General features: G+C 32.9%; 2 protein-coding genes and 1 long non-coding RNA gene across 3 annotated transcripts; 2 read left to right on the top strand and 1 right to left on the bottom strand.

Moving 5' to 3' along the window:
• Positions 1-15128: 15128 nt before the first annotated feature.
• On the bottom strand, positions 15129-20396 carry LOC141707047 (uncharacterized). The gene is made up of 6 exons (XM_074510014.1): positions 19859-20396; positions 19652-19775; positions 19190-19316; positions 17364-17400; positions 16783-17092; positions 15129-15358 (listed from the first exon to the last, which is right to left on the bottom strand). Exons 1-6 carry the CDS (start codon positions 20039-20041, stop codon positions 15282-15284), a joined length of 858 nt encoding a protein of 285 aa, XP_074366115.1. The 5' UTR covers positions 20042-20396; the 3' UTR covers positions 15129-15281.
• A 25087-nt stretch (positions 20397-45483) lies between these two features.
• On the top strand, positions 45484-46217 carry LOC141705838 (uncharacterized). The gene is made up of 3 exons (XR_012568495.1): positions 45484-45624; positions 45788-45874; positions 46101-46217. It is a non-coding gene; the product is annotated as an uncharacterized LOC141705838 (long non-coding RNA).
• A 1698-nt stretch (positions 46218-47915) lies between these two features.
• On the top strand, positions 47916-50781 carry LOC141707046 (uncharacterized). The gene is made up of 2 exons (XM_074510013.1): positions 47916-48245; positions 50229-50781. Exons 1-2 carry the CDS (start codon positions 48042-48044, stop codon positions 50466-50468), a joined length of 444 nt encoding a protein of 147 aa, XP_074366114.1. The 5' UTR covers positions 47916-48041; the 3' UTR covers positions 50469-50781.
• Positions 50782-72089: the final 21308 nt, after the last annotated feature.

Raw genomic sequence — 72089 nt, 5'->3', positions numbered from 1 at the left:
CTACTCACAAGAAGAGAGAATTGACTATGATGAGACTTTTGCTCCTATTGCAAGACTAGAAGCAATAAGAATTTTTCTGGCATTTGCTGCACACTCAAATTTCAAGGTGTATCAAATGGATGTCAAGAGTGCTTTTCTTAATGGTGAACTAGAAGAAGAAGTTTATGTGCAACAGCCACCTGGCTTTGAAGATCCAGAATTTCCTAACTTTGTTTACAAATTACTCAAGGCTCTATATGGATTGAAACAGGCACCTAGAGCCTGGTATGACACACTGTCAGAATTTCTACTCAAACATGATTTTACCAGAGGTACTATTGATAAGACTCTCTTCTACAAGAAGCATGGTGAAGATATGATCCTAGTTCAAATCTATGTGGATGATATCATCTTTGGATCTACAAATGAAAAGTTTTGTCAAAGATTCTCTAGGCTAATGCAGAGTGAGTATGAAATGAGCATAATGGGATAATTGAGTTACTTCCTTGGCCTTTAAGTTAGTCAAAGAAGTGATGGTATTTTCATCAGGCAAACCAAATATGTGAATGACTTATTGAAGAAATTTGGTATGGTGGATAGCTCACCTGCATCTACACCAATGTCTACTAAACCAAGTTGGATGAAGATAAGAAAGGCAAGAGTGTGGATATTTCAAGCTACAAAGGGATGATTGGATCATTACTTTATTTGACTACTAGTAGACCAGACATCATGTTTGCTAGTTGTCTATGTGCTAGATTTCAAGCCAATCTAAAGGAATCACATTTTATGTCTGTGAAAAGGATTTTAAAATACTTAAAGGGAACTCCAAACTTGGGATTATGGTATCCTAAGGGAACTGGTTTTAAAGTTGTTGGATACACATATGCGGATTTTGCTGGATGCAGGGCTGATAGGAAAAGTACTAGTGGAAGCTGTCAATTTCTTGGTCAAAGACTTGTATTCTGGTATAGTAAGAAACAACAATCTGTGTCAACTTCCACAGCTGAGGCTGAATATATAGCTGCTAGAAGTTGTTGTGCTCAGGTGCTTTGGATTAGAAATCAGCTAATGGACTATGGTCTAGTGTTACACAAAATTCCTATTATGTGTGACAATACTAGTGCCATATCTATAGTAGCTAATCCAGTTAATTATTCTAGAACAAAGCACATTGATGTTAGGTACCATTTTATCAGGGGAACATGCTGCAAATGGTACCATTGAGCTCATTTTTGTTCCAACAGAGAAACAATTAGCTGACATTTTTACTAAACCTTTGGATGAAGCAACCTTCACTAGACTTGTGAGTGAAATTGGAATGCTCAATTCTTCATCCTAAGGCAAGAACTCAGTTAATGTGTTGCAACAGATTAATTTCTAATAAATCAACCTAGTTTGATTTAATTGGAAATTAACTGCAATATGAACTATAAATATTCCAGAATCTCTGTATATTTATTTTTTAAAAAAACTCAAAAAATAACTTAGAATATTTCAAATTCTAAGTAAACTGCGTAGTTGATAATTTATATCTTAAATGTGTAAAATTAACACAAGGCAGAATAACAGTACTCAAAGGTATAGAGAACTGAGTTCTCGATAAGTCAAAATGACTTATCGACAAGTCATTTTAGAGTTCTCGAGTGAGTCCTCGATAAGTCTATTTACAGACTTCTCGAATGACTTCTCGATAAGCTCTATTATGACTTATCGATAAGACCATGTAGAGTTCTCTAATAGTGTTAATTCACAGAGTTCTCGACAAGGATATTTTGAGACTTATCAATAACTCAGAACTAAAATAATTTAATTCAATGAATTATTTTAGACAAATACTTTTAGAAAATTTATTCTGATTTTAATTTGATTCAATTCAAATAAATTAGAATCATTTTTAGTCCATTTTCGAACATATTGGGCATTTATCAGAGTTCTCGATAAATCATTTCTTAGTTCTTGAAAAGAATTAATAAAATGACTTATCGAATGTACCTTTTCTCGATAAGTTTAATATAAAACATTTATTTGACTTCTCGATAAGTATTTTACTTTTTCTATAAATACCCAGACTTCTCGATACATACACTGTACTTACACTTTTTCGAGATCTCAAGTAACCTAGCTTTCATACAAAAGGCGACTTCTCTCTCGTTTTTGCTCCTTTCTCAAAACTTTTTCTTACCCACTACTTCTAAACACTAAAATGGCACAAAACATTATTAGAGCTATCATTCCAGAGAAGGGAACCAAATTTATTGCTTTTTTTGATGCTAACCAAGCCCTTGATAGTTTCAAGGGGTTTGTGAAGTTTCTTTCTGAATCCTATATTGCAGGTGCTTTAACTGCAAGTCCTATGCTGTATTTGGACGTTCTTCATGAATTTTGGACATCAGCTACAACTAGGACAGTTGTTCTAGAGAATATCACTTCTATGGTGGTCACCTGCACAATTGGAGGCCAAGAAATTGAGTTTTCAGCTGCTAATGTGAATACAGCCCTGGGATTGCGAACTGAGAACTATGGAGAGATGCCAACTGCAGATGAGCTGAGTGAATTCATGGACTTCATCAACTACAGTGGCTCAATCACCTTGGCAAGCCTGAACAGGACAAACCTTAGGAAGGAATGATCTTTTGTGTTTGATTCTGTAGTGAGGGATTTCACCTGCAGAAAAACTGGCTTTGACAACATCTCAAGTGTGGTGCAGAAGCTGATGTTCTCAATAGCTCACAACAGGCATCTGAATGTTGGGGCTCTAATTCTGGAGGAGCTGGCTACCAGGCTTACTATGCCTTTGAAGAATAGAGGTAAAGAAATCTGTTGCCAAGGTTTATTATGTCTACTTCAGCTCATAAAGTAAATGACATACATTTGTTAGCTGGTATTGATAGTAGTAGAATTGGCAATTGTAAGCAAGTGTCCAAAATAATATTTGGCTCACTTACTTCAAAGAATATAGTGAGTGTAAGTCTTAGAATTACTCCATTTATGTTGGAGAGATTCAGGACTTATCCTTACCCTATGCCAGACATGAGGGCTCCTAAATTTGCTAGTTCAGCTATGGTTCCTGAGCCTGTGAAAGCACAAACACAGGCACACCAACAGGGACCTTCCAAAGCTGCAGCCCCTTCTTCTAAAGCACTAGATGTTAGCAAACCAACCACTTTAGTCTCTCAAAGGACTAAAGTGAGTAAAAAGAAGAGAAAGCCCTTGTTGTTGTAAATGAGAGTGAAACAGTTCAAACTGAACCAGAGTCACCCTTGGTCAAGAGACCAAAGAAGAGTTAGATACTTGAGTTGACCACTCAAAACACCTCTGTGTCCTCCCAAAAGGGCACAGTTGAACAAATGGGGAGTAAACAGTTACTAGATACATCCTCTCAACATGGTGTATCTATTGAAAAGAGCATTCACCCCAATGCACCCTGTACTGAGTCAGCACAACCTGCACCTAGAGTGCATGGTAGAAGAAATAAGGATGGCACACACATTGAGGGCACATCATTTGAAGCTCCCTCATCCATTCAGGGGGAGCTGCCAATACTCATAACTGCGCAAACTTCTCTAATCTCTCAAATTTCTTCATCATATAGAGCACTTGAATCTGATTCTCAAGTGCACCAACACTCAAGTGACATGGTTCATGAAACTGTGATCACCACCCAGAACCAACATCTAGATGGTGAGAGGCTACTAGCTCAGATAGACCTTGATGACACCATCAAAAACATGGGGGTTTCATCAGTTTTTACTGAAGACCCCATGGTCACTCTTACACCTTCATGTGCACAATCATCTTCACAGATGAATAGGTTTGAGGGTAGTACTCTTGAGAGAGAGCTATCTAAATCCTCTCCAATTCAATTGGAGGTTCCTCTAGAAGGAACAGCTCCCCTCAAAACCCTAGCTGAAATTGCCTTGACAGTTGAAGCTAGGAGTACAATTGCCAATGACCCTGTTATGGGAGAGGCAAGTTCATCACATTTATGTGACAGTGCTCTGCAAGGTGCACAAAGGTTTGAGGCTGGTGTACATGACAGTAACCCAGTCAAATCCTCTCCAATTCCAATGGAGGTTCCCACTACATGTGGTGAACAACAAACTGTCAAAACCACAGATTTATCTGTGAGTCAAACTGTGACTTCAGTCACAGGTGGTAATCTGGAAATTTCTCAACAGCCATCCACATCTCAATCCAGCCAACCACATGTCATGGCTCAATGGCTACAAGATATAGAAGCTCAGCCTTCTACAGTTGATGACATGTTGGTAGATCAAATCTCTAGCTTGGCTAATCTCTCTCAGCAATTTCTCACTTCAGATATGAGGAACCAGGACTATCAAGCTATACTGATATGCTTCAATGAAGAGGTTGAACAACAGAAGGAGAAGATAGTAGATGAGGCTGAAGAGGATGGTATTGTAGATGCCTGGTTGTCTGATGACCATGTGGCAGAAATGGATGAAGTTTTGTCTAGATTCAGGAGGGAGTACATAACTATCTTGGGAAGCAATGCTAAATCTCTCACTCCTCCTGAAGTCTATGATGCCATCATGAATGTGCACAAATCTCAACTTAAGGCTTTCCATCTCTTTGAAAAGGCCCTTGAAGTAAAATTGACTGGTCATGAAGATAAAATCAGGAAGCTGATCAATGAAAAGATGGATGACATTGTGCCTTCTCAAAAGGACATCAAGAATAAATTTCAGTCTTTCACTAGGCAAATATCAAGGATGAATCTGGCTTCCATGGAGAAGGAAGTGTCAAATATATAGCTGGAAGTGCCAAACCAAATATGTTAATGACTTATTGAAGAAATTTGGTATGGTGGATAGCTCACCTGCATCTACACCAATGTCTACTACAACCAAGTTGGATGAAGACAAGAAAGGCAAGAGTGTGGATATTTCAAGCTACAAAGGGATGATTGGATCATTGCTTTATTTGACTACTAGTAGACCAGACATCATGTTTGCTGCTTGTCTATGTGCTAGATTTCAAGCCAATCTAAAGGAATCACATTTGATGGCTGTGAAAAGGATTTTAAAATACTTAAAGGGAACTCCAAACTTGGTATTATGGTATCCTAAGGGAACTGGTTTTAAAGTTGTTGGATACACAGATGCGGATTTTGCTGGATGCAGGGTTGATAGGAAAAGTACTAGTGGAAGCTGTCAATTTCTTGGTCAAAGACTTGTATCCTAGTATAGTAAGAAACAACAATCTGTGTCAACTTCCACAGTTGAGGCTGAATATATAGCTGCTGGAAGTTGTTGTGCTCAGGTGCTTTGGATTAGAAATCAGCTAATGGACTATGGTCTAGTGTTACACAAAATTCCTATTATGTGTGACAATACTAGTGCCATATCTATAGTAGCTAATCCAGTTAATCATTCTAGAACAAAGCACATTGATGTTAGGTACCATTTTATCAGGGAACATGCTGCAAATGGTACCATTGAGCACATTTTTGTTCCAACAGAGAAACAATTAGCTGACATTTTTACTAAACCTTTGGATGAAGCAACCTTCACTAGACTTGTGAGTGAAATGGGAATGCTCAATTCTTCATCCTAAGGCAAGAACTCAGCTAATGTGTTGCAGCAGATTAATTTCTAATAAATCAACCAAGTTTGATTTAATTGGAAATTAACTGAAATATGAATTATAAATATTTCAGAATCTCTGTATATTTATTTTTCTTAAAAACTCAAAAATTAACTTAGAATATTTTAAATTCTAAGTAAACTGCTTAGTTGTTAATTTACATCTTAAATGTGTAAAATTAACACTAGGCAGAATAACAGTACTCAAAGATATAGAGAACTGAGTTCTCGATAAGTCAAAATGACTTATGGACAAATCATTTTAGAGTTCTCGAGTGAGTCCTCGATAAGTCTATTTACACACTTCTCGAATTTATGACTTATCGATAAGACCATGTAGAGTTCTCTAATGGTGTTAATTCATAGAGTTCTCGACAAGGATATTTTGAGACTTATCAATAACTCAGAACTAAAATAATTTAATTCAATGAATTATTTTAGACAAATACATTTAGAAAATTTATTCTGATTTTAATTTGATTCAATTCAAATAAATTAGAATTATTTCAGTCCTTTTTGGACAAACTGGGCATTTATCTGACATTTCGATAAGTCGTTTTTGAGTTCTCTATAAGAGTAATTTAAAATGACTTCTCGATATGTACTTCACATCTCTAAATGACTTCTCGATAGATAACCCCAAATGTCTATTTTTGAGTTCTCGACAAGTCATCTATTTTTTCTATAAATACCCAGACTTCTCGATACATACACTGTACTTACACTTTTTCGAGATCTCAAGTGACCTAGCTTTTAGACAAAAGGCGATTTCTCTCTCGTTTTTGCTCCTTTCTCAAAACTTTTTCTTACCCACTACTTCTAAACACTAAAATGGCACAAAACATTGTTAGAGCTATCATTCCAGAGAAGGGAACTAACTTTATTGCTTTTCTTGATGCTAACCAAGCCCTTGATAGTTTCAAGGGGTTTGTGAAGTTTCTTTCTGAATCCTATATTGCAGGTGCTTTAATTGCAAGTCATGTGCTGTATTTGGACGTTCTTCATGAATTTTGGACATCAGCTATAACTAGGACATTGTTCTAGAGAATGTCACTTCTATGGTGGTCACATGCATAATTGGAGACCAAGAAATTGAGTTTTCAGCTGCTGATGTGAATACAGCCCTGGGATTGCCAACTGAGAACTATGGAGAGATGCCAACTGCAGATGAGCTAAGTGAATTCATGGACTTCATCAACTACAGTGGCTCAATCAACTTGGCAAGCCTGAACAGGACAAACCTTAGGAAGGAATGGTCCTTTGTGTTTGATTCTGTAGTGAGGGCTTTCACTTGCAGAAAAACTGGCTTTGACAATATCTCAAGTGTGGTGTAGAAGTTGGTGTTCTCAATAGCTCACAACAGGCATCTGAATATTGGGGCTCTAATTCTGGAGGAGCTGGCTACCAGGCTTACTATGCCCTTGAAGAATAGAGGTAAAGAAATCTTTTTGCCAAGGTTTATTATGTCTACTTTAGCTCATAAAGTAAATGACATACATTTGTTAGCTGGTATTGATAGTAGTAGAATTGGCAATTGTAAGCAAGTGTCCAAAATAATATTTGGCTCACTTACTTCAAAGAATATGGTGAGTGTAAGTCTTAGAATTACTCCATTTACGTTGGAGAGATTCGGGACTTATCCTTACCTTATGCCAGACATGAGGGCTCCTAAATTTGCTAGTTCGGCTATGGTTCCTGAGCCTGTGAAAGCACAAACATAGAAACACCAACAGGGACCTTCCAAGGCTGCAGCCCCTTCTTCTAAACCACTAGATGTTAGCAAACCAACCACTTTAGTCTCTCAAAAGATTGAAGTGAGTAAAAAGAAGAGAAAGGAACCAACCCTTGCTGTGGTAAATGAGAGTGAAACAGTTCAAACTGAACCAGAGTCACCCTTGGTCAAGAGACCAAGGAAGAGTAAGATACCTGAGTTGACCACTCAAGACACCTCTGTGATCCCCCAAAAGGGCACAGTTGAACAAATGGTGAGTAAACAGTTACCAGATGCATCCTCTCAACATGGTGTATCTATTGAAAAGAGCATTCACCCCAATGCATCTTGTACTGAGTCAGCACAACCTGTACGTAGAGTGTATGGTAGAAGAAATAAGGATGGCACACACAGTGAAGGTACATCATTTGAAGCTCTCTCATCTATTCAGGGGGAGCTGCCAACACTCACAACTGAGCAAACTTCTCTAATCTCTCAAATTTCTTCATCATATAGAGCACTTGAATCTGATTCTCAAGTGCACCAACACTCAAGTGACATAGTTCATGAAACTGTGCTCACCACCCAGAACCAACATCTAGATGGTGAGAGGCTACTAGCTGGGGTAGACCTTGATGACACCATCACAAACATGGGGGTTTCATCAGTTTTTACTGAAGACCCCATGGTCACTCTTGCACCTTTATGTGCACAATCATCTTCACAGATGAATAGGTTTGAGGGTAGTACTCTTGAGGGAGAGTTATCCAAATTCTCTCCAATTCAATTGGAGGTTCCTCTAGAAGGAACAACTCCCCTCAAAACCCTAGCTGAAATTGCCTTGACAGTTGAAGTTAGGAGTATAATTACCAATGACCCTGTTATGGGAGAGGCAAGTTCATCACATTTATGTGACAGTGCTCTGCAAGGTGCACAAAGGTTTGAGGCTGGTGTACATGACAGTAACCCAGTCAAATCCTCTCCAATTCCAATGGAGGTTCCCACTACATGTGGTGAACAACAAACTGTCAAAACCACATATTTATCTGTGAGTCAAACTGTGACTTCAGTCACAGGTGGTAATCTGGACATTTCTCAACAGCCATCCACATCTCAATCCAGCCAACCACATGTCATGGCTCAATGGCTACAAGATATAGAAGCTCAGCCTTCTACAGTTGATGACATGTTGGTAGATCAAATCTCAGGCTTGGCCAATCTCTCTCAGCAATTGCTCACTTCAGACATGGGGAACTAGGACTATCAAGCTATACTGCTATGCTTCAATGAAGAGGTTGAATAACAGAAGGAGAAGATAGTAGATAAGGCTGAAGAGGATTGCAATGTAGATGCCTGGTTGTCTGATGACCATGTGGCAGAAATGGATGAAGTTTTGGCTAGATTCAGGAGGGAGTACATAACTATCATGGGAAGCAATGTTAAATCTCTCACTCCTCCTGAAGTCTATGATGCCATCATGGATGTGCACAAAGCTCAACTCAAGGCTTTCCATCTCTTTGGAAAGACCCTTGAAGTAAAATTGACTGGACATGAAGATAAAATCAGGAAGCTGATCAAGGAAAATATGGATGACATTGTGCCTTCTCAAAAGGACATCAAGGATAAATTCTAGTTTTTCACTAAGCAAATGTCAAGGATGAATCTAGCCTCCATAGAGAAGGAAGTATCTAATATGAAGAGTTCTTTCAAGGCCCTGTTTGATCAAGTTCAAGCCCATATCACAAATTCAAATGATACCAGGGTCAAGCTAAATCAAATACATACTGCTAGGTATGAGCCTTCATTTCTTCTCATGGAGGGTGTCAGAAAAGCTGTTGATGAACACTTTGGGTCCTTCTCAACCAAAACCTCTACTCCTCAAATAAAAGAACTTCAAGATCAAATTTCTTCACTTCAAGCCTCCAACTCAGATTTATCTTCACAAGTCAGAGCTCTAACCACATTGGTTGAGAGTCAACAATATGATATTCAGGCCCTGGTGGAGTCCCATAAGTATTTACAAATGCAGAATACAGTTGCTTTGGGAGCCATTATGGGAAAACTCAACATACCACTGCCAGCATTTCCTGAAGATGTAAGACCTGAGATTCCTACTCCCCTACTCATGCCTGTCACTAAGACTAAGGGGGAGATAGATGCAAGGCTAGCACAATCAAAACTCAAAAGTCAAGTACAAGGTCTAGAACAAGAGAGGCTCCTTATGGCTGCCCAAGGTCCAGGAATGCCACAAGAGTTTGACAATTTGCTCACTGGACTAAGGAACTCTCTCAACAACAACTTCTTCACTTACAAAAAGACCTTGAAAAAGACTATCAATTACATCAAGGTGCTGCAGATCCCAGTTAAGGACCAGTTTTTGGAGAAAAGGATAGTGATCAATCTTAATGATTCTGGTGTAGACAGATGTATGCAAGTCAATTTCAATTATCTAATTTCTAGAAGAGCATCTGAGGTGGATATTTTGATTAAAAAGGTCAGGATAATCACCAATGAAGAGAAAATGATACTAGCAGAGTTGAAGAAGGTTCAAGAAGCTGCATTCCCAGAAGCCTATCTACATCCAAGCAAAGGGGTGCACTATATATGCTCTACAACCAAGCAACTGAAACATTTCCAAGTACCTAAAAACTGTGTCATGGCCAACAGAAGACTGATAATGGTGCTTGAGTCTGGGCTGAAAAGTAAGAAATTGAAGACTAGTGAAGATGAAGCTATGATCAAGATTCTGAGGAGATACATTGATAACCCTGAAGCCAATTTGCCTAAAACTCAAATCAACACAGATGACTTGGGTGATGATGAGCAGAAGAAAGATGGTCAAAACCCTTCTGGCTCAAACTCAAGTCAATCTAGCAAGGCAATTGGTGGAAAAAGTGATAGTGAGAAAGAGAAGGAGAAGAAAAGTGGATCTGAGACTCAAAGGAGGGGTGGAAGGAGACAAAGATAAAAGAATGATATCTCACAACCCCTCCAAACCCTAAATATCCAAATACCAATTGCTAAACCTTCACATTCAACCTCATCAAAAACTGCTCAACCCCAAACCTCTAAGTCTAAATATTTCTACAAGCTCACTGCAAACTCTCTCATCAAAACTCAAATCACTCACAGCCATACTTCTCTAAAAAGACTCAAAACTGTACCTTCATTCAAGCCACCCCATAAAATACACTTCAAAACAGTTGGAATAGGTCCAAAAGAAGCCAAGGTCAAGAGAAGACTCAGAAGACAAAGAAGACAAAGAAGAAGACAACTGATAGCTGAATTTCTCAATGATCATGGATTTAGTGAAAAGGCCATCTGGAACAGATATGATCAAGATGATTTCCAACCTCTAAATGTTGTAGATTCAGATGAAGACTACTTCCAACAGCTAGCTGAAAAAATTGTCAGAGTTTGGGTTGTTAACATCAAAGAAGTTAGAATCTACTACAGTGATGGGTCCTTTAAACAGCTTGGAAATAGACTAATGGATTCTCTCTCAATTGTTGAACTGAAAAGGGTGATAAGCTTGATGAATGGTAAAGATTCAGCCACTAAGGCATGGAGTACAGTATTAGCAGTATTTGTGATTAATAGAGAGGAGATGAGAGATGAGCATAGAGCTTTGCTAGCTGAAAAGAGGAGAAAGTATGAGCATGACATTGATGAGTATATTAGAAGATCAGAAGAGTTGAAGGCAGCAGGCAAGAGCAGAAAATCAAAGGATGGAAAATTTTTGAATGTAAAAGCTGGCTCTTTGTCAAGATACATGATAGGGATGTTAGCTAGTTATCCTAAGCCAGATTTGCTGAAACTAATAGAGGCTCTAACTGACACCCCCATCCTAGAAGAATTGGAAATACTTGTACAGATTAAGAACATAATTGAGAAAGGATCAGAAAGCTCAGTCTTTACTTAATTATTGTAAACTGTCAAATGTTCAATGTACAAGTGTTGTATCAGCTTTTGTATTATTTTATTTTCATTCTTTGAATTGGGGTTAGTCTTGTTAACAGGCATGAATTTGTGATAAGCAATCTTCTCACAAATTGGGGGAGATTATTGTGCAAGACATGCCTGTATCATAACAAGACTAAGTCATATTGACAACCCTAAGATTAGTTGTATTGTAACCTTAATCTATAATTTATACTTGTAATACTTAATGTCTGTAAAATGTAAATGGAGCAGACTAGAGCATTTTTCCCTAAACAGTGTCAAGCCTAAGAATTCTATCTGGAAGAAGATCAAGAAGGTCATGCCTCAGAAGAATTATGAAGAAGCTTGGAGTTGAATAATTCTGTTTGGTGAAAAATATTCTAAGTCAAGATCTCTACAAGTCACAAAATTAGTGTTATAGAGAAGTCATTCGAGAACTCATAAAGACCTATCGAGAACTCGGGAATTGTCTATCGAGAACTCAGGAATTGTCTATCGAGAACTCAGGAAATGTTATTGGAGATACCGACAAGTTAGATACCCATTCGAGAACTCAGAGATATCGACAAGTATACATTCATTTGAGAACTCTGAGTTATCGATAAGCCAAAGTCCATTAGAGAACTCTGAGTTATCGATAAACCAAAATTCACTAGAGAACTCAGAGTTATCGATAAGTCAAGTCAACAATAAAGTTTCAGAGATATCGACAAGCCAACATGCCTATCGAGATGTCGAGTTCTCTACAGCTTAATTGGAGATCTCGAAGTGAAGAAATTTCTCTAAGTACAGAATTGCAGAACAGTTCAATATCCACGGTTGCAAATCAACAAACAATTCACACAGCTGAATTGACAAGTCTACAAAAAGCATCTTGAGAGATGTGCAAGATTAATGGTAAAGATTAACTGACAAAGGAAGATTAAAGTGAACACGGGATGCTAAAGATATGTTAAGCCAGAAATGGAAGATCTGTTTTTCTATAAATAGAAATGACAAGTGACAGTTTAGAAAAGCTAATAGCATGTCTTATTACACACTGTGTAGTTATAAAGTTAACACTGGTCCCTAGTCTGTTGTAAGAATTTAAATTAGAAATTGTATTCTCTCTCAAGAAAGAAGCTAAGTTCTAAACCAAGAACTTAGAGATTTTGTAGCAAAACACTGCTTGATTTTTAATATAAAATTAATTGAGTTTTGAAAATCTTTGTTTTACATATTTGCATTGTTATTTATGTTTAACATCTATTCTACAAAATCATTGATAACGACCAACTGCTAAACCCAAAATCGATCAAAAAGTAAACATTTAAGCAAAAACACATTCACCCCCTCTGTGTTGTATTCATATCTAACACATTTTATAGTATAATTGTAGTTCGACATTGTTTTATTTGATATAGAAATCTAATATATTATTTTTATTTTTGTGAAATGAATTATATATTTATTTTATAAATCAAATATTTGTTATTTTAGATAATTTAATATTAATTAATATAATTTGATAATTATCTTATAATTAACTTTTTCAATATAATTTATTTAATGTTACTACATTATTGATAAAAAAAATTAAATTTAAAGTAAATAGATGTTATTACACTTAATTTAATATTACTTATTATAATCTAAATACAACACATAAATTTGTTATTGTTAAAAAATGTCTTTTAACTTAAAAGCAAATAACAATGTGATGGATAATGACAAATACATCGTTAAATCAATAATTTTCAGTTTAAAAGCTAATAAATATCACTAAAGTCATTTAATATTACTTATTAATTTTATAATAATATAATCCAATTAACACTAGGTGGACACTAACTAATATTAAAATAAAGTTTACACTAAATAGAAGTCAATTCGAGTTTACTTAGTAGTTAGTAATTTTTTTAAGTAAAACTAAATATATGTTATTTTACTAATTTAACGTAACTTAATAAAATTTTAATATAATTCATAAATTCGCTTAAAAATATTTTTTATGTTATAAAAGTATATAAACAATTGGATATGCACTAAGTAATTGAAAATAAAGTTATAGCCTGTGTGCTAAAGATAAAGTTCATGGAAAATAGAAGTTTGAGTATCAAAATTTGGTATTTTATTACTTTTTTTACCTTTAATACCAAATTATACATAATTTTATTTATAATAAGAGTCTAGAAGTGAGGTGTGTGTCACTGTGACACACAGTGTGTCAATTGAGTCAGATATTTTATGGACTACTTTATTTAAATCTATCTCTTTATTAATAAGCGAAACCATATATAATTTAGTGCTAAAAGTACCAAAGTACCAAAATGTGGTACTTATCTGACATAAGTTAGACTTCTATTCTCTATAAATTTTGTTTTTAACATAAATCGACTTCTATTCTTTGTAAAATTTATTTTCTTTTTTGTTAGTGTTCATCCAATCGTCCATTTACTTCATAAAATAAAAATATTTTTTAAATGATTTATAAATTATATTAAAAATTTATTAAGTTACCATAAATTAAGTAAAATAACTTATATTTATTTTTAATTTTAGAAAAACTACAAACTACCAGGTAAACTACCAACACAAATTGACTTATATTCTCTGTAAACTTTATTTATTTGTAAATTATATTAAAAATTTATTAAGTTACGTTAAATTAAGTAAAATAACATATGTATACTTTTATTTTGAAAAACTACTAACTACAATGTAAACTACTAACACGAATTGACTTCTATTCTCTGTGACTTTATTTTCTATAGCATTATTTTAAAAATAATTAAGTAATAGCAAATGACTTTAGTAACATTTATTAACTTTTAAACTGAAAATTATTGATTTAACGATCGTATTTGTTACTGTCCATCACAACGTTTATTTAAATTAAAAAATATATTTTAACAGTAACAGATTTATGAGCTGTATTTAGATTAAATTAAGTAATATAAAATTGTGTTTAATAACATCTATTTATTTTTAATTTGTAAATTAATTTTTATCGATAATTAAGTAATATTAAATAAACTATATTGAAACGGCTAATTATAAGATAATTATCAAATTATATTAATTAATATTAAATTATCTAAAGAACATATATTTGGTTCATAAAATAGAGATACAATTAATTTCACAAAAATAAAACTAATATGTTAGATTTCTATATCAAATAAAACAATGCAAAACTAGAATTATAGGGGAAAATTTCATAACTGATTCGATTCTTTTGAACCATATAACTATTTTTTGTAAGTAACAATTTAATATTTGATATTAATATATTAATTTTAATTTGTGTTTCGCACGAATTATGAATAATTCTCTACTAATATTAATTCGATATTTTTAGTCTCGAGTTGTTGCGCACGGGTTATCAACTATCTATAATAATAAGGATGCCAAATCTTGGTACACACTAGAAAATTATACAACTATTTTTAAAATTTTGTGTAATAAAATCTCAACTGACAAAAATTAACTTGTACTCTCTGTAAATTTTATTTTCCTTCAATTTTTATTTGTTGCTGAACATGTTAGTAAGTTAACATGTTAGATTTATATAAGTAAGTAATTAGGTGCATGCATAACTAGAACTATATGGTGAAATTTTAGAGTTATATTTAACTTTGATATTTTAACTACATATTTTAATAGCATTTTATATATTATATTTAGATATGTATTTTGCAGGGATTATCAATTTCAGTTTTATGTAAATAATAATGTGATACTATTATTTTTCATTTTGATCCGTGTTTATTTTTCATTTTGATCCGTGTTTCGCACGGGTTACCAACTAGTTTCTTCTAATGTGGTATGTTTAAGGAAATAATTGGACAACCATAGCAGACTGAGTGTGATATCAATGGACAACTTATTTGGTCACAGTAGCTTGGGATCAGTAAAAAAGAAAGTTCAATGTTGAAGAGATGGAAAAGAGTCTGAAGAAATTGATTTGTCAAGATTGTACAATTAGCACTTGGTTTTTTTTTGTTTCTCTCCTCCATGCATTGTATAATTTGATGGAGAGGGGTAGCGTCTTAAATTGCTTAGGTGTTTGGACTCTCAGAAGTTACTGCTCCAGCTTCTGTTTCCGTCGTTGAAGTATGCTGTGGAGTCTGTGGTTCTGAAACAAACAATTATAGTTTAGTACTGTTACATATGTGTGTCATACTATTAACAAAAAAAACAATTTAGCAAAAAGCTTAAACACCAAATAATCATAGTCATAAGTTTAGGATAAAAATATTTGTAATCAGTAACCAACCCATTAACGTCGGATTGATCAACTAACAACCCATCTATCATTCTGTTATGTTAGATCGGGTTTTTCGGGTTAAAAAGGGTTGGGTTTGATCGATTTACTCAACCCATATGCGGCCCTAGTCATAACGTCAGAAACAACTACACAGGACCATACAACAGACTTAGCAAGAAGTCTTATGATCAATTCGAAACAACTATATAGGACAATAAAATAACCAGGACTTGAGTCTGAAGACAAGTTAGCTATTATATCAAGTTATCTCAACTCGGAAATTTAGCTCTCGTCTCCTTTAGAGGAAGTCAAGAGTTGGATCCCCGGGTGTTTATAAGTTTATTTATCGGGGGGGGGGGGGGGGGGCCACTCGGAATTCTATTTACATACAGGATACATAAGACAACAAGGGCTAAGGAAAGTATGATCCAATAATTGGTCACAGACTCACAGTCACAGCAAGCAAGAGTAAATGTGATCAAGTTATATATATAGATATATGAGAGAATACAATAGGATCGAGAGTAAATAAGATTTGGATGGTGGTCCATGATATATTGAGCTACATATATTTATAACTAAGGTACGGTCCATGTCTGGTGACTGCAGTGACTGTGAATGTAGCTAGGATAGGCAGTAGCTGAGGACTAATGAGGGGAACCAATCCCAATTAGAGTAGCAGAAAGTCTAATCTTATTTGAAGGGATGGGGGGTGGACAAGCATATATATGTATAAAATACAGCAATGCACTCCACTGATTCTTGAGAATGAATGTGAGTGTAGGTTTGTATAGACACAAACTTACAGTATCAAATCCACATGCAGTCACTGTTAGTGTGCGACTGCTTATCTGGCTAGCATGGTTTTTAAACACAAGGGCCACTCATAGGTCACAGCAGAGCATAACCCAGACAGCTCATTTCACATGCCTTAGCCCCTCTTTACTGGCCCCCCACCTTCCCCTCCATGCATGTTACTCCTCTGTTCCCCCCCCCCCTCTTATTATTCTTTTTCACCACCACTATTTATTACATTTATAACTCTTACTACTTATTTTCCCGATTAATTAGGCTTATCTGTCTTACGAATGAGTATATGTTGTTAACAAATCTCGGGGTGAGCAAGAATCGAACTGGGACAACGGAGTTAAGATCTTTACCATTATACGAAATGATTTGGACGACATTAAGTTGTCAGCTCTTCTAAAACCTTAACATACCAAGTATTAAGAGGACTTAAACGGATGATACATTTTCGACAAAAATAAGTGGTGCGTGGAAATAATACGTACCTGGAGTAGGAGGGGGGAAAGGTTGCCTTGTAGGTTGAAGTAAAAGAGGAGGTGGGGGAGCAGCAGGGTAACTAGGAAAAGAGGAGGAGGGATCATGGTGGTGCTGCATGTGTGTAAGATGATGATAGTAAGGATAAGATTGTGGTGGGGGAATTCTCTGAGCACCAGTATATAATGTTCCCCTTGCAGCTTGCATTGAGTATCCATAATAATACGGTGAGCCCATTGCTGAAGATCCTATTCCTACTCCATACGGCTGATGATAATATTGTGCCTGCTGCTGCTGCTGAAGCTGTGGATTGTACATGCCCTGCATTCATGACCATTTCTATAATTAATTTTCATTGCTTCATTTTTTGTTTCTAATTTTACTTTTTACATGTTTCCTCGTCAAATAAATAAATCAGATCAGGTATTAATGTCGTCACATGCCATGTATGTGTTTTTGGTCAAGAAGATCAATAGCAGTTAGCAAACATAACTTGAAGATCCTCCCATTCAAAGCAAAGGTTTGCTATGGATCTTATCAATTATGTAAGCAAAATATATGATACATATGCATGTTTCAGGAAGGAACTAACTTGGTGGTAGCCGTAATCAGAAGGGTAGGTTGCATACCTGCAAAACAATGTGAAACAAATTTCTTAAGATAAGTTGAAAACATGCATTCACAGGCACTAGAAAAAAATTGTTTCCAACTTTATTTTATGTAGATGATCATTCTGTCATTTAAATGTAAACTTTAGCATCAACTGTTTTTGTACAAATCTTGTAACTGTTCACTAGGAACATGATGTAGGGGTCCAACAGGAGTATATAATAATTCGAATTCACTTTCTCCATAAACTGAGAAACTAACACCAGTCATATTATAAGACCTAAGTTAAGGACTTTTTGAAAGTCTAAATCAGGATTGACTTGATTACAAAGGCACATATGTTTACATCTATGTCAAGTCCGGATCCTAGGGCTATTATTCAACGCGGGAAGTATACTGCAACAATTATCCGTTAAGATCTGACCTTTTATTGTACAGAACTAGGTAATGTATATCAACAACTGTCATTGTCGAGCATATAATACTTTTTCATGTTACAGAGAAGTTAATTGTTTCCTTTCTAATACATAAAGATCAAAACTGTAACCATGCAACTGTAGATATGGGCAGCATACAAACACATACATACATAATTTAAGGACTGTAAAGTTACAATAATTGTGGCAGCGCTGTTTTTCTCAGATCATGTTCGATAAAAGGCCACACTGTCTGATAATTTTTTATTTATCTTGTGTCAGTGTTACATTGTGATTGTGGCTGTTATTTATATTTGGTCAAACGGCGGGTCTGTGTCTGTGATGTGTTTAAGATGGGATATATAATTAAGTATAGAACATTAAAATATAGTACTACTACAAAATCACAGAATCCATCTGTAAGCCTGCATAGGTGGCTAACATGGTAATATATACACTAATTATATGAAGCTCATCTGCAGAAAGATGACAAAATAGTATTCCAGATGTATAATGTATTGCTACTGGTGATGAGTTTTGGATTTATGCAGATAACAAGGTGGTAATGCAGGAAAAACTGTGGGAGCTGGGGATATAAATCTATATTTTAATAGTTATCCAGATTAAATTTATGTACCACACATACGTATATGAGTTCGTGTCCCTGACCGATAATTATTTCAACACCGCACAAGGGGACGAGGCATAACTTTGACTTGTTTTAATGTGAATACATGAGATATTCATTTATCCACGAAAAGTATGTTACAACAAGCATCCGTCCAAGACCGAACTCTACATATATATAACACATAATATTGGCTAGTTGCGGGTACGAATTGATCAGTAGAGCTACACAATGACACAAGCACATGGGGTATAGTGGTTGATGACATTTGTTGAATATTGTCACACACACACATCTGTGATCTGTGTGTGTATTTACAGAGAGTTAGAGGTTATTGAATTATTGATCTGCCAATTTGCAAACTGCATTTATAAGAATTAACGAAATTTATGTATCCATCAGCCATAATTCATAAATGTGCCCTAAATTTTTTATGCAGAGGTGGGTTTTTTCATAAAAACCATTGAATTGCAAACTTAAATTCTTTCAGGGTAATTTTAGTAGTATTAAATTTGTATATTCACACACTTTATTTCAAGTTCTGGTATAGCAAAATGTCACTTTCATTTCCCACATTTCATTACTTTTAGATCTTTCCAGTTGTACTAGCCAGTGTTTAATATATGGCATTTCAGTACTGCCATAGACCTTTCCCTATCAGTGTTTACCATTTACAGTATAATTATAAAAAGAGAAAAAAATATTAGTCAAAAATTAAAGTTGGTTTATGAACTGAAAAAGAGAAAATAGAATAAAGAAGCTTACCCATATGGTGGATAAATGACAGGAGCTGGTGGTGGGGGTAGTGGTGGAGCTAATGCTGCCGGTACTCCACTATAGGATGATGATGCTCCTTGAGGAACTCCTTCTCCATGATATCCTTGTCCTCTTCCTACATTTTACGGTCCAAAATTTTATATATACTTCGAAAAATTGCAGCAAGATATATAGAATGCAAGAACCACAAGAATTTGCGGAAATAATCATTTTATATTAATAATATTTGACCAGTTACAAGTTGCTGCTATGCAAATTTATCCTCTTGGTTTATCCATAGATCACATACTTCCCATCAACCACATTGCCTTTCATTAAGGTTTCAAAGTTTTTTACTCTACTTGTTACCGGATATACTGAGTATGTTTGGTTTGTTAGTTACCAGCAAATCAATGTACTAACAACTATTTTGTTAATGGATGTGTAGTATAAGAGTAACGTTGTACAAACCTCGAGGCGGCGAAGGTCGAGGCCGGCCAAGGGAAGCAATGTTACAATTTGCTTTTCTTCCATCAATCACAGGGTTTGGTTCAGCGCAAGCTCGTCTAGCAGATTCAGCATCACGAAAAGTCACCTGTTGATCCAAATTTTATTTTCAGTAATTAACCAAATATTAATCATGTGCAGCAATGCTACAAATGTAATGTATGAACTTACAAATCCATATCCTTTAGATTTTCCAGTATTTTTATCAGTGATGATAACAGCTTCAAGAATCTCTCCGAACTGCTCAAAATATTCGCGCATTACATCCGTATGCGTCTCCCAAGCAAGTCCGCCAACAAAAACTTTAGTAAATGTGGTGTCTCCGAACGGTGATCGATAATGCTGGTACGCCATAACATCTAATCAAGAATCAGATGCATGTACTGTTTCGATAAACATTCGTGCATTTGTATCATGAATATCGAAACCAGAAGAGCAACAACGCGAAGAACTTCTGTTAAGCTCTGCTGTTCTGTTGTGTTATGTGGTTAATAATATTGATGTGGTGTTATAAGGTAGGTTTTTGACTAGTTGAAAAAATAAAAGAAAAAGGGAAAAAGAAATGAAATCCGACAGTTGCAAACTAGAATTTGCTGGACAGGGTGGGGGGTGGCTTTTTTTGTATAACGAATGACAGCTAGCTAAAACTGCTTGCCTGCATCAGTAGCTTACCTGGTGGGATTAATATGACCAATATTCTTATAATCCCTCAACAATTAGCGGTTATTTGAGTCACTTTGTAAAGCCCTTGTTATCCTTTTTTTTAAAGGCAACTTATTGGATTCGAGCTGTTTGCGAGAATATTGGTTAGTTGCCCATTTTAACAAATCGTTTGAATTCAATATGATATGTTAGCCAGCACAAGTTCATGTTATAAAAAATACAGACTTCCCAAATATTTTCCCGAAATAACATGTCATGACACATGTCAAATTTTGATTTTAAATTTATATTTATATACACTTGATCCCATATTATTATTAAAGAAAATTATCATTTATATTTATACATGATACATCATTACTTAACGTAAATTTGGGGGGAAAATTTGGGATCACTAGCATTTCTCAAGATCAATATCATTGCGAGAGAATCATAATTGCAAATTAAGTTGGAGTCAGAAATATTTTCGTACAAGATTCGGAAAATCACTGATTTTAATAAAATTAAATGGGAAGTTTAAAAATATACCCAGGGCTAGCCTCAAATTTCTCGACTAATTATGCATCAAATTAAAAACGTAGCAATTTATCAATTGCTTATTGTTATGCCTCAAAGTACTTTAGTAATTATGTATCGAGTTAAAATTAGAGTTAATTTCATATTGCACCCCAATGCTTTCAGGTAAATGCAGATGTGGCACAGAACTTATGAAATATACAATCAACATCCCTCTACTGTTAGACCCCCAACATAAAACAACCTTTAGGCAGATCCCCGTTATTGTTGACCGTGAAGTAACAGTCAACCGGGGTTAATAAGGGAAATAGACCATGTAACGGTCATTTCTGCTTGTATATAAACATGTAAGTATTTTTCTGAGTGAAATTCAATTGTTCTCATCTAATTTCTGAAGCAGAAGTGTTGGTTATGGCTGGAAGATGTGTATGCGGCAGTTGGATCATCGAACAAACAGCATGGACGGAAGCAAATCCAGGGAGGCGATTCATCACCTGTTCCGATCGAAGGTGCAACAGAACATTCCGGTGGTTGGATGCTCCAGTTTTCGATCGAGCTCAAGTGATTATTTCGGGCTTGATTAGAAGGATTAATCGTTTGGAAGCTGATAATAAAGCTTTGGAAATGGCTTTGGAATCACAAAGAGAGGAAAAAGTAGCTGCTTGTTTTAATTGTTCATGGAGCATGGCCATGTTGATTTTAACCTGGGTTGTAATTTTTACAATTGTAATGTTTAAGAAAGAGGATGATGGAGAGATGTAATATTTATGTATTTGTTCACATGTATTTTTATCTATGATCAATGACAAGTATTGGTGTATTTTTAATTTTTTTTAAGCATCAAATATAAACTACAGAAAGATAACAATGTCAAATATCTTAGCAAAAGTCATTGAGATTAACGTATTAAGCATCCACAGTCATGTTACACAATATGAAATGATCCAAAATAGCAGATTTAGTAGCAGATAGACAAACAAAAAATGGTCCAAACAAAATATGGTCCAAACGAACTTAGAATGCAGTGAAATAAGAGTCCTAATCAACTACTTCTTCTCAAGTAGTTTTCTTCTTCTCGCGGCAGCAACTTCCAATTTTTTTAAGGTAGTGACTGATACTTCAAGCCCCTCAATAGCTTCACACTGAACATTCATTGCTCCCAACTTAGAAGGATGTTTAAATGGCTTCATAATACCACCATGTGAAATGGTCTTCTTAGTCTCCGGGCTTTTCTTCTTACTCTCCGGGCTTTTCTTCTTACTATCCGGGCTTTTCTCTTCTTCTTTATCCTTTTTCTTTTCTTTTAACTCTTCTTCTGACTTCTTCAGAGATTCTTCAAGGGCTGCTTTCATGATCTCATCTTCTTGTTATTTTTTCAGGCGTGCATCCCTTTTTTTAATTGCCAAATCGACTTTCTGAAATAACAATGTCAGTTTTTAATACATTTGTTAGTGAGGTAAATGTAATAGTTAGTAGTGATTGTACAAACCTTTGATTTGCAGGTCCTGGTGTTGTGGCCCTCTTCTTTGCAGTAAAAACACCTGGCAATCTTCTTAACAAGCCCTACTTCTTCAGCCCCGTAGCCTTCTTCAAGCTCCCTCTCAGGGTCCAATTTCTAGTACAATAATAATACAACATAGAATAATAATGCAACATACAATAATAATGCAACATACAAGATTTAAGTTAAAGGTTACCTGTTTTTTGCATGTCCTAGAGTTATGACCAAATTGTTGACAGTTTCCACATCTGAGAGAAGTTTGTTTTCTTTTGAGCATTGTAGGGTTATTATGCCTTGCCTCAACAACCATATCCTTATTCTTCTTTCTGTTCTTTTTTGGCCTTCCAGGTGCAATTCTGACCAATGGAGGTAAAGGGAGGTCCACACTTTCATCCACCTTCTCCCAATATTCCTCTCCATTAATTGGCTCCAAGACATGGTTGTATACATTAAGATATGTGGATCTTTTGTAACACTCATGAATGTAATCACATGGGTTATCTTTTTTAAATAAAATGCAGGCACATGCATGAAAATATGGAATGCCTGTCAACTGCCATTTACGACAAGCATAAACATGCTTCTTCAGGTCTACTGCCATTTCATGTCCTCCTGCACTCATGGTCACATGATATTTATCTCCCCCATTCCACACTGGTGTTGCTCTAGTTGCAACTTTCATAGCTCTACAAGACAGAAAAATAATTTTTTTAAATAACTTTGATCTACTTGCAACTGTCATAATACAGTTTAAAGAGAAGAGTGCAAGAGAAAAGTAAACATCACTTACTTGTCCAGTTTTTTTAAAGCATGTGTACAAAAAATGGTGTTCCTCCTCTCAAACTTGGTCTTTCTTCTTTGAATCCTTTGCATACAAGACAGGTGAATAGACTTGAACATTGTTAGAATACCCATTTCCCTAAATGGATTGATTGCATTGTTGAAGATCTCGCAATTGTTATTGACAAAAGTATCACACTTGCAAATATCTCTAAAAGCACATCTACTCCATTGGGAGCTAGGTTTCTGAGCTAACCATGTGTATGCTTTTAAGTGCAACTGTTAACAATAGAGTAAAATAAAATCAATGCAAGTGCAACAATTATATGCTGAGAACTTTTAAATGCAAGTGTGAGGAAATACCTTTTTCAGATTTTCCATGTGCTTATTAAAAAAGTATTCACTGGTTGACTTGGCAGCTGCCCAAAGTGCTCCTCTAATCCCAACCCCATTGTACACATTAGAGAGGTTATTGTATAAGTGCATCACACAAAACCTTTTCTCTGCTGCTGGGAAGTACTTTTCCAATGCATTTACTAAACCCTAAATAGAAATGTGCAGTGAAGAAGTTAATATACAACTACTTGACCAAGTGCATTAAAAAGACTCAACAACTTAAAAATACTCATTACCTTCTGCCTATCTGAGATGAATGTATAGCCCCCATCATTTTCAATCCTAAGGTCTTCTTTAAGCAAGCTTAAAAACCAATCTCAGCTTTGTCCATTTTCTGCTTCTACCTGGGCCCATGCCACAGGATACATCCCATCATTGGGATCTGTGGCCACAACGCTCAACAGAATCCCCTTGAAGGGTCCTTTTAAGTGACACCCATCTAACCCAATTAAGGGTCTACAACCTGACAAGAATCCAGCTTTTAGAGGGCCAAGACATACATAAAACCTTTTTAATCTTCTACCTTCTACTCCAGCTTCAGCAGGCTCTGTCATGAGTTTGACAGTTGTATCTGGCATGGTCTTCATAAGTTCATTTCCATAACTGTACAACTTTTTAAATTCTTGCTCATGATTACCCAGAATTTTCTCTTTTGCTTTCCTCATGGCCCTGTAAATCATAGAATAAGCAACTGAACACTTTAAGTCATTCACTACTTGTTTATGGAATGATGATAATTTCCATGTTGGATTTAGTCTGATCTGATCTTCATAAGCATTTGCAATCCATGTTGAGTTCACTTGTTTTTGTTCCCAGGTGGGTGTACATGTGTGCACATTCATCAGAGTCTTGATTTGAATATTGGTTGACCTCTGTTGCATGATACCATAGCATTTCCAACCACAAGGAGGTTCACAAATCCACTTTATTTTGTCCTTCAAGTTCTTTTTCAACTTAATTGGTCTCTGGTGCACTATAGCATGTTTCCTAACAGAAGCTCTGAACATTTGACCACTACTAAACACCATCCCAAGTTGAAATTGAGGATCATCCATATCATTAGCCTCATTGAATTCTGGATATTTGATTCCTTCTTCATCACATGATAAAAGGGCCATCCTTTCTTCATTGCTGTCATATGCACCTTCAGAACTTTCACTCTCATCATCAAACATTAAATCTTCATTTCCTACATCACCCTCTTCATTGGCTTCATCATCTCCATTATCTCCATTTATACCTTTCTCACCCTGTTCAATGGCTTCATCATCTCTATTTGTAACTTTCTCTTCATTTGCTTCATTTGCACCATTCTGACCCTCTTCATTTGTTTCATTTGCACCATTCTGTCCCTCTTCATCTGCATTGGGATCACCCTCAGCTTGATCACATTCATCAGGACCATCTAACACAACAAGGGTGTCTGGCGTGTTTTTAAATAAACCCTGGTTCAATAAAACCATATAATTGTTAGCTAATTGTTAACATCTAAAACAAGCCATGTACACAGTGCATAATAAAACCACAAATTCTTAAATGTACTTACTCGTAACATGGAGTATCTACCCCTTTTCCTTGATCTATATGGAGGGTTAGGAGGGGGCACTCTTCTCCTTCTTCTAGCAACAGGTGCTTCACTCTCAGTTGTATCAAGGTTCGAGGTGTCGGCATGAAAAGCAATTGGTTCATCTCCACTATTATGATCAACTCCCTGACTTGGTAATACATTTTCTTTCTCATCTTCCTGTCTCATATCCTCAACCCTCTGTTCTCTCTCATCCAATGCTAATTGCGTAAACGAGAAATCATAATCACACAAGCCATAAACTCCACTACTATTTGTTGTGTACATTGTGAATATTTCACTATACATATCAACAAACTCAGTAAAGTTCTCAACATCCTCATCACTCTCAACTAGTGTTATATTGGTATGATGCAGTGGTAGTCCCGAATATAAAAACCATATTCGAAAATTCTCTAAACCTAAGACACGGAATAATTCCTCTAACCTAGATAATGAAGCTTCGTCCCTAGGAATATAGTCAAAGTACGCGACACTTCCACCATCATATTTTTCTAGTCTTTCATCAAAATCTCCACCATAAAATAGTTGAACACTGAAGAATTCGGAACCCACTACGAAACAAAATAATATACAAATATACCAATTAGGGAAGATGACATTAAATATAATTTCTATTTTGAAACCCTAAAAAATATGATTTTTAATCTAACATTCAGGGACCATCGATATATCATACTATAAAGAGCATAAAACATATGTTCTACTTAATTACTAACATGCATACTTATAAACACCTCTCAAAGTATATATACGATCATAAATTAACACCAAAAGCAAAGAAAGCAGAGAATCGAGTAAGAATAGTCACCATATTTGTTGTTTGTATGACCGTAATGGGGCATTCCATCATCATCAGGAGCTCCGTCTTTCAGGGGTCTTAGTATGCCCCTCATTGCTGCTTACATTTAGGGTTTATGCTGAGAGTTAATTAGGTTAAATTCTGGGTTTTAATTAGATAGAAAACTGATTTGGGTTCATGTTGTTTTAATTCAGTATACAATACACACACCTATTTGACCGTTATTCACGGTCAAACATAACGTCAAAATCCCCAAATTGGATGACAGGGTGTTTAATGCCAGGTATCACATAGTTTATGGGTGCAGATTGTATAAATTTAAAGTTCTGTACTAATTTTGCACTAACCTGAAACCTATGGGGTGCAATATGATATTAACTCTTAAAATTATAGCAATATGTCAACTGCTCATCGTAACCAATCAGCGACTTATCAAACGAACATGCACACCTAAATTTGCATATATATACTTTTATATATTTAATAACGACACTCTCTTGTAGGGCTGTAAACAAATCGATTCGAGTCAAGTTTTTTTAAATGACTTTGAATTTGAGTTTTTTCTTAACGAGTCAAGTCGAACTCGATTAACTTATCGATCACATTTTCTTGTTTAAACTCGAGTTCGTTAACAACCAAGTCGAGTTCGAAGTATTCACGAACTTCTCGAATCGGATTGAACTCGAGTCGAGTTCTAGTTGGTCAACATTTTTTAAAGTTGTTTCAACGGTTAGACTAACTAGCTCTATAGCCCGTGTAATGCACGGGCATACTCTATATTACGTTAATTAAATTTTATTTTATAATTGTAATTGCTAATGGTATATTTATGTTATTTTCCAATGGATAAATGATATATTTATTTGTGTATGTGAGCATGAGTACTTGTGGTATGATTACAATGTTGTTGCGATTATTTTTTTTAATTACAATTATTGACAATATATGCATGTCGTTGCCCTGTGGATTGAGTACGTATTTGTTTGAATATATATGAGTTATTTTTTGGATGTGGTGATATTTGGGTTGAATGTATTCTTGAAAATTTGACTGAAACAATATATGTCAGAAGTGGTATTTCTTGTTGTCCACTGCTAATGGCGATCAATGTGGGTTGTTTTAAAAATATTTGTGGTATTTTTTGTTGTCCACTGCTAAAAGTGATTCATGGGGGTTACTGTAAAAGTGTTTGTGCTTATTTGAGAATACTGTAAAATATAGTTGTTTGTACATTTATAATTTTATTTTTTATTGTTATTTGAATATATATTCTTGACCTCAATAATTTTTCACATCTCTCATTCAATATTAACAAATACATAGTTCTGAACATATTAGGTTTCTTCTGGTTTCATTTGATACAAAAACATTACTAAGATTATCTACTTCAATCGCTGTCATTCTTTCAGGTTATGATGTGTAAGGTCGCAACTAAACATCAATATAAACCAACACGATCATATGTTTAATGAAGGTATGTGTGTCTGTATTCATTTTCTACGATACATTTCAAAAAAAAATAACACGTGAGAAATAGAATGGTCTATAACTCACTTTGGACGATTAAAGAGAATAATAACAAGATATCTTGGAGGTCGATTACTTATACATAACACAATCTTTAGCCAGTGTGATGCACGGCATTCTCTAAATATGTATAACATTTTGATTTGTTCATAATAATTCAATTTGTTTGTATGTTAAAAATGTGATTAAAAATATTTTATGTATTTGATGTGTTAAAAATGTGATTGATTAGTGATACAACACTTAGTGTCAATACAAGTTTGAATTGTACTTATACACACACACACACACACATATATATATATATACATATATATATATATATATATGAAAGTTCCTTAATCTTTCTCTAAATTTGAATTTATTTGTACCATAAAAATATAATAGTTAAAGTGACAATAGTATATATAATTTATCCAATTAGATGCATAAATAGTTCAATGCACATATGTATGCTCGATACGTAGTTTTTTCAGTTGACATCTAACTCATATCTTATTAATTATCAAATTTATAATATGAATGCGTGAATTATAAATGTTAATATTTAGAATTTCAAATTTAACTGAAATATCAAAAAGTACTTAATTTGAATTAGGTTTATGTTTGATATGTTTCTCTTGTATAATTATTGGATGATATATTATTATGAATAATATTATTGACAAAATATATGTATATATGGACTTAGTACTCAAACATAAATCTAAATCAAAATAAGTAGTTTTTGATATATATTTCAGTTATATTTAAAAATATAAATATTAATGGTGCATTAAATGAAAGAATAAATGTGAAATAAATATCATTAAATTATGAACGGACATGAAAATATGTATAATTTGTTGTTTTTTAGATTATTTTATGTGTTTATATTATAATTGCGATTAGATTATTTTTTGTGTCAAAAAGGTGGTTGATGAGTAAAAATTAGTAGACCGATCGAGTATTCAATTGGAGTATTCGCTTTTAAAATGCTAGACTGGTTCGAATAAGTACATATACATGTGTGTGTGTGTGTATATCTATGTATATATGTATATATAAATATGTATATGTGTATACTAATCATGTAAAATTAATAAATTTTAACAAATGATTATTTAGTTAAATAAATTTTACATTTACGTTAATGTATATATAAAGTACACAATGGTGAAGCATATTAATGATGCGTCAATTAATATATATTAATTATGAGCAACCAATATTATATAAGTAAATATTATATAAGTATTGATAGTCAACTAATAAATATTAATTGTGAGAATAAATGTAAAATAAATATTATATAGATATTAAGTAGGGACATAATAGTCATATAAATTAATTAACTCAACAAACTCGCTTGTTGTTGTATTATATATATATATAGTAGTTAATAGATTAATTAGCTATTAAGTATGTTTTAATAAAAAATAGTTATTAATGCGTAGAGAATTAAATATCTTATAATAATGGAGGTATTAATACGAAATAAATAGGATGGGGTTAAATTGTCTTTTTACATATTGGGGGGTATAACAGTCATTTTATTTGATTAAATTGTCTCATTGAAACCCCCACTTGCTCTATTTTATATATAATAGATATTATATATATAATAGATGAGCCTCGAATTAAAATAATTGTTAAGCCCAGCCCAACCATTATCAAGAGAAAAACACAGCCCACCCCAAATAGATGTACAACTTGCTTAATATTTACAGGTTTATGCACAAAACAATATCAATGGAGTAATCAATAGGAGAAGCTATTCAGTTCAATTCTTTTTCTTCAACTGGTATGTCTTATTTAGGCTCTGTTTGAGAGTGTTGTTGAAAACTGCTGTGATGTAAGAAAAAGTGTTGCTGGAAAAAATGTTGTCAGGAAAATTTAGATGACTGTTTGATAATTTTTTTATTTTATGCATATTTTGAGATATAATATGTAAAAATAATATTTTTGAGAAGGTTTGTTGGTGAAACTGATAGTTAATTCTTGCAAAAGCTGAAAACAGCTTTTTCCAAAAGCACGGGGGACGTGCTTTTACTAACAGCAGTTTTTTGACCAACAGCGTTTCTCCACACAACAGCTTTTAGAATTTATCAAACACTTTTCTAACAGTTTTTCGGCAAAAAACTGTTGTAACTGTCTGAAACAGTAATACCAAACGGGGCCTTAGTTACTTCACTTACTTTCCATATACATAACGCAGCATTAGATATGCACAAAAAACCCATCGAATCATGTTTTATCCATTCTTTAAAAAGTCCGGGTTTTTGGAAAAAAAATCAGGCCGGGATTTTTTAAAAATCGGGCTGGGCTTCTTAAGAAGTATAAGGCCCGTTTTAGCCCCGCGAGCCGGGCCGAACCGGGCTTTATCCGGGTTTTTTTATTTATAAAATAAAACTTATTTTTTATATTTTTTTAACTCGAACTATGAGTAGTTTAAATACCATAAAAAAATCTTGATAGACCAGAAGAGTAGTTTAGGCACCGAAATAAATAATTATTTTTAATATAATATATAAATAATCATATATACCTTAATTATTTCTAATATTATAACATAATAATTTAAATTTTTTAAAAAGTACTTCATATTTTCAAAATATATATAAAAAATCAGTTTTTTAATCAAGTTTTTCAAAATACCCGGGCTTTTATATAGTCGAACCCGACTTTTATCCGGAGTTTTTTAAATTCAGGCTTTGTTAAATCTGGGCTTTTATCCGGATTTTTTTATTTTATTTCAAAATTAAAAGGATTTAATAAAATCATTTTAGGGTTTAATATTTTTTTATGTATATTGCTTATCGAGTCGAGTTCAAATCGATTTTAACGAGTCGAGTCAATCTCGAGTCGAGTTTGAATCGACCACTTAAAAAACTCAGATCGACTCGATTAGCTTAACGAATATATTTTATTGTCGAGCTCGAGCTCGATTACTTGATGAGTCGAGTTAAACGAGTCGAGTCGAACCTAACGATCAGCTCGGTTCGTTTATAGCCCTGCTATCTTGTGTTGTACAAAGTTGAGGATGGAATATGTAATTTTCTTACATAGGCTTTTTCATTTTTATAAAGTTTTCGCATTCCTAAATTTGATTGTAGGTATTATTTTTTAGTCAGATTAACTACAATAAGTTCAAAATACAGGACTTCAAGGGAAAGAGAAGGTTCAAAATAAGTTATCGATCTTATGCATACATCTTTTTTTTATGCATACAATGCCGAAGTAAGCAACCCCGCACGGCTATTTTAGTAAACTGTCTATAAAAAAGTTCAGACTATAAGCTTTTATATAAGATATTCTACAGATTGATTGGGGATCGTTTTCTATATCTGATAACCCTAAAAAGGGAAGGTACACAGATTTATAAATTATAAAACATGATTTTAATAAAACATGATTTTATAATTTCTCTACAATCCATAATAATTTACACATAACAGTTATTTCTATATATATAAGTATCCTATCATATTAATCGCATACCAAATAAGCAAAAACCATTTAAACAATTATAAAGTTGATAAATCAAGAACAGCTCACTGGAGTCCCTGGTGAATGTTATGCCCTATTTCGACTTCCCCGTCGTCTTGGGCTCTGCAACTTCAGGCGTCTCAACGGACTATCTGTCGTTCCTTGCTTCTTCATTTTTATAATTATTATAATAGTAGATGTTTATTAGGTACTAAATCTATATGAAATTCAACTTAAATATATATATAAATTGTATGTTATCTTGTTATAGATTGCAGAGGTGAGGTTTTTAGTTTGCCATTAATGTATAAAGAAAAGAAATTTGTATATGAAAACTCAGAGAGAAAATAGCTAAGTATGTAATGGATTTTTTAAACTGATAAAAACACTGATGATTCTTTTGTTACAATTCTCCTCTTTTATAGAGGGAGAGATTTCTATTACATGATATGCTTTCCCGACATAATATTCTTTCTCTTTCCTTCTTTTTCTTTCATCCCTTCCTTTTTCTTTTCTTCTGTCTTATTTTTCAACTTTTGCAACTTTTTCTTCTGTCTTCTTTTTCAACTTTGCAACTTTTTCTTATGTCTTCTTTTTCTTCTGTCTTTTTTTTCAACTTTTGCAACTTTTTCTTCTGTCTTCTTTTATAATTTTTTCTGCTGACTTCTTTTTCAACTTTACAAATTTTCTTCTGTGCTTTTATTCTTCCTGCTTTCTCTTTTTATTTCGGCCACTCCTTTTGATGCATCTGTCTTTTGTCTTTTATCTGAAATTCCATGATTTTTTGGCTGTTTCTATTTGCTAATATATTACAGTCACCAATTTTTATTGGGCCGTAGAAATGTATATTACAGTCACCAATTTTCATTGGGCCGTAGAATCATATATTACAGTCACCAATTTTTATTGGGCCGTAGAAACATATATTACAGTCACCAATTTTCATTGGGCCATAGAATCATATATTACAGTCACCAATTTTCACTGGGCCATAGAATCATTTTCTAATATTTTATGGTCACCAAATTTGTTTGGGCCATAAAATTACCTTAGTATTACATGTTGAAATAACAGGAATTATTACAATCTTACTCGAAAGGATTAGAGCATGCTTCTTCCTTTACTAAGGGTTTTAAAACTACTACAGTCTTCTTCCTTTGTCCTGTAATAATAGCCTTGAAAAACTCCTTGGTTTGTGGTGCATGATTGTAGTTTCCACATCTTATCCTGTTATGCATACCTGCTAAATCACTTGTATCTGTTTTCAACACATCATTATTATAATATAATGTTAGTATTTCTTCTACGTCTCCCTTCATACTTGTTCCTAATACACATGTCTTCTTTCCTTTTATAAGATCTTCAAGTTTGGATTTTATAACTGATAATCCAATTACTCTTTTATTTGACATCCATTCTTGAAATCCTTCTATTGTGCATGGCATAGGAGACTTGAGACTAGTATTATCGCCTTCTATAGTAGTATTTCTACCATACTTGAATATCTGACATATTATTATTGGTTTTCCTACAAAGTCGGTACAAGCATCAAATACTTGTATTCCATATATTCCACCTGATCCATATGATTGCATCATTGCACTAACGCTTTCAACTATTAGTGGTGAAAGTTTTGATATGCTTCTTAATGTTTCATCAACCATGATTTTATCAATAAATCCCAACATTAATAAGCTTTCTAACACTTTAGGATCAGCATCTTCTTTGCAGATATACCTTGGATATTTACTAAACTTTCCAGTTCTGAGGATGGTATTGTTGGATTTGTAGTCATAAAATTTTGTTATCTTTTCAAAGGCTTCTATATATTCTTTTGGGTATTTAATTCTGTCTGATATAGAAACTTGAAGTTTTGGTTGTTCTTGTTTGGATATTTCTGTTTGGGTAAGGGTTGATATTGTAGGAGTTGTAGCTAGTCTTGATACAAAAGTTTGGGGTGTAATATTTTTGGTAAGCTTTATAGCTCCTTCAAGATTTTTTATAAGGTTATTAACTTCTTGGGTCAAGGTTGCAATTTGTTCATTCTTCCTCTTGATTTCTTCTGGTATCATTTCCATCGGTTGGATATTTTTGTTATCCCGGTCCATTTTCTCTACTAAGAAAATCTGCAAGAACATTTTTAGTACCTGATATATTTTTAATAATAAAATCATAACAACTAAAGAATGTTTGCCAATTTCTTCTCTTATTTAATTTTGGTAAAGGGTCAATTTTATTGAATATAAATGATCTTACTTGAGTGTTATCTGTTCTTACAACAAATTTTACAGGTAATAAATGATAATGAAATCTTTTAATTCCTAATTTTACCGCTAATAATTCCTTTTCATTAATATGATAATTCTTTTCATTGGGTTTCCAAGTTCCAGTTGCATATCCACGTACTAAAGGGTTTTCTTTATCAATATCATCTTTTTCAAAAGCTACTAATATTGCTCCCTATCCTATATCGCTAGCATCTGTAAATAATTCTAATTGATCGGTATCTTTGGGTAATCGAAGTTTAGGTAAATTTTCTACCTTTGTTTTTAGTACTCTTATTGCATTTGTATGATTTTCTTTCCACTCAAAAGTTTTATTTTTCTTTATTAAGTCTTGTAGTGGTTTTCTTAATTTTGGTAAATCTTTTATATAATCTGAAGCGTAATTTACTATTCCTAAGAATTGTTGTACTTCTTTTTTATTTTCTAAAGTTTCTTTAAAATTCTTTATTTTTGTTGAAATATGTTCTTGTAATTGAATTCCTTCAGAATCTATAATATATCCTAAATATTCTATTTTGTGTTTAAATATTTCTGATTTATTTTCTGATAATAGGATTCCATGTTTTCTAATAGTTTGAATAAATATATCTAGATGTTTCGAATGATCTGTTAAATTGTCACTAAATATTAATATATCATCAATATATACTAGAATAAAATCATTCATTTCTCTAAATATTTTATCCATTCTTCTTTGGAATATTTGTGGGGCTGTTCTTAATCCAAATGGTAGTACTATCCATTCATAATGCCCTTGTGGTACACTAAATGCTGTTAAACATCTAGATTCCTTAGTTAATTTTATTTGCCAGTATCCGCTTTTACAATCAAATTTACTAAACCATTTTTTATTACTTGTTTGGTTTATTAAATTTCTTTTATATGGTAGGAAATATCCATCAAATATAGTCTTTTTATTTAGTTCTCGATAATCTATTACCATTCTAGCTTTTCCTCTTTTTACTTTATTATGATTTCTTACTAAAAACGCTGGGCTACTATGCGGACTTTTACCTTCTTGTATTAGTCCTAAGTTTATTAATTCTTTTATTTGAACTCCTAACTACTTTATTGGTCTGTTTCTAATTATATCATTAGGATTTATTAGTTTTATTTCAGCGTATATTTTTTCTTTTTCCCATAACTTCATTGGATGTTCTCCAAAATTTATTTCTAAGGCTTTTAAATATTTTTGTTTTAATAGTTCTAAATTAGTTTTTCTTTCTGCTTTAATATTACTTATTTCTATTGATTTTACAGGTACTATTCTTTTTAATACTATCCATTTTTCGCAAGGTGTTAACAAACTTATCCTGTCTTGTTTTATTATTTGAGTTTTAAAAGAATCTAAAAAGTTATTTCCTAATAATATTTGTTGTTTCATATTATTTTCTTGGTATATTATAGGTAACCTAAATCTTGTTTTTCCTAATATAAATCTTACATTTTCAGCTATTATATCTATCTCTTTTTAATGGTTATTGAATCCTGTTACAATTATTCTATTTTTAGTACGTTTCCATTTGTGTTGAGTAAATACTTCTTCTTTAGCTAAACAGATATCTGCTCCGCTATCTATAAATATATTTTATTTTATATATTTAGTGGGTTTATATTCTACTTGTGCTTCAATATATATTGCTACCATTTTATTCTATTCAGTATTTAAACTTTCATCATCACTGTCATTTTCATTTATATAATTTATTTCTTCTGGTTATGTTTCACTTATATAAAATACTTCTTCATCATACCAGTTATTATTATCTTCTCTTATATAATTTAATTTCATTATTAATTCGGTAGTATCTATATATTTTACTCCCTTTTATTGTAATTTAGGACACTTATTTTCATAATGTCCTTTTTCATTACAATTCCAACATTTACAATCCGCTATTTTTGTTTTATTTCTTTTTCTAAACTTTCTCTTATATCTAAATCTCTTTCTATTTTCAGGAGTATTTCTATATTTTTAAAATTTTCTTCTTTTAAATTTTCGATTAAATGGTCTATAAGGTCTATAAGTTTTATTTTGTTTTTTATAATATTCATTTTGATTATTATAATCTATTTTTCTATATTTCCTATATTTCTTTCTAGTTTTATAATTTTGATTATTACATCCAAATATTAATTTTTTCTCTGTGAAATTACAGATTTTTTTAATCCTTGTTTTTTATCCTTTCTAATTCTCTGTTGAATTCTATATTCCTCACATTTTTGAGTTAAATGTGCTCTTAATAATCTAATTCTTTCTCCTAATGTATTTTCCTTATGTTCTAAATTGTTATATTCTTTAGTTATTTTGGTATTATAAGGTGAAGGTAAATGATCATAATATAGTTGTTGATATACAAAGCTTTCATTAGGTAAAAACTTAGCTTCATAAAAGAATTTAGTAAAACTTATAGTATATTCTGGTAATTTACTAATCCTACAACATTTCATATTATTTAGATACATTGTTATCTCTAATTTTCTTTCTACTGTTATATTTTCTTGAGCTACAAACCATCTTTCTCCCATTAATTCTCTTTTTAATACTATATCAAATGCGTTTAACGTATCTTTCCAGCTTCTAGCATATGTTCTTACTTGTACCTTTAATTCATAAATAATATTTTCTAACCAAAATGCTGCTTTTCCTACAATTGTTTTTGATATTAATTTAAAAACATAATCCAGATCTTCTATATTTTTTGAATTCATTAAGGCTATATACATCCCTAAATTCCAATCTTTTATTTTTCTACTTATTTCTTGATCATCGTAGACATTGTCTAAATCTAGAAAATATCCATTTATATTTATTCCTTGGTTTATTGATCTTATGAAATCTTGTACTTCATTTTGTTGTCCTATAGGTATATTTCCTAGCATTTTAATATTATTTTTAGTTATTATATGATCTTCTATTTCTTCTTCTGGGTATGCATCTTCATCCATTATATTATCTGATTCGGTTTCATAATTTGTTTGTTTATGCGAAGTTTATCTTCCTTCTATATCACTTTCATCGCTTTTTTCGTCATTTGTTATGATTGCATTTCCGGTTTTTCCAAGGGTTTCTAATATTTCTTTATTTTCTTTTATTATCATTTCCTTTTCCTCATTAACTGATTCATCTAAGTAATTTAATCCTTCTTCTTCTAGATTACCATATGATTCACTTGTATTACTGCTCTCATCTTGTTCTTTAATCGTTTCTGGATTACTATCGTCAGACTTAATAATTTCCTTTCCTTTTAATTCTATTTTTAATTGATTTATCTCATTTTTTAAATTATCTATTTCTTTTAATACATTTATTACTTCTAACTTTGTCTCTTTTAATTCTTTCTTTTGGGTTTTATATTTTCTTTTATAAAATTTATATTTATTTAACCATTCTATATTGGTTTTAGTTTTTAATTTAGCATTTTCTTTTCTTAATTCTTCTAATTCATCTCTTCTCAATTCTTGTTTTATAGGTTCATATTTTTGTCTTTCTTTTTCCATTAACTATTTTCCATGTTTTTTAAGAAATGTTATAGCAATATGTTCCGTTATAGACATTTTTCTAGAATTTTCGTGATTTATGAAGTTCTGCTAAACCATTTATTGCTCTTTTAACCCCAATAGTCATTTTAGGTTTCGATTTGCTTATATCCATTAATATAGGTTCTTTAGTTCTTCCTATTACCGTTATAGGTACTATTTCTGGTTCTTCTGTTTCTTCTTTAATTATTTTCTTTTTTTTATTTTGTTCTAAACTATTTTGTATTAAGCTTAACTTATCTAATATTTGTTTAAAGATTGGGATTTCTGACATATTCCATAACGCCGTTATTTCTTCCTTAATTATTTTTCTATTACTATCTTGATTTTCTTCCATCTTTTTTAATATAGCGTTTAAACTTTCTTTTATAAATATTTCGTTCCAAATGTCTTTTATTTGGTTTTCAGCATTATTCATATTTATAAACTCGTTTTCTCCATTCTCCTTCAATTATCCATGTTTTTCTTTTCTTACCTTTTATTTTCTCTAATTCTTTTTCTTCGTCTTCTAGTTTTTCTTTTTCTTTTAAGTATTGTAGTTCTTTTTCTTAAGACATAATTAATGTTTCTTATATTATTTTATTAATAGTTTCTATTTCATCTTTCTTCGTGTTTATCTTCTTTTAAGGGTTCATATTCTTTCTATAAATCTTAATTTATTCTGATAATTTATTTATATTCCTTCATTTGTTATATTATATTTTATTTCATTTAAGAAATCCATCCCTAATAATAGTTGATAACTAACGTCATTTTCTATCACTCCTAGACTTATATTATATTCTAAGTCTAAATTTTTTAATCTTAATTTTATACCTTTTGTTATTATTGTTTCTCTCGAACTATTTGGTTCAGTTATTATTTGAGGTTCTATTTCCTCACATTTGTTTGAGTCAACTTCAATTATATGTATTTGACTTTTTGTTGTTCCGGTATTTATTTCTGTTATGACTTCTTTGGCAAATATTCCATTAAATATTATTGTTTTTATTCTTAATTTATTTGATTCATAATATGGTGACTTTATTAAATCTAATTTTCTACTGGTCATACTCATTGATCTAATTAATTTTATAGGATTTTGTTCTCTTCTAAAACTTAATATTGATCCTTCTAATATTGGTTTAATTCTTTGTGTTGGAAATATCTGTCTATTACTAAAGTCTATTGTAAATTCTTCTCGGATTGTTATTTGAGATTTTCTTTATGTTCAATTTTTTCTAATATATCATTATATAATTTTGGTACTATTATTCCTAATTCCATTTGTTTCTTTACATGATAGTTTCCAGTCATAGCATAAACTATTTTAGTTTCTATACTAATTACTTTACTTCCCTTTTGCATTTTTATTCCATCTAATTTATAATATAATGTTAAAGATCTTTCTTTATTTTCATCTCTTAATGATATGCTAAAATCAGGTTGTATTATAAATTTTTAATTTATGATATATCAAGTTTCCTTTTACTACTGCTATTAATGAATCTTGTATATTTCCTAATATTCTATCGTCTAGTACATATATCTGTATAGGAGTATCAATATTTTTCTGAAAATATGCTTTTATTGTAAATTCTATTGCTCCAAAATAAATATTTTTTAGTTTATTTGCTTCCTTTTATTTTAATTTGGATAGTTCTCTTTTTATCAAATCATATGTTATTAAATTTATTTTCGCTTTTCCATTTATCGTATCTATATCTATTAGATTTTCATGTTTCTGAGCTATATATCTAACTTCTTTATTTCTTTCAAAATATGATGTTTTGAATATCTTTTTTATTGTTAATTCTTTTGTTTCACTTTGGATTTGATTATATATATCCGGTTTAAAACTTAAAGTTTGTGATGTTCCTTCTTCGTATTCATCCATTTGATAATATACATCTTGTTTTTCACTTGATTTTTCTAATAACATTTTTTCAAACTGTATTATTATCCAGTTATATTACTTGATAAAATTATTCTTTTAAGTCCTTGTATTCTTAGTTTATTATTTCAAAATGTAATTATCATATTTTCAAGTTTTTGATAACATCTTATTATTTCATCCCTATTTTCTACTGTCCATTCAATTTTATTTTTTCTTTCTTGCAATTTGTCTAGTTCTATTTCTATTTTTTCTTGATTTTTTATTAATTCTTTTATATTTCTGTTATTTCTAGTTATTGCATTTGGATCTATCCAATTCATTTTTTAATTTTTTGTCTTAAATTATTTATTAATTTATATTGTTCAGTTAATACTTATTTTAAGTCTTTTATTTGAATTTCTAAATAGGTTTCTTTAATAATTTTTTCTCGTTTTATTATAAGATTTTCTTCTTCCAGTCTTCTAATTTTTTCATCTCTTTCTTCCAACATTGTTCGTAACGTAGCTATAATATCTAATTTTTCATTTATTATTTGTATACTTATTTTATAACTTTCAATAATAAATCAATATAACAGATGCTAGCGATATAGGATAGGGAGCAGTATTAGTAGCTTTTGAAAAAGATGATATTGATAAAGAAAACCCTTTAGTATGTGGATAGCTGGAACTTGGAAACCCAATGAAAAGAATTATCATATTAATGAAAAGGAATTATTAGCGGTAAAATTAGGAATTAAAAGATTTCATTATCATTTACTACCTGTAAAATTTGTTGTAAGAACAGATAACACTTAAGTAAGATCATTTATATTCAATAAAATTGACCCTTTACCAGAATTAAATAAGAGAAGAAATTGGCAAGCATTCTTTAGTTGTTATGATTTTATTAATAAAAATATATCAGGTACTAAAAATATTCTTGCAGATTTTCTTAGCAGAGAAAATGGACGAGGATAACAAAAATATCCAACCGATGGAAATGATACCAGAAGAAATCAAGAGGAAGAATGAACAAATTGCAACCTTGACCCAAGAAGTTAATAACCTTATAAAAAATCTTGAAGGAGCTATAAAGCTTACCAAAAATATTACACCCCAAACTTTTGTATCAAGACTAGCTACAACTCCTACAATATCAACCCTTACCCAAACAGAAATATCCAAATAAGAACAACCAAAACTTCAAGTTTCTATATCAGACGAAATTAAATACCCAAAAGAATATATAGAAGCCTTTGAAAAGATAATAAAATTTTATGACTACAAATCCAACAATACCATCCTCAGAAGTGGAAAATTTAGTAAATATCCAAGGTATATCTGCAAAGAAGATGTTGATCCTAAAGTGGTAGAAAACTTATTAATGTTGGGATTTATTGATAAAATCATGGTTGATGAAACATTAAGAAGCATATCAAAACTTCCACCACTAATAGTTGAAAGCGTTAGTGCAATGATGCAATCATATGGACCAGGAGGAATATATGGAGTACAGGTATTTGATGCTTGTACCGACTTTGTAGGAAAACCAATAATAATATGTCAGATATTCAAGTATGGTAGAAATACTACTATAGAAGGCGATAATACTAGTATCAAGTCTCCTATGCCATGCACAATAGAAGGATTTCAAGAATGGATGTCAAATAAAAGAGCAATTGGATTATCAGTTCTAGAATCCAAACTTGAAGATCTTATAAAAGGAAGGAAGGCATGTGTATTACGAACAAGTATGAAGGGAGACGTAGAAGAAATACTAACATTATATTATAATAATGATGTGTTGAAAACAGATACAAGTGATTTAGCAGGTATGCATAACAGGATAACAAGTGGAAACTACAATCATGCACCACAAACCAAGGAGTTTTTCAAGGCTATTATTACAGGACAAAGGAAGAAGACTGTAGTAGTTTTAAAACCCTTAGTAAAGGAAGAAGCATGCTCTAATCCTTTCGAGTAAGATTGTAATAATTCAAGTTATTTCAACATGTAACACTAAAGTAATTTTATGGCTCAAACAAAGTTTGGTGACCATAAAATATTAGAAAATGATTTTACGGCCCAATTAAAATTGGTGACTGTAATATATGATTCTACGGCCCAATGAAAATTGGTGACTGTAATATATGTTTCTACGGCCCAATAAAAATTGGTGTCTGTAATATATGATTCTACGGCCCAATGAAAATTGGTGACTGTAATATATGTTTCTACGGCCCAATAAAAATTGGTGACTGTAATATATTAGCAAATAGAAACAGCCAAAAAATCATGGAATTCCAGATAAAAGACAAAAGACAAAAGGCATCAAAAGGAGTGGACGAAATAAAAAGAGAAAGCAGGAAGAATAAAAGCACAGAAGAAAATTTGCAAAGTTGAAAAAGAAGACAGAAGAAAAAGAAGACTGAAGAAAAAGTTGCAAAGTTGAAAAAGAAGACAGAAGAAAAAGTTGCAAAAGTTGAAAAAGAAGACAGAAGAAAAGAAAAAGAAAGGGATGAAAGAAAAAGAAGGAAATAGAAAGAATATTATGTCGGGAAAGCATATCATGTAATAGAAATCTCTCCCTCTATAAAAGAGGAGAATTGTAACAAAAGAATCATCAGTGTTTTTATCAGTTTAAAAAATCCATTACATACTTAGCTATTTTCTCTTTGAGTTTTCATATACAAATTTCTTTTCTTTATACATTAATGGCAAGCTAAAACCTCACCTCTGCAATCTATAACAAGATAACATACAGTTTATATATATATTTAAGCTGAATTTCATATAGATCAAGTACCTAATAAACATCTACTATTATAATAATTATAAAAATGAAGAAACAAGGAACGGCAGATAGTCCGTTGAGACGCCTGAAGTTGCAGAGCCCAAGATGACGGGGAAGTCAAAATAGGACATAGCATTCACCAGGGACTCCGGTGAGCTGTTCTTGATTCATCAACTTTATAATTGTTTAAATGGTTTTTGCTTATTTGGTATGCGATTAATATGATAGGATACTTAAATATATAAAAATAAATGTTATGTGTAAATTGTTATGGATTGTAGAGAAATTATAAAATCATGTTTTATTAAAATCATGTTTTATGATTTATATATTTGTGTGTCTTCCCTCTTTAGGGTTATCAGATACTAGAAAACGATCCCCAATCAATCTGGTATCAGAGCTAGAAAATAGGCCGAAAAGATGAACAATAAATTACTGTAGCAAATAGTAGTAAAGTTCAAAATTTCGGAATGAATAGTAACGAGTGAATAGTAACCGATGAATAGTTAAAATTGAATAGTAAAAAACGAAATATTAATATTAAACTATAAAAATTAAATGAGACCTCCAGCAAAATTACTAAGAGATAATAATAAAAGTTATAAATCTAAAATAATAGCAAATCTATTAATTTATTTTATAGTAGAAAATAAAGAAAGAAAACAAATGTGTAAGAAAAATCTATATAGACGGTTAATATATTTATATAAATAAAATAAATAAATATTTGATTTATGGAAGATTATAAGTTAGAAAGTATTACAAATTTTATAATATCATTTATCTTTTTAGTTTGCAATATGAATCCGAATAATCCATTTTTTAACCCATCACGGATGTTCTAGTTGGTTTTTAGAGTGTGATTTTAGGTGTTTATCATCTGAAGGTCACAAGTTCGAATCCTCTCGAAAACACGAAAGTAAGTGGATTGTCATACTCGGTGGGTACGAGTGTGCTAACTGTTCTCCGAATTAGTTGAGGTGCGCGAAAACTGGTCCGGACACCGGATTAACAAAAAAAACATTTTTTCATATGATTTAAACGGATATCTGAATTTCCGGATATCAGTTTAAACCGAAACCGAACAAAATTTTTATTGATATGAAAAGCCGAATATCCAGTTTTGCTCCCCCCAATGACATCACTTGTTTCTTAATTTTATTGAAGGGGCATTTCATATCTTGTTCCCATTATTTGGTAACCAACTACGAGTCCCTAAATACATGTACATGTTTATTTTGATTTTTGACCGGTTAAATTGATTAAATTTTGACTGAAATTTATACTTACTATATTATTGAATAAAATAATAAAAAAAATATTTCATGGGAAAGTACAGTTAGTCTATTTTAAAAAGTAACTTTAAAAATTTAAAAATAATCAATCGATAATTTTTAATATTAAATCAAAAATTAGTCCATTTGACTACTAGAAAAAACGAAATGCACTTGTAAATAGGTTGAATTAATTATAAAAAGGCCAAGGGTCGAGCGCGCATATACAATACACGCCTCATTTCACGGATCCACTGGGCTGGATCAAAAATAACATTTGGGCTTTACAATATGCAGTGTGTTGAATTCGCCTACAAGTTGTCCTACCATATTACTACAGGCACTACAGTTATGCCGGGTAGAAACATGTCGACCGAGTTAATTCGCCTACAAGTTGTCCTAACTTCTCTAAGCCACACACTCTAATACAGTTTAAATCAAATGCTCATACGTGGCAACACCTGAATGGACAGCAAAATCTATAAAAGAACTGGGCACAACATTCAAAACTAAGTATCCAACAGTAGCAACAAGAAATTAAGCATGGATTCTATAAAGAAAATGAGCTCTTCAGTTATGGGCAGTGGCGAAACAGCAGTGGAGACGGCCAAAAATAAGACTTGCGAGACGGCACAGGCAACTAAGAATATATTTGTGAAGGCAACAGCAATGGAAAGAGGTGCTGGGATGGGTGAGTCGGCCATGAAGAGTGCCCAGACTGGGCTAGACAACACCGGAAAAACTTTGTCTCCAGCTGGGGATCAAGTGAATACTGCGGCTAAAGGAGCCGTGGATGCTGTTAAGAAAACTTTCGCATAATTCTTTCTTCTTCTGTATGATTGATGATTGTGGTGTAAATTGAAGGTTTTATCGAATTTATTACTATATTCATATTTTAATCAAATATTGTTTTAATGGTAAAATATTATTTAATAATTAAAAAAAATTATATGTATAGTTTGCTATATGTTTTAAAATTGTTGGAGATTTTTTTATGTAACTTGTATTATCAAATAAGCAATTTTTAATGTTGACCATGTCTGTTCTATTAAAAATAATACGGTTATGAAATCACTCGCAATGTTAAAGTTATTCTAATTAACGATTTCTTTTTTTTGGCAAAATTTTTTATTAGTAAAAATATATATATAATTTTTTTGAAAAAATATAACGATTTCTTAACAAAGTATAACCAAATGCAATACAATTTTGGAACCACTATAGTTGGATGAAACCAAATAAAATCAATAATACAACCAAAAATAACTTAACTTATTTTTCATACACTATAACAAAATAGGCCAATTACGGCGGCCAACTTACGACGGAAAAAAATGCGCGCCCAATTTACGACGGAAAAAACTAAAGCGTCGTAATTATTTACGACGAAACCCAAAATTGTCGTAAGTTTAATATTTTATTAATAAAATTATGCACGACAGGATTAAACAAAAATAAAAATTATTTGAAATTGCGACGATTTAAATATTTCGTCGTAAGTTAATTATTTTTATTAAAATTTTAAATTGAAATTGAATAAAAAAATATTTTATCTAAATTTACAATGAAATATTTGCGACGGAAAAAATCATATCGTCAAATTTACCGGAAATTAAAATTCGTCGTAAGTTATCAAAGTTGGAAATTTAAATTTTTCCCAAAAAAATTTGGTGGGAAAATAAAAATCATTTGAAGTTGCGACGATGTGAACATTTCGTCGTAAGTTAAATATTTTTATTAAAACTTTAACTTGAAATTAAATTAAAAAATATTTCATCTCAATTTACGACGAAATATTTGTGACGGAAAATAATGAAACATTAAATTTACGACGGAAATTAAAATTCGTCGTAAGTTATCAAAGAGGGAAATTTAACTTTTCCCCCGGTAAATTTGACTTTTCTCAAATTTTTTGCAGATAATAATTTATGACATATTCCATCGTAAATTAGCACATGATTTTTGATAATTTCAATTTTTAAAAAATATTATTTCATGATCCAACCATATTAATGCCAACATTTATTTGTTTGGGTGACATTTCAAGAATTTCAGAAAAAATTAAATATTTTGATAAAATAATTTAATATGAAACATTGATTATATCACTAATATATATATATATATATATATATATATATATATATATATATATATATATTTTCATCCATACGGCTGGATCAATGAAAAATATTTTTAAAACAATCGAAACTCAAATTCAGAACTAAACACTAGTTAATTGTACTAGTTGAACTAATACTTGATTGTTAAACTGACAAACCAAATAAATTTATATTGATATGAAATTTTGGTTATATAACTAATATATATATATATATATATATATCTCTATTTACATCCATAGAGTTGGACCGTTGAAAAATATTAGTAAAATAACCGAAACACAAATTCAGAAGTAAACACTAGTTAGCTGTACTAGTCAAACTCATGTTTGACTGTTAAAATGGCAAACCAAATAAAACTATTTTGATATGAAATTTTGGTTACATCACTAATATATTTATCTATTTACATCCATGCGGTTGGATCGTTGAAAAATGTTAGTAAAATAATCGAAACACAAATTCAGAAGTAAACACTAGTTAGCTGTACTAGTCAAACTCATGCTTGACTGTTAAAATGGCAAACCAAATAAAAGTTTATTTCGTAGAGAAATTGTGTAACGTATATATAGTCCTTTCATTACCTATTCAGTTTTTTTTACCTATAATTGTTATTGCTTGCATCGTTTTTTATATACATACGAGTCGTATATGATAATATTGACATCCTGATGGTGAAATATCATACAGGTTGAGAAAAATATATTTGCGGTCTTCGTCTCTGAGGAAAAGCAAAGAATAAAATCCTAAAAATATGTGAAGCTTTTGGAGCAAATCATTATTCTTTTAGTGAGGACTAGCTAAGCAAGCTCAAATGATAACTGAGGTATTCATAGTGCTCTGTTTCCTGCTTATGTATCACTCCTTGTACATTGTTGAAACTGCTATGTCAAGTTGAAAGGGGTCTTGTTCACCTAGGCAGCTGTTGCCCATATTTCTGTCTTTTTACACTGAAGTTCCCCTCTTTTCTTTACTTTCAAAGTCGATAGAAAGCCGATAAACATAAGAAGATACATGCTTTCAAGAGGCAGAATGCATGGCAACAATTTCAGACTACCAAAGGCCGAGCTAAGAAGGTTTGTTTTAAATCCATTTATCATTGTATTAATAGCTACATTGAACAACTCCTGATCAGCCTATGTTCTAATAAGATTTACTATTTTAAGCAAATTTTTTTTGTATGTGGGTATATATGGCTTAATAGTTACTCATGTCATGCAAATGCTGCAATTTGGTAAAAGTTTCTGTTATTTGGTATCAAGTTAATTGCACCTTACAGATATTATATATTTTTTAATGCAGGGTACTCGAATTGACAATGCACCATTGAATGGCAATGACTTCCGAAGCAACAATGATGAAGATGAAGATAAAGATGTTGATCGTTACTCCCTCCATTAACTATAGTAATTTTATTTTAATTAATTATGTCTAATGTGTTAATCAGGAAACCTGATTTGTAAGATAACCAAGTTGTGCTTGTAAACTGAATTTGGGTTGTGGGTGTCTGTAAACTGAATTTTACTTTACTTTCTACTTTTGATTGTGAATTAGTACGGATTTACGGTATAACTAATGTAAATTATGTATTGTGACTTGATTGCGAGGTTTAGAGTTTGTTTTGAGTTTGCGATTGCATAAAATTTTAGCAGGTTAAGAATTTAAATTGGAAGCCGAAAATGGCCGGATACTGAAAATTTAGTTTTTGGTTATCCTGGAAAAACAAACTTACGACGGTTGTTCTTCAAATATTTCGTCGTAATTATTCTGGTAAAATGAACTTATGACGGTTGTTCTTCATATATTTCGTCGTAATGTATCCATTTTCATATTTAAAAATATTTTTTTTTGAATTTTCATTTTCCCAGCTTGTAGGCCCCATCTTCTAAAATACGACGTTTTTTCTGTCGGAAATTTCTAACTTACGATGCATTCTTCCGTCGTAAGTACATAACTTACGACGTTATTGTTCGTCGTATTTTGGTATTTTACGACAATGAATTCCGTCGTAAGTTGATTATTATTTTATTGAGTATGTGGGCCCCTACTTCCTAACTTGCGACGCAATTTTATCTTGTGACGAAAAAATGAACTTACTACTCGACCAAAAACGACGATTTTTTTCCGTCGTAAATGGCTCAATTACGATGATTTCAGTTAAAAAAACCGTCGTAAATGACCAGATTTCTTGTAGTGATAAGAGCAATGTTACGTATTTCGAAATTAATTTCAAAATCCTTCTCAAGTATTTTTATTTGTGAACTCATATTTATGCATGTGGGACCCATGACAATTCTTATGAAATAACTAATAAATAATGATAACTAATCATTTGAGAACCGTTTATATGACTATAGCATTTCTCAAAAGCATCGAAAAGAATTTGGATTTATTTGTTTTTATTTATAAATTGTATTATTGTTGATAGCTTATTAGGAGTTAGAATCATTGAACTCTCTTAAAAAAAGGGTTAAATATCAAAGTAGTCGCTGAAGTAAAGGTCATATATCACTTCCTTCACTAATCTTAACGGGGTATCATTTTGATCACTAAATTCATATAAACATCAAATAGATAACTCTAAAAATACGATTACAAAGTAAATATTATCATCTGTTATGTTCTACACATTTTTCTTCAACGCTACTATAACTAAATGAAAAGTTGTGAACTATAGTATTTTAGATAATATATCTAGATTTAAAAAAAATTATTTACTATTTATTTTAAATTTTCTAGTTATTTTATCTTACTTAATTAAAAATAAATAGTAAATAAAAGTTTTAAAATTTAGATATATTATCTAAAATACTAGAGTTCATAACTTTTTATTTGATTATAGTAGCGTTGAAAAAAAATGTGTAGAACTTAACAAAAGATAATATTTACTTTTTCGTCACATTTTTGGAGTTATCTATTTGATAATTATACGACTTTAGTGATCAAAATGATACCCCGTTAAGATCAGTGAAGGAATTGATATATCACTTTCACTTCAGTGACCGATTTGATATTTAACACTTTAAAAAAATCACAAAACTCAAACCCAACTTTTATTGGTAGAAAGTAATATAAAAACTCAGACCCAACTTTTATTGTTCATAGTTGTAACTGAAATCCACGGCCCAAACAAACAAAAAGCCCCTAAACCCGTTAAGCCCTAACACACCCCAGTAGCGCAGAGAGTGAGAGAGAGAGAGAGAAGCGGCCAAGGGCAATCGGAATCGAAGCGAAGGGTTGGCGATGTGGTCCGGAGGTTTAAGAGAAATAGGAGGAGCTCTGAAAACACATTTAGTTCGACATTTCTCACGAAAATGTGCGCCTAATCTCCGAAAAATAAACCCCAGAGTGGCTCCACAAGAGGCCACTTCAATTGCTGAGAGTATTTATCAACTTATTAAGCAACACGGCCCTCTAACTGTTCCCAATACTTGGAATCAAGTCCAGGTAACCCCCTCTATTGTGTATTTGTTAATTCCGTAATATTACTTCCGCCCCTAATTACTTGTCCATTTTTTACGAGTATTGTTAAATATAAATATTTGGATATGTGCACACATTATTTGCAATAAGTCAAAATGACAGTTAATTAGGGACGGATGGCATTTGTTTCGTAAAATGATTATAAGATCGGGGTTATATAAAACGGGACGGAGGTAGTGTAAATTAAGTGGTGAACATAGGTCGAGATAGTAAGTAGTATGAGCTACACTACTTTGAATAATGTGATGTGTTGTGAATGACACAATTAAAAAGAAATGAGTCGATTTGTGGTATGTAGAATGTTATGTACGTCTTAGACTTTTTTTGTGGGTTTGTTTCGTGTTTTTATGCTTGGTGTCATTGTTGCTTAAGATTGGTTTATCCTTCTTGTTCTTTTTGTAAATTTAGTTCTATATTTTAGATATAGCACCAATTAAACGATGGCCATGTTTGGAAGTTAGTTTTTTGGCAAAAAAAAATAGCTTCTTGAATCAAATTATAGATTTGACCAAAGGAAACCTCTTATATTAGGGTTTGGTAGTTAGCTTTTTGAAATAGGTATTTGGTCCCAAAAAAGCTAATTTTGAAAAAACTACTAGGAGTTTTTTAAGTATATAATACAAAAAGCTAATTGAAACCTCTATGTAAAACAGTTAAATTCAAACAGCTAGTCAAAATAACTTACTCAATCAGCTAGTCAAAACAGTTATATCAAACTGCTACAACTAACAACTTATTGCCAAACAGGGCCTAAGACTATTCTTGCTGTAAAGTGATCATTTCGATGCAGAGCTAGTTATAATTTAAATGTTTGGTTTTATAATAGAGGTAAAGATAGCAAAGCGATCCCTGAAATAAGGAGGGAAGTGTCTTTTGATACATGAGCTTTGGTGTAAATGTAAAGATATTGATGCATATATTGGCATAGAATGGGAGTGTAAAATCTTTTTTAGCACGAAAACACGCTTTTTGGGGTCAAAGTTCGAATTAGCTACAACTATAGTATCAATAGCATTCAACTTGCTAGGATAGGAGTTTGGATATAGTACTATACTATAATTTATGAAAACAGCTTCTAATCTATTCATGTTTCCTACAAATCGCAAATTTATCATAAACGTATTTTCTCATCTACTCTTGACCAATAACCAAACAAAATGTCAATGCAAGTAGTACATTAACAACTATGCAGCTCCATACAAATGCCAGTATGCCACCCTTTTGAGGGGATGGAACATTAAACTAAAAAGTGCTGGTCTTCTTTATCATGACTAACAAGAAATGAATCGGTTTTGACTCTATGAAAACAATTTTGCAGTGAGAACACGCAAGGACAATTGTTCAGCACTTTCTGTATACGATATTGTTATGCAATTTTTCAACCGTGCTTGACAATTGTTCTTGCATTAGAACTCTACCTAAGACGATGTTATAATGTGTGTTAGACAACTTTAGTAGGAACTAGCAGAGTTTATACTGTGTTTTTTGCTTGTCGGCATTGCCTCAAATGCCTGAATTGGGTGGAGGCGCAGAAACATGTATTTTACTGTTATTTAGCAGATAAGGAAATAAAAGTTTTAATGTTCGTTCTATACATGAAAATGTTTGTTCTATACATGAAAATGTTTGGTATATGCCATACTCGCTTGTGCCAGTAAGAGGTATATTTGTAATATCAGATCATAAGGTAGCAGAGTTCCATGGAATCACATGTCTAGTAGGTCAAATCAGGAGTTCAGGACCATACTATTACATTATAACTGATCGGCTATTGTTTGGATCTGCTTAAAATTTACAAATCTTCTTCATTTATTATACTTTTGGAAGATCTCTATAGCTGATCTTACATTTTACTGTTTTACTAGATTAATCTTCATGTGCCTTGTAATACTTGGTTTAAATAACTTCTATCTATCGCTATATGTGATTAATGTGTGGATGTCGTAGGAATCTGGAATCAGTGGATTGAGCAGCAAAACACACATGAAGTTAATGTTAAAGTGGATGAGGGGAAGGAAGATGCTCAAGCTGTTATGCCACCAGATTGGTAACAACAAGAAATTCATGCACATTACTCTGCCTGAAGACCCGGACAATATCCAGTCAAATACTATAACCGAACCTAAAATACAAAGGAAAAAGAAGCCTTCTGTTAAAAAACAAAAGGTGACCAAGAAAAGCAGGTGAGTTGACGAAGCAATCATGAACAGAAGAGCATGCACTATTTCTGTTAGATGATTTGATATGCCTTCTGTGAAACCTATCGACTGAATAATTTTGTTGCTCTATGCCACATCAGTTTGATATTACCTTCATTTTACAAAAAGCTTGCCAGTTTTATAGCCTCCTTTATTATTATCTGTATGTTTGGGAAACATTCCTCACTGATGTGAGTTTGAGGTACATTGCTTAGCCTTGTTGTGATAGAGGATCTTTATTTTGATCTGTATTTTAGATGGACAAGAGATGAAGGTAGGAATCATTTACTTGGAGATTAGAAGATGCTCCATTCTAATTTTAGAATGTATGGTATTAAATGTGGCTAGTTCGATTGAATTAATGATTTACACTGATCGCTGATCAGGTAAACACTATGAAGGGTAAATACACCATAACTCCGTCAGTTTCATCCTTCGCAATTGTGAGATCATAATTTCTGGACTAGCTCTCCCAGGTATCAAAACTATTTCTGGGGTATAGGTACGGAACAAACACAAAATATGTAATGCGGATGCAATTGATCCAGTTGTAGGAAAAAATCTAATTTGATATGCTTTCTTTATAGAATTTGTTCCTTTACCAAATATATTTGATGGCCTAGTGCTGTGTTACTGCTTCCAACATTCAAAAATGAGAAAGCATGTGTCCAAGTTCTCATTTCAAGACCAATGTACCTTCTCTCGTTGCTCTTCTGTCCTTCATTGCTGTCAAACTATGTATCAACTTGCCATTCCCTCTAATCGCTCTTATCACTTGATTGGTGGACCTCTATCAGTTCTTGATTTCCCCCCTTCCTTCTCTTGTACAAATCAGTAACCAAAAAAGTTAAATTTATCTAAATAAATAAATAAAAGATAAGCGTAAAAGTTGTCTCCATTAGTGAGTTGTAATGGTTCTTTTTCAGAGGCCGCTTTGAGGATATATTGCAACAATAATTTTCCTTAGGACCTCGGAGACCCACATCAATCCTCACTCCATAAACCTAAATCCTCAATGACAGCAATGAAAGCCCAACTCAATGATGTTTGTGTTTGCTAAAGCACGATTGACATCTGATGTAACACAATTACACAAAGTAGGGGTAAGATTCGAAACTGAGCTCCCCTGATTTGAGTTTTAGGACAAAATTTACAAATGACGTTTAAATTGTTACGGTTTAATTGATCTTTTACATAATTTGAAGATAGCTCAAGCGGTTAATAATTTATACCAATGTCTGTATTTTTTGTAGAAATTGTTGTTTTGATATCAGTTTTCACTGCTAATAAATATGTAATTTTCATCCATTTTTGAGTTTCATATTCAGAAATTTATCAAGAAATGTAATTTAAATTGGAAGTACCACTGCTAAAGTAAAAAATTGCATATATAAAATTTGGTTTATAATTTATAATTAAAGGGGAAACAGTAGTACAATTATCCATATCAATACCATGTGCATCCCTGTACATTATGGTGATCAACTTGAATGCTGTGGTTTTTTAAGTTTCAAATCGTAATTGATTACGGAGAATATGACTCATGACGAATGCCTTCACTTTCTCCCATGTGAGAGCTCTTCATGACTGCATCTTATCTTATTTTTTTTCCAGTAATTAAAGAAATAGATGTGCATCATTCTGAAGTCTAATCTAATCTGTAAGTCCTGTAAAAGAAGAACTATTTTAATTTAATTAATTAAAAAAAAGGGTTTGACTTTATGGCAAAGCAAGTTGGGCAAAGGAGTCAAAATGTAGTAATGGTGTTTAACTGTGAATCCAACGCCATGAAAGAATCTAAAAACCATAATGGCTAATTTAATGCTATTGCTAATGATATCATTTAGTCAAACTTGTAATAGGGACAGAATGCACTAGGAGTTGCCTAATAAGAGTTGATATTCGTCAAGAATCCTAAATATACTACTAGTAATTTTTGTGATATGGATTATTAATTTATTCATTATGAATCTACTGTAGAATTTAGAAGTCCATGGCATGTGTGAGAGTTATTGATTTGCATGAAATTAAATACACGGGTGGGATAGCTATTTGGAAGTACTTGAACCAAGTTGCATCTGAACATACTCTTATTTTAAACTCAATCATTAGGTGCTTCATGTTTGGACCTCATTTTTAAATAGGGAACCAGTTGATTAGGAGTTAATGTTTAGACCATCACGGGAATACTAGCACTGCAACCTTTGGACACATCCCAGAACTTGATGCCATTTCTGAATGAAATAATCAAAGAATGATGTTGGGTTCTTGTATTTTTTTCAAAATTCATCATATACATGTGTGTATAATTAATTAAAAAAATATATCTAAGTGAAACGTAAACTTAGGCATTTGGAAGAGGGAACATGGAAAAATTGGTCTTGTGTCACCAAAATGTAGAACATATGCGTTTTTATTTGCAGATTTAAATTAATGGAATTTTTTTGGATCATGGTAATGGTTGTGAGATCAAAATTTATTAAAACTAATTTCGTGGGTAAATATTTAATTTTTAGTAAATGATTTTGTAAATAATTTACAAAAAATAAAACACTTTTTAAGAAAATACTTGTCGCCGTACCGAAATACAGAACAAAGTGGCTAGCTAAGAAAAAATGTAATTGACTGTAAGGGTTGAATTTCAACCAAGTGGCAAACTAACTACTTACGTTCTGGTTTAACTCCAATTTAGAAGTCAGTGGAATGTATGTGACACGAGGTTTTAAATTATTCAACAAAAAATTATGCACATATGTTAGGTGGAAGTGGATAGCGGCTTACAATATCCCAAATAAATTTAATTATACATATCTAAGCAAATATGAATTATGGCTATATAAGACGTGTGCATATCTTCCAAATTGAAATCTTAAATTTCGATTTTTTATATTTAAAATTTCAAGTTTCGGAAATAAAATAATACCTACTTTTTAGCTGTATTTTCGGCTTTACATATCTTTTGAGTTATAAAGGGGTTGCTAATTCAACAATAGTGAAGTATTAAACATGGATATAAAATAATAAAAATACTATAATTGGTGCTGAAATTAGAACTAAATATAGATGTTATTATAATGGACACGTAAGCATATAACTAGGTAGAATGAGATAAATGAATATTTAAAGTGATAATGACAATCATAAGATTCTTAATTGTGTACTTATAGATAAATAGTTGAAATATAATTCTTTTTTAAAGATATATGGTTGTTATATATTATATATAAATAGAAGGAAAGAGATAGATAATTTAAAGGAGGAGATACTTTCTTATTCATATTACAATTCACACATATATAAGGGTTTATATAGTACTATAATGAAAGTTACAATCAATGAAAGGCCAAAAATTATGGACTTGTAAATTCAAGCATGCCTCGTTAAAATATTATTAGGAAAAACCCGTGGACAAAATCCAAACGAATGCAAAAAAAGTACGTGTGGTATACATAATTTAATTTGAGAAAGGTATCATGTCTCTCCCTCATTTTAACATTAATTTTGAAGTTTATGTATTTCAATTTTGTTTATCAATTTCTTAAAGGATGATGTAGGAAATGTTTTAGTAAACAAATATGTCAGATTTTCACACTAGCGAATCCGACATATATTTTCACTTCTCTGCATGCAGTTTTAATTTGTCGATATCTTCACTTCTCGCCTTGCAGTTTTTAGTTGTCGATATCTTCATTTCTCTACGTGCAGTTTTGAGTTGTCGCTATCTCCACTTCTCTACATGCAGTTTTGACTTGTTAATATCTCAGCTTTTCGACATGCAATTTTGACTTGTCTATATCTGCACTTCGCTATATGCAATTTTGACTTGTCGATATCTCCACTTCTCTACATACAGTTTTGACTTGTCGATATCTCCACTTCTCTACATGCCTTGGACTTCTCTACAAGTAGAATGGCATCTCTACAGGTAGAGTGACTATTCTACAAGTTTTTCGGACTTATCGATAAATATCTTTGTACATCTTGATCTGTGACTTGTCGATATGTGACTTAAAATATTATTTCAAAAACAAAAAATTAAATTCCAAACTTCTACACCTCTTTTTTACGAGGCATCATCTGGCTTGATATTCTTCCAAAGTTTATTCATTCGCTTGATGGTTGTTCATAGAAAAATCTCTCAGTCTAATGTACTTAACATTTTTACAGACTTAAGAGGTACAGTTACAAAATACAAAAGATTATCAGACAAATATTTAACAAATTTTTTTAGGCTCTCTGTTGTTGTACTTTCTCCAAATCTTACATAATCATCAACCGCATCAACGACTGATCTATATGTGCGGCTATCTTTTTCTGGAGAATGACAATTCAGGAGCACCCGCAACGTCAATTCTTTGAGTAAAATAATAATCATGAGTTTTAATTGCTTTTTCAATTCGTAAGAACAATGATCGACGCATCCGAAATTTTCGATGAAATTGTGTTTCGGTATATATAGGAGTATCTGGAAAATAATCATGATCAAATTTATTATTACCTTCTTCCCTATTACGATTGATAACACGATGATGCATTATAGATCCTCCATGATGTTAGATCAAATTTTCTCTTTGTCGTCGGCGATGAAGATAAGCTGTTATTCCTAATGAACTAACAATGAGATTTACAGAAGGGGGGTTGAATGTAAATCTCAAAACTTTTTCAAGTTTTGAGCAGTTTCAAAGGCTATGTGTTTAAGATAAACAAGTGTATGAATTGCTTTAAGCTAATACTGACAGATATATATTCAAACACTAATGTAAAGAACACAACAGACCTTAAAAACTTTTCTGGTGGATTGTTGTTCCACCAGAGATGGTATTTCAGAAAATCTGTGATTCAAGAAGTTGATCACAGCTGCGTCCTAGTACAAACTAGATAATTTTTCTCTCAAGATTTTTCTAAACAGCACTGGAAAAATTCTCATCTAATTACTAGCTGCTACTTGGTTTATATATCACCAAGTTTACAAGTGAAGACAAAGATAAAAAGTACAATAATAAAATAAGTTCTCCACTTGTTTCTTCTCCATTTTACTCCAGTGCATTGTTGACTATTGCCTCTTTATACTAGAGTAGAACGGCTGCTTTTTCTGATGTTCCTGAAATAGGCTACCACATCTCAGTTGTCTCTGTCAACCCATGTGCCTCTGTTTGTAGGTACAACTACCACTTGTCAACTGCTATTTAACAGAACATCCGTTGAAGCCTTCATCCGTTGATGGTTTTATCCGTTGATGTGTTAGCAGTTGAAACTCTATCCGTTGATGCACTCATCCGTCAAAGGATGTTATCCGTTGAAGCTTTAGAGACATCCGTTGAAGCTTTGTTTCTCATCCGTTGAAGGTCTTTAAGTTATCCGTTGACACCATTTCATTTATGCAAAATTACAAGGCATGAAATACTTACAATTGGCCTTCCTATCTGCATATCCTCTAGTAGTCAACATGACTTACAATTTCCCTCAACATTTAAGAATTTATATCTCAAATTCAGAGACTGAAATGTGCTACAACACTAGACTTATTTCTAAGTAAAGCTACACCATCAACGGATAGCCAAAATGGTCTTATCCGTTGAGCCTACAAATACTAGATTTCTACTTAAGTGTTTTGTTAAACATATCATCAAACTAATGCACATATATTCCTAACAATCTCCCCTATTTATGTCTATAAGAATTGTAGACATAAATTCAAGGTTAACTTGATGATAACAAAACACTTAACAAATATATGAACTGAAACTAAGTAGAAATTCAAAAGTGCTGCAAAAGTGTATGTACTAGAAGGTAATTGAAGATTTACAGTATTTCCAAGGATGCTCCTCTAGCCTGAGCAAATCATCTTTTTCTTCTTTGATCCCTGGTTTTCTTTCCTAGCCCTTTGTCATTTTCCTCAATTTGGAGTTGGAGTTGTCTGAAGAATTCAGCTTCATCTTCATCACTGATATCCAACTTAGATTGCATTTCTTTGAGAGTTTCATTGTTGGCAATCTTGAGTTGGTCTTCAAGTCTGAAAAATCTTCTGACTCCTTTATCATCTCTGAATTCCATCAACCAATGAGGTGATTTATGAATTGTAGTTCCCCTTTCTTGAATGAGTAAGGTTCTGGGCAAGGCATTGGGCTCCCTCCAAGTTTTCCTTATGTTGGCAATCTTGTTGAGAATTTCAGTCTTGGCAGTCCTGGTAAAGCCAGAATCCTTTTGTATGGCTGAAAAGACTCTAATCAAGGTAGAGTAGCCTTCATTCAGAATCCTGTAGAGAGGCCATGTTCTTTCCCCAGCTCCTTTGTATCTGAACACCAATCTCTCTGGTAGCTGTCTGTAAGCAGCAATTCCCCTTACATTCTCCAGCTCATCCAGATAGAGTTCAATGTCTGAAATTTCTTTTATGTCACAGATGTGAACATAATCATCTTTAGAAATGGGTGGCTTAGGGTTAGGTTTATGTTTTTGAGTGAATTTCTTAGAGTTTAGGGGAGGTGTAGATTTGGATTTTCTTTTCTGTTTCTTTGGTAGTGGAAGAGTGGTTAAAAAGGTAGGCAAATTGATGGTGTCCCAATCAATAGGTTCCTCTTTTGGGATTATTGGTTCACCATGGATGTTTATAGTGTTGGGTTCCGAAGGCATAAAACGCAGCGGATAAACGTAAATAAAACAAAAATTCGAAACCCAAAAACAGGATCCATGTATAATTATGGGCAGATTATGGAGATAACGAATCATACCTTTCAAGAGATTAACTTTTACGAACTCAACGGAGATCCTAGCTATCACGCTTTGTGTCTACCTCTCGGAGAAACACCTCTATGGTATCCACACGAGCACCTTCAAGAACGTCTCACGAACTTGACTACGGAATGGATGTACTAGCCTCCTTCTTGACGATCTGAATTGCCTCTGCCTCTCTTTGCTGCTAGGGTTTTCTTAAAAAACGTTCAAGCCTCTTTAACCTCTCATTATCTATTTATAATGACTGATTAAAAAGGCCCATAATAGCAAAGCCCAACCCTAGTAGGTATTGGATTAAATAATAAAAACGAATTTCTATTATTTAATTAATAACTAAGTCATACTTAATTATTATGGGCAAAAATATTCCTTTTAATTCGAATTTATATTATCTCAATTAAGTCTTACTTAATTATAATAAAATTCAAATAATCATCAATTAATTTAAATCCATAATTTAAATTAACTATTCCATTAAGTGCTCTATTTGTGCGACCCTATAGGCTATTATTTAATTGGCAATAATTTTATTCTCTAATAAAATTATAAACAATGAGCGGTATCTAGTAATACATCATTGTTACCCAATTAAACAATAATTAAATCGTGATTAGATAAAACCTTTCGTGATTAATGTTTTTTCGTGTAATATAATCCCTTTAACCATACATATTATAGATTAAACTCGAGGCATGTATTTAGTCATCCTCTTCAACATTTAATCTGGGTTTACTTGATGCATGAGTAGATTATTGAAACAAATCATTATTTGAGCATGGCCATGCTTTTATAATCTCACTCAATCAAGAGGCCAATAATATCTCTCCTAATTATAGGAGGGTTAAATCCTTTATCTATCATTCATATTTCTCATACGACTCATGATATACCCGATGTCCACTTTTATCATCACCCGATCAAAAGTAACTTTTAATGTAGTCAAAGTATATTAATCCTCGTATAGAAATATAATGATTTCAAGTCAAAGGATCGTTACACCATTATCACTGTGAGTCTTTCTTATGACTTTATTAAACATGAAGAATCTCACTGTGGGTCTGTCCAGTACCATGTACTCTCACATGTACCTATGTATTGACTTCAGTATCCCCATACTTATAACCAATGAGATGTGGTTATCTTGTCAAACAACATACTAGTCTATCTATGTATTATTATTGTCCTATATAATAATACTCGACTAGGGACCTTTAAGAATATGATATATTATATAATCTCAAGTTCAAGTCATGTACTTAAACTATACAATTTGTATCATGATTCTAAGGACATTTATTATGCTAACAAAATATCGCAGTAATTAAGGTCATAATAAATACATTTATTGAATGATCAACTGACATAAAGATAAAAGAATAATGTATTGCCTCTAGGGCACCTACACTAACATATAGTGGGATCAGCAACAAAGGGTTCAGGTATGGAAGGTAGAGATTTAGTTTCTTCAGTGTTGCCTTCACTCCTTCTATGTGCCTTGGCCTTTCTTCTGTTTCCCTTCTGCCATTCCTTTTTTTCCTCCATACTTTCACCAAATATACTCCCAAAAACCTCATCTAAGTTTGCAATCTTGTCTTCACCCCTGACTTCAATTCCTTTCTCATTTTCAACTAGACTTGACTTTAGCTTTTGTTCAAGCTTTGCTTGTGCTCTTTTGTCAGCCTTGAGTTTTTCAGCTTCTTTCTTTAACCTTTTGGTTTCTTCCCTCTTGGCTATTGAGAATTTGGGATGTCCTTGCATCACACATATGCTCTTTCCCTCTCTAAAGATAATAGCCATGTTTCTCCTAACTGCCTCATCCATGGTCTCCTTGTGTTTTATGACGCTAGTACCCAAAACTTTGTCTTCATCAGGCTTTGGAAGAGGAAAGTCCACTTCTTTCATCTGAGCAAAGTCTAGAGGGTTCTTTGTGGAGTCCTTGCTGGATCTAGTGTTGGGCTTGAGAACCATAGGTTTTAGATTCTTGAAAGAAGTCTCTCCAACCTTATTTCTCCTTTCTGGCTTGTGCTCCATATTGATTGGTTCAACCTTTGTGCTATGTTTCACAGATATTGATTTATCTTGTGTTGAGCCAAACAGCTGTTACATCCTTTCATCAATTCTCCTCCTTTGCTCTTTCACTTGAATTTCAGCTGCTGCTAGCTGGATTAAATCAATTCCATAAGGCTTTCCTTTGATTTAAATGATTGGAGAAGTAGTGATGGCAGGAACTAGCACTTTAGATATTTGGATTTTTGTAGATGGCTCTCCTTCCCCTTCCCTTTTACTCTCCCCCTTTTTGTTAGCATCAAGGAGAGGGGTCAAGCCCTGTGCTTTTGCCAGCTGCATAAGTAGATTTGTTTGAGATTGTTGGTTGTGAAGAATGGTGGCCACAGAATCTTCAATAACTTGAACTCTGTCTTCCAATTTGGCCAGCCTCTTTTCAGTATGTGATTCCTTTTTTAATTTCAACAAAATGTCCTGCATTGTACCATAGGGCATGACTGAATCCAATTTTTCAGAATTGTAGGATTTCAAGTCAGCAATATCCTTTCTGAGTTCATCCACACTCAGATTCTGTCTTACTTGCTGCAACTTCATGAGATGCAGTGAGTCCAAGTGAGCTGTAAGGATAGCCTTTGTACCAGCATGAGAAGTTTTCTGAATGGCCTGTTTGATAATACTGATTTGTTTGACTAAGGAGACATTGAATTGCCCTGTTGTAGACTCCTTTGTGAAGGCCCATTCAGGTAGATTTGGAATAGAACTAGGGCCTTCATCTCCCCCTAAGTTCATGCTTCCATCATAAGAAACAAAGTCATCATCATCAGAATTTACTCCAAATTCTTCAAATGACTCACCAGTTGTTGAAGGCATCTTGTTAATAACAGCTTTGTCCCTTTGAAGAGATGTTGTTGTATGTACTAGATGTAGTGTCTTTTCTGCCTCCACATTGCCCTGTGCAGCCAATAATTGATAGGCTGAAACAGGATGAGTAAAAGTGTCAGCATCCAAGGAAATGTTATCAATAACAGCTTTGTAATATTGCTAAAATTGTCTTTCCTTTTCAGCATCATTCACAATCATTGACTCACTAGCAATGGCTGGATCCATCCTTATTTCTGCTATACCTGCCTTTCTCTCATTTTCTCTATGTTCTTGCATCAGGGGCTCCCCCTGGCTCACACAACTCACTCCCTCACCTTCACCTACTAAGGTGGTACTCCTCTCAATTACTTTTGCCATGCTGGAAAAAATAGCATGCATGTTTGAGCTCTCAATCTCTCCTTTTGCCTGGGAGCAACCCAGCCTCTCACTCAAATTGTCACTCCCTTCCCTCAGTCCTAGAAGTGATTGTACAGTAATCAAGTCTTCTACACTTGGAATTGTTTCAGTTGTGTGTGTAGAGACTATCAACGGATGAGGAATAGCCGTTGAAGGTGAAACTGATGGTATCAACGGATAACTGCTGTTAAACTTATCCGTTGAAGAACAACCACTTGTCAACGGATGAGTGATATCCGTTGAAGAAGGAAAAGAAGTAGAAATTGAAAGTGATATAACTGTTGAATCTGTGTAGATTGATATGAGTTTTGGTGACACAGATCCTTCAATTACATCTGAAAGAATTTGCGGGTGATCCAACAAATCATCTAAAAGATGATGATCACCTGTATTTGAGTGGGGCTCCTCCCTGAGTTGTAAAGAGGGAGAATCAGGAATTGATGGGAATAACATATCCACATCTAGAGATGGTGAAGAAGTGTGTGGTGATTGATGTGTGTTAATTGTGAGAGAATGGGGCTGTGACTCCACATTTGTTGGAGCCACATCAAACTGAGTTTGAGAAGGCATAGATACAGATGGATGTATCTGTGCAGTGTGTGCACCCTGTGTAGAAGATTGGGTTCTTGCTCTCTTTCTTCTAATAAAGGCTTTTGTTGGTGAGTGTTTGGCTTTAGTGTCCCTCCCTCGTTTGTTCTGTGTTCCTGGTTGGGAACTATTTTCAATAGTTACATCCTTTTGGGAGGATGCAGCTAGGGATATGCTAGTAACCCTTTCAACCACCATAGCTTTTTGAGAAACTGTGGCTTGGCTAGCTTGGGAAGCACTTATCTCTCCTTCCTTATCCTGGGGGTTTCTTTGATGTTCACCCCTCCCCTCACCACTCACACCCTGTTCACTCCCTTCAAGGTTAATGGTAGATGTTACAACTGTTGTCTTTTGAGAAACAACAGAGGTAGTTTTCTTTGTCTTTGATTTTGAAAGTTTAGTTTTGGTGACCTTGGTAGGAATCTGTTGGGGCATTGTCACAGATTCCATGGCCACACTAGAAGATAAAGAAATAGAGGGGTTGGAAGAAGTAGGAGTTGTAGAAGCAATTACCTCACTTACCTGAGGTGCATTCATGATTGGTAAATATACCAATGGCACACTGCTGTTGAGATCCATTCTCAATAAATCTGCAAGAACTCTTTTCTCCTGTGCCCAGCACTTGAGTTTATTATTCTCATTGGTTATGACCAAACCTTCAGCAACATGGTTAGCCAATAACATAAAGAATCTAGCATAATAGATGTTATTAGATCTATTAGCTTTGTTACCTAATCTAGTACCCAATTCTAGCATAACATAGTTGCTAAAATTAAAATACCTATCAGAAACAAAAGCATATAGAGCATATTAACAAGAGATGAAGTTATGGCATCAAAATTGCTAATTTTCCCAGAGAAAACCTTGATAAAGGCATCCCCAAGAAAACTCCATTCTTTCCTAAGGCCTTTTCTTTTAATACTCCCTAAACTAGCAGAGTTAAGAGAATAACCTATGGAATCTAACATGCTGGATACATCATTATCAGTGTGTGGTGTCATGGCATTGTTCTCAGGTAATTTAAAACATGCTAGTAAATCATCACAGTTAACACAGTGATTTTTACCTTTGAGAGTGAAGGAGATAGTCATATCTATTGAGTTGAACTCAGCAGTTGTCCAAATCTCCTCAACTACTTCACAGTAAATCGTTGGGGCTTCCAGCATTGCATAGCTAAGTTTACAGTTTTTGATGAAGTCCATCATTTTGTGATAATCGGAGTGGGCTTCATTCTTTTCTACCAAAGCTATGAAATTGTTCTTCTCATAGATGAATCCGGATTGAGACATAATCTTTACTACTGGTGCCATTGTTGTGAGTAGAATTTGCAGAGAATAACTTGAAGGTTTTGCAGAGAGAAAATGGTAAAAGCTTTGAAATTTCAAGAAAGCGTAAAGTAAAAAATGAAAAATCAGAAGGGCTTATATACTTTCTCAAATTAAAAAGCATAAATAAGAGATTAAACAATAAATATATGTAAGTGAATTTTAGCCGTTTAAGGATAAACTGTAAGTATTCTAAAAACTACCTTTAAAACAAATACATACAGCTGTATGTATGAGTATCAACGGTTAAGACAATAGAATCAACGACTGTGAAACACTTGAATCGACTGATGGGATATTTCAACGGATAAGGTAAACTGTCATCCGTTGAAGAGCACTTCAGTTTTATCCGTTGACGGATATAAATTCCAGAAATGTATATGACTTTCAACGGATAATGAACATCCGTTGACAGAACAATTTTGACTTTCAACGGATAGGGAATATCCGTTGATGGAATAATCTGTGTTAAAAATCAAATTTGTTCTTGCAGCTAATACATTTCAGGCTTCAATTCAAATTGCAATAAGGACATGAATTTTAAGAGTAATTAAGCATACATAGCTCACTTACCAATCTTGTGAATGTTGATTCATCAAGTGGCTTGGTAAATATGTCTGCAATTTGTTGTTCACTTGGAACAAAATGAAGTTCCACTGTACCTTTCATCACATGTTCCCTAATGAAGTGGTACTTGATATCAATGTGCTTGGTTCTTGAGTGCTGCACTGGATTTTCAGTAATGGCAATGGCACTTGTGTTGTCATAAAATATTGGAATTTTGTCAACAGTCATACCATAGTCAAATAACTGGTTCCTCATCCATAGTATTTGTGCACAGCAACTACCAGCTGCAATGTACTCAGCTTCAGCTGTTGATGTGGAAACAGAATTCTGCTTCTTGCTGAACCATGATACAAGCTTGTTCCCTAGAAATTGACAGGTGCCTGTTGTGCTTTTCCTGTCTATTTTGCAACCTGCATAATCTGCATCTGAGTAGCCAATTAGATCAAAACCAGACTCTCTAGGGTACCAAATTCCTAGATTTGGAGTCCCCTTGAGATATCTGAAAATTCTTTTAATGGCCACTAAGTGAGATTCTTTAGGGTCAGCTTGAAATCTAGCACAGAGACATGTAGAAAACATTATATCAGGTCTACTAGCAGTTAAATATAAAAGTGAGCCAACCATGCCTCTATAACTTGTAATATCCACAGACTTTTCAGCCTTGTTTAATTCAAGCTTAGTGGCAGTGGCCATGGGAGTTTTTGCAGGTGAACAATCCATTAAGTCAAACTTCTTTAAAAGATCATAAATATATTTAGTTTGACTAATGAAAATTCCACTACTAACTTGTTTTACTTGTAACCCAAGAAAGTAAGTTAGCTCTCCCATCATGCTCATTTCATATTTACTTTGCATTAATTTAGCAAACTTTTTACAAAGCTTATCATCTGTAGATCCAAATAAAATATCATCTACATAAATTTGTACAAGTATCTTAGAGCCATTAACATTTCTAAAGAAGAGAGTTTTGTCAACAGTACCTCTTGTGAAATGATTATCTAGAAGGAACTTTGACAAAGTCTCATACCAGGCTCTAGGTGCTTGCTTTAGTCCATAGAGTGCTTTCAACAGATAATACACATGGTCTGGAAAATTTTGATCTTCAAAACCTGGAGGTTGGCTTACATAAACTTCTTCCTCCAATTCCCCATTTAGAAATGCACTCTTGACATCCATCTGATAGACTTTGAAATTGGCATTAGCTGCATAGGCTAGAAAGATTCTGATGGCTTCAAGTCTTGCAACTGGAGCAAATGTTTCATCAAAATCTATTCCCTCTTATTGAGAATAGCCTTTAGCAACCAATCTGGCTTTATTCCTTATGACAATGCCATTTTCATCCATCTTGTTTCTGAATACCCATTTTGTGTCAATGGAACTCTTGTTCTTTGGCTTGGGTACCAGCTTCCAAACTTTGTTCCTCTCAAATTGGTTCAGCTCTTCCTGCATAGCTAATATCCAATCTGGATCCATTAAGGCTTCTTCCACTTTCTTAGGTTCCTCCTGAGATAGAAAACTACTATACATACATTCATTTTGAGTAGCTTTTCTTGTTTGCACTTTAGATGATGCATCACCAATGATCAGTTCAAAGGGATGATTCTTGGTCCATTTCCTTTGAGGTGGAAGATGTGCTCTAGATGAGGTGGCCTCAGAATTGTCGTGATGTGAGACAGAGTGTTGATCAGTTGAAACTCCCACTGAGTTGTTGGTCCTTTGCAGGAAACTTGGAGTTCTATCAACTGATGATGTAAATCGATTATCCGTTGATGATCTATGATCAACGGATGCTTCATTATGTACTTCAACGGATGATGCACTATGTCTTTCAACGGATACTGCATTGCCTCTTTCAACGGATGCAGAATTCTGTGCATTATCCAAGGGCATATCTTGAATCCCTTTTGAAGTGTCATCTCCATCAATCTCCTCTTCACTATCATCACAATATATCTCAATGTTGTCAAATTTGAGTCTTTCATGGTGTCCCTCATCTGTTAGTCCATCAATCTTTTTATCATCAAACACAACATGCACAGATTCCATAACAATGTTGGTTCTTAGATTGTAGACCCTATAAGATTTTCCAGCTGAGTAACCAACAAATATCCCTTCATCAGCCTTTGCATCAAACTTCCCTTTATGGTCAGATTGATTTCTCAGTATAAAGCATTTACATCCAAAGACATGAAGAAAGTTTAGAGTTGGTTTTCTTCTCTTGAACAACTGATAAGGAGTCATGCCTTTAGCTTGATTGATCAAAGAAATATTCTGAGTGTAGCAGGCACAATTAACAGCTTCAGCCCAGAAATATGTTGGTAACTTTGATTCTTCAAGCATTGTTCTAGCAGTCTCAATTAAAGATCTGTTCTTTCTTTCAACTACCCCATTTTGCTGAGGTGTTCTTGGAGCTGAGAACTCATGCATGATTCCATTTTCTTCACAGAACAACCTCATTGTCAAATTCTTGAACTCAGTTCCATTGTCACTCCTGATATTCCCAACCTTCAAGTCAAGATGATTATTGACTTGCCTGATGTGATTGATAATGATTTCACTTGCTTCATCCTTTGAGCCAAGAAAATAAGTCCATGAAAACTTTGAGAAATCATCAACAATCACTAAGCAGTATCTTTTCCTCGCAATTGACAATACATTGACTGGTCCAAACAAATCCATATGTAGCAGCTGTAATGGTTCATCAATTGTTGTTTCAAGCTTCTTTTTGAATGATGCTTTCCTTTGTTTGCCTTTCTGACAAGCATCACACAAACCATCCCTTGAGAATTCAACAAGAGGAATTCCTCTAACTAAGTCCTTTTTGACTAGATCATTCATTGTCTTGAAATTCAAATGGGATAGCTTCTTGTGCCATAGCCAACTTTCAGCTGAACTTGCTTTGCTGAAGAGACAAGTAATAGATTCTGCATCTGTAGAGTTGAAGTCAGCTAAGTACACATTTCCTTTTCTAACTCCAGTTAGAACCACTTTGTTGTCTTTCTTACTGGTGACAACACAGGCTTCTGAATTGAAGGAAATTGTATTCCCTCTATCACATAGTTGACTGATGCTCAGTAAGTTGTGCTTGAGACCATCAACTAATGCAACTTCATCAATTATGACATTCCTAGTTGAAATCAAGCCATATCCCATAGTAAACCCTTTGTTGTCATCTCCAAAGGTTATGCTAGGGCCAGCTCTCTCCTTAAACTCTGTGAGCAGGGAGAAATCTCCTGTCATGTGTCTTGAACAGCCACTGTCCAAGTACCATAGATTTCTTCTTTTTCCCTGCACACCATAAAATCAATCAAGTTGATTTTGGTACCCAAGTTTCCTTGGGTCCATTCTTGTTAGCCTTTCTCCTAGACTTCATTCCTCCTGCATCTTTAGACTTAGGTAACTTTGAGTCAACCTTGATCTTAGATGTAGTTGGTTGAGGTGTAGGGTTAGTCACAGAATCATTTAGCACTTTTGGAATTTGATAAGGCATGGATTGTGCAAGCATATTATTCCATATTGGCATATTGTATGGCATTTGAGGCATACTAAATGCAGCAAGATAAGGATTGTTAAAATATGACATGTTTGCAAAATGTGCATAAGGATTCTGTTGAGACATAACAGGCATAGCATGCAGAGGTGATGCAGACATATTAGGCATGGAAGAGGGCACAGGTATGGGAGTTTTCTTAATAGATTTGCAATTAGCAAATAGATGATTAACACTACTACAATGCACACAGCTTTTTCTAGGAGCATACTTATCAGGTGTGTAATTGTTATGTTTGTTAACCCCTACCTTCCCATTTCTATTAGATTTCCTTTTAGTTTCCTTTTTATCCTCAACCACTTTGAGCCTATTCTTTAACTGTTCTAAGGTCATGTGTCATATATTCACCTTACTGAAATCTTTGGATGTGCTTGCTTCTTCTTTGACAAAGTTCTTGGAAGTTGAACCAAACTTTTTGTTGAGTTTCTTTAGATTTTCACTTTTAGAAACATCTGCCTGTTTTAATTGAGGAACCTTCAACGGATGCTCCTTTTCTTCCTTCAACGGATAATTTTCATCATCCGTTGATTCCACATCCGTTGACAGCCCATCAATTAATTCCATTTTATTTTTGTTTTTATCCCAGGCAGTCTCACAAAATGATTCAATTCCTTGGACCTTGACAATTTGAGCACTAACATCCCTAGATGTCTTCCAGGCTTTAATCACCTCTTGCTCTCTCTCTAATTGATTAGAAAGTATTTCTACTTTCTTAACAGATTCAGCTAGTTCATTTTCAACAGATATACAATGTAGCTTAGTTTTCTCTAGGTCAATCAACTTATCTTCTAACACGGCATTTCTATTACTTAAAAACAAATTGTTCTCTTTAATCCTACTATTTTCTTTAGCAAGAGATTTAAGAGACACACACAAATGATACAGTTCAGTTGACATGTCATTAAAAGCATCATTGCACTCTTCTTTAGTAAGCTGTGTTAAATCAGTAGTAATTACCTGGTTGCTTGATGAACTAACTTCATTTTCCTCAGAATCAGCCATGAGAGCCAAGTTGACATATTCCACATCTTCATCCTCTTCTTCTCCATCAGCTGCCCAGTCTTTTTCTTGAGTAATGAAAGCCCTCTCCTTTTGCTTGAGCAGATCAAAATATTTCTTTTTGTAATCTACTTGGTCAAATTTCTTCTTTTCAGAAGTTGGCTTTCTGCACTCACTTGCAAAGTGTCCACTTATACCACAATTGAAACACTTGAACTTGGATTTGTCCACCATGTTCTTATGAGGTTTAGTGGCTCTAGTGTTTTTCCTAAATTTCATCTTTGCAAATCTTCTGGACAGAAATGCAAGATGCTCATCAATACCATCAGAGTCATCTTGGCTGGAGTTGTCTTCATTCTCAGCAACTTGCTCCTTACCCTTGCTTGATTCTGATTTGCTTGTGCCATCTTTGGAGTTTAATGTTGATCTCACAGTTTCTTGTCTGCATTCTTTCTCATTTTCAGCTACCAAGGCAACTGAACCTCCTTTCTTTCTTCCCTTCTCAAATACCTCATCCTGTTCCAGCTCTAGTTCATAAGTCTTCAAGATTCCATATAATCTTTCAAGAGTGAAGTCCTTATAATCTTGAGAGTTTCTCAAGGAGACAGTCATGGGTTTCCATTCCTTTGGCAAGGACCTTAAAAATTTAAGATTTGAATCCTTCACCTGGTACACTCTACCATACAGCTTCAGTCCATTCAACAGCTTTTGGAATCTATTGAATGTGTCATTTAAAGATTCATTTTCTTCAAAATGAAAATACTTATACTGTTGAATGAGAAGCTGCATTTTGTTTTCTTTTACTTGTTCTGTACCTTCACACAGTAGCTGAACTGTGTCCCAAACCTCTTTGGTAGTTGTACAATTTATCACATTATCAAACATATCCTTGTCAAGACCATTAAACAAAATGTTCATAGCCTTCTTATCCTTGTGGACTTCTTCTGTGTCTTCCATTGTCCATTCTGCTCTAGGTTTTGGAATGGATTGACCAACAGCAATTGTGGTTGTAGCAACTGTGGCTACTTTGTGGGGAATGTGAGGACCATTCTCAATGCAGTTTACATAACCTTCATCTTGGGAGAGTAGATGAAGGTGCATTTTCACCTTCCAATGGTGATAACTGTCTTTGTCAAGAACTGGGATTTTTACTCCAATATCCTTCTTACTCGTCTTTGTTAGCTTCCAAGAACTTTAAACTCTTTGTGTGTCAAGAGCCTGCTCTGATACCAATTGTTATTCCTAATGAACTAACAATGAGATTTACAGAAGGGGAGTTGAATGTAAATCTCAAAAATTTTTCAAGTTTTGAGCAGTTTCAAAGGCTATGTGTTTAAGATAAACAAGTGTATGAATTGCTTTAAGCTAATACTGACAGATATATATTCAAACACTAATGTAAAGAACACAACAGACCTTAAAAACTTTTCTGGTGGATTGTTGTTCCACCAGAGATGGTATTTCAGAAAATCTGTGATTCAAGAAGTTGATCACAGCTGCGTCCTAGTACAAACTAGATAATTTTTCTCTCAAGATTTTTCTAAACAGCACTGGAAAAATTCTCATCTAATTACTAGCTGCTACTTGGTTTATATATCACCAAGTTTACAAGTGAAGACAAAAATAAAAAGTACAATAATAAAATAAGTTCTCCACTTGTTTCTTCTCCATTTTACTCCAGTGCATTGTTGACTATTGCCTCTTTATACTAGAGTAGAACGGCTGCTTTTTCTGATGTTCCTGAAATAGGCTACCACATCTCAGTTGTCTCTGTCAACCCATGTGCCTCTGTTTGTAGGTACAACTACCACTTGTCAACTGCTATTTAACAGAACATCCGTTGAAGCCTTCATCCGTTGATGGCTTTATCCGTTGATGTGTTAGCAGTTGAAGCTCTATCTGTTGATGCACTCATCCGTCAAAGGATATTATCCGTTGAAGATTTAGAGACATCCGTTGGAACTTTGTTTCTCATCCGTTGAAGGTCTTTAAGTTATCCGTTGACACCATTTCATTTATGCAAAATTACAAGGCATGAAATACTTACAATTGGCCTTCATATCTGCATATCCTTTAGTAGTCAACATGACTTACAATTTCCCTCAACATTTAAGAATTTATATCTCAAATTCAGAGACTGAAATGTGCTACAACACTAGACTTATTTCTAAGTAAAGCTACACCATCAACGGATAGCCAAAATGGTCTTATCAGTTGAGGCTACAAACACTAGATTTCTACTTAAGTGTTTTGTTAAACATATCATCAAACTAATGCACATATATTCCTAACATATGCAGCACTAGCTATCGTGATCATTATATCGACTTCTTCTTCTGCATACTTTATGATCTTATTAATAATTCATATGGAGTTAGTCATTGGACCAAATCTTTAGAAAATTATATTTTAATTTGTGTTTTCTTCTATTTTTAACCATGTGCTCTGTTTATAACAAATTAAAATATAGCTGTTAAAATGTAGCCGTTAAAATAGAGTCGCTGAAATATAGCCGTTAAGATATAGCCCTTTTAATAAATTCGTTGAAATATAGCCGTTGCAAATTCGAATTTAAAAATGATAATAAAATATTATTTTTTTAAATATAACTAGCGGTTATAGTTAACCCCGTTGGAGCCAAAGACCTTTTTGATTATCTATAATTGAGCGAACCAATATTTTATTATTTTTTAGCGAGCCATTTTATAAAATGTGGTTAGAGATGCTCTTACAGTATTTGCAATACTAGCGAGGTGTTAGGTAGAATATCTGGGTGACAGTCTAATATATCTAATATGTAAAATATTGATTATTTTAACGGGAGCTCCGGTCAGGTATATTTTTAGAGCACGGGAAAAAGGACACGCTACTTTAATTGACCTTACTACCATTATCTAAATCAATACACGTCAGTTCGTACTTAAAATATGGAGTAACCGTAACCTAATGCTAGCATAGGTCCTCTTTTATTTTATTTTTTTATAAAAAATAACATACTACCTTAAATAATTTTTAAACATTATTTAATTATTAACCAAAATTAAAAATTCTAATATTCTAATATAATATACTATGCTTTATTTAAATATTTTATAATATATGTAAGTAATGTTTGTTAAATTTATATTTGTCATTTTTAAATATATTATTGTATTTATAATTGCAATAATTTTTATTTTATAATATTTAATTTAAAATATTTCCATAAATATAAAAAATTAAAAATGTTGTCATTAAATATTTTTTATTTAAATATATGTTTTATTTTCAATTATATTGAAAGAAACTAGCTTAAATTTACTTTAATTGTATATTTAAAATTAAAACAAAATAATAATTTGGATATAGCTAATAAATATAGGTAACATCACTAGAAAATAAATTTTTACCGTTCAACAAAATTTTAGCTAATAGTATTTTAGCTAACAAATATATCTATTAATCTTAGATGCTCCTGTGATTTATAAGATGTGTCGACTTTTACATATATATTAATATGTTTTGATCCAATAATTAGAAATATTATTCTTAAAGAAATTGTGAAAAAAATTTAAAAACTACTCCCTATGTCCCTCCCATTTGTTTACACTTTTCATTTGTTTAAAAACTAATATTATTTTTTATTTTATTAAATAAAATTTAATAAATAATTACTATACTAATATACAGTGAATTTGAATATAAAATTAAAGTTAGTTGACAGTAACAATCAAATATCATCATAATATTTATTTAAATTAGTAATTTTTTAGATATTAAAATATATGTAAATATTTTAAAATTATATTTATTATTTCTGGATATTTCTAATATTAAAATAATTATTAAAAAATAAAAAAATTAGTAAAAAAACATGTCCGACTAATTGACGTTATAATATGCAGATAGTATATTCGTACCGTTGTGATATACACCCTAATACTCCAGAGAATGAAAGAAAAAGGACATTCAACCAACCAACTCCACTGGAAGGAGAAAAAAAAAACAAATTTAGATAACACCCAAACTGACGGTGTATGTACGTTTGTTATTTGTGTGCGTGACTGTGTGTAAGTGCAAGTTTCAATATCCACAATTCCTCAGTAGTGGATAAGTACACCCCCAAGTCCCCAACTAATCTTCAGCATTTCACGGTTTGATATTGTATATAAGAGTTTTCAACTTTGGATTTTTGCAAACTTGTAATATAATCGGCAATATACATACTAAAGAATTACACCCGAAGTGTCGTTATTTATTTGTTTGTTAGTTTTGACATTTAATGCAGGGAGGTGGGGGCGGAGTGACCTGCCACTCTCATCTCATTTATGCATTTATTTATGCCCCGTGGTGCGGTTTATTTATTCATTCTAAACTTCTGTTTTCACATATCCTATCCTATTCCCCTCGCACGGCCGATCTACAAATTACAGATTTGACAAAACGAAATACTGATTATCGTGCTTGCTTTTATCCCAATGAAAAAGAATAAATATATAATAAATAACTTTCATTTATAATTGTACTACCGGATTTTTAAAGAAAACAATTATTAATAAACATACATTTAACATACTTTCCCTTCAAA

Source organism: Apium graveolens, chromosome 2 (assembly GCF_009905375.1).
Source record: "Apium graveolens cultivar Ventura chromosome 2, ASM990537v1, whole genome shotgun sequence".
NCBI lineage: Eukaryota > Viridiplantae > Streptophyta > Magnoliopsida > Apiales > Apiaceae > Apium > Apium graveolens.
Note: the sequence above shows the minus strand (reverse complement) of the source record. Positions and strands in the feature narration are given on the sequence as shown.

Coding starts and splice junctions, on each gene's coding strand:
- LOC141707047 (XM_074510014.1), bottom strand. CDS start 20,041: ATGGCGTACCAGCATTATCGATCACCGTTCGGAGACACCACATTTACT. Junction 19,776..19,858: donor AATCTAAAGGATATGGATTT/GTAAGTTCATAC, acceptor TTGGATCAACAG/GTGACTTTTCGTGATGCTGA. Junction 17,401..19,189: donor GTCATTTATCCACCATATGG/GTAAGCTTCTTT, acceptor ATTGTTTTGCAG/GTATGCAACCTACCCTTCTG.
- LOC141707046 (XM_074510013.1), top strand. CDS start 48,042: ATGTGGTCCGGAGGTTTAAGAGAAATAGGAGGAGCTCTGAAAACACAT. Junction 48,246..50,228: donor ATACTTGGAATCAAGTCCAG/GTAACCCCCTCT, acceptor TGGATGTCGTAG/GAATCTGGAATCAGTGGATT.